This window comes from Pogoniulus pusillus, chromosome 34 (genome assembly GCF_015220805.1).
Source record: "Pogoniulus pusillus isolate bPogPus1 chromosome 34, bPogPus1.pri, whole genome shotgun sequence".
Lineage (NCBI taxonomy): Eukaryota > Metazoa > Chordata > Aves > Piciformes > Lybiidae > Pogoniulus > Pogoniulus pusillus.
In genome coordinates this window covers 12252859-12315774 of record NC_087297.1, presented here as the reverse complement: position 1 = coordinate 12315774, position 62916 = coordinate 12252859, and the positions used below count along the sequence as shown (strand labels likewise).

General features: G+C 47.3%; 1 protein-coding gene across 2 annotated transcripts; it reads left to right on the top strand.

Moving 5' to 3' along the window:
• The first annotated feature begins 3615 nt into the window (after positions 1–3615).
• On the top strand, positions 3616–36299 carry CA8 (carbonic anhydrase 8). 2 transcript variants are annotated; one of them, XM_064170579.1, is made up of 9 exons: positions 3616–3990; positions 4621–4812; positions 9763–9887; positions 21662–21757; positions 24441–24503; positions 25809–25857; positions 29700–29806; positions 31072–31244; positions 35833–36299. In XM_064170579.1, exons 1-8 carry the CDS (start codon positions 3912–3914, stop codon positions 31204–31206), a joined length of 846 nt encoding a protein of 281 aa, XP_064026649.1. In that variant the 5' UTR covers positions 3616–3911; the 3' UTR covers positions 31207–31244; positions 35833–36299. The 2 variants fall into 2 exon arrangements, with proteins under 2 accessions (XP_064026649.1, XP_064026648.1); XM_064170578.1 differs by having other exon boundaries at positions 3645–3990; positions 29700–29812.
• Positions 36300–62916: the final 26617 nt, after the last annotated feature.

Below are 62916 nucleotides of genomic sequence, written 5' to 3'. Positions count from 1 at the left end.
TCTGAGTTCAAAGAGGAATTGTTAAGCCCTGGATCTGTGCCTGTTTTGTTGGTTTTTTTCTCTCCTGCTATTATCAAAGAGTGTGATCATTAATCCCAGTTAAACAAGAACCCAGCATGTTCCACAGAAGCACAGGCTGAATGAGGATTCAGGAGAGAGGTGGCCCTGCTCCTGTTTCTGCTCCTGAGGTGCCATGTCCTAGAACCCTAGAATCATAGAATCAGTCAGGGTGGGAAAGGACCACAAGGAACACCCAGTTCCATCCCCCCTGCCACGGGCAGGGACACCTCACACTAGATTAAGCTGTCCAGAGCCTCACCCAGCCTGGCCTTAAACATCTCCAGGGACAAGGCTTCCACCACCTCCCTGGGCAACCCCTGCCAGGCTCTCACCACCCTCATGGGGAAGGTCACTTCAGAAGGTCAGGTTGGCAGGGCTTTTCCTACTTTTTGCCCATTATTTGACACTATCTTGAGGGCCACAACTCTACCATCCTACAGAGCTTTCATTCTGCTGAACCAATGCAGAAAGCACCATAAAAGATGATTTTTTAACTGGACCAAGAGTGTATTTGTGTGTTTTATAGTTATACATTTGGCTCCACTGGAAGCTTCTCCACAAAGCTGAGTTTTAGATGTCTAGTAATGACACAGATTCTGAGGCTTGCTATAAGGTCAATGTAAGAGAGAGATGGAACACAGACCACTGGCATAAATCACACAATCCCCACACAGTGCACGTTTAATTAAAGAGGAAAGAATGATGAAGGGGAAGCAGATGCCATGGGACAGCTCTGCCAGGTAACACCATGTTAACAGTGAGTGTTTCTTGCTGATTGCACAGTACATCAACACGTGGCAAAGGGCAGTGCAAGGGGCATGGCACAGGAACACAGATGGAGTGGCTGCCCACAGTGCCTTTGAGAGTGCCTGCATCATTAAAGCAGATCAAATACCACTGATCTTGCACAATCCTTTTACTCAATCCTTTTACTCAAATTTACTCAATTTAAGAAATTTAATCGATTTAACAAAGTTTTGAGGTGCTGGAAGGTGTCCAGGGAAGGGCAGCAAGGCTGGGGAGAGGGCTGGAGCAGAGCCCTGTGAGGAGAGGCTGAGGGAGCTGGGGGTGTGCAGCCTGCAGCAGAGGAGGCTCAGGGCAGAGCTCATTGCTGTCTCCAACTACCTGAAGGGAGGCTGTAGCCAGGTGGGGTTGGGCTCTGCTGCCAGGCACCCAGGGACAGAACAAGGGGACACAGCCTGAAGCTGTGTCAGGGCAGGTTCAGGCTGGATGTTCTTTGCAGAGAGAGTGATTGGCATTGGAATGGGCTGCCCAGGTGGAGTCATCATCCCTGAAGGTGTTCAAGAGAAGGTTGGATGAGTAACTTAGTGCCATGAGTTAGTTAATCAGAAGAGTTAGGTGATAGGTTGGACCCAATGATCTTAGAGGCCCTTTCCAACCTGACTGATTCTGTGATTCTGTGGTTCTGTGAAGCTGAGTCCATAAATGAACGAGTTGGTTTGTGCAGACTGCTCAGGTCAGTATCTCTATTAGTGGTTGGAGTTAAGTGTGAGGAGGGCTTTGTCTCATCCTCCATGCCTTTGTGGAGACATACCCTCGGACTCCTTTGTTATTCACACATTCCACCATTAACGCAGCAATAGGAACCTTCAGTGGACTCTAATCTGCTAGTTATCATACCATGCCTGGCATGAAAGAAATGGACTATTTGCACAGACAACAGCTCCTCAGACCTATGGGAATAAAAAATTGCCAACTAATCAACAAGGCTTTACCTGCTCTGCCTAATTTTGCAGAGAGATATGGAAAGGTGAAAAGGGAGGGCAACAAATTTAAGTGGCTTAGTGCTTAAGCTCAATTATGAACGGAAGCCCTGAATACTATGGAAAGCCATTAAAAGTATTTATTGCAAAACAGGAACTTGCAGGACTGATAATCTTGACCCTCATAAGCATGAAATTCTAGAGCAGATGTCCCACAGGGAAGCTTCTTCAGGAAAGGACTTAATAGAGGCCATGAATGAAGCGTGGTGCTTCGAGGGAATGAACCCAGCCTCCTAGGACTGTTTATTTCAAACCGTGATGCTCTGTCTGAAAAGGGAAAGGAATTTCCAGTCAGATGAACCAGTCAGAATCAGTGATGATTTAGGGGAATGCTTGATTTTTCCCTTATGTGATCAAGCAAGGATTGAAAAGGACTGACAGAAACACCTACTGTGTATTTAAGAAGTGAATAGAGGATAAATATTAATAACCACAGAATTAACCAGAATTAACTAGGTTGGAAGAGACCTCTAGGATCATCGAGTCCAACCTGTCACCTAACCTTTCTAATTCACTAACCCATGGCACTAAGTGCCTCATCCAGCCTTCTCTTAAACACCTCCAGGGATGGTGACTCCACCACCTCCCCAGGCAGCCCATTCCAATGGGGGATCACTCTTTCCAACCGACAAAGCCTTCAGCAGGCTGCAAAAGGCTTGTAGTTTGGATAGCATACATGAGATAGTAACTCATCATCCTTAGACCAAAACTTGTGGATCAACAGCACAGGATCAGGATGCTATCCTCAGTGAATACCAGGGTGCAAGGATGTCTGGATACTGTTTTTAGATGTCCAAGAACAATAAGCAAAAGCTATTTCAGGGTTCACACTCCCCTTGCTGTTGGTGATGCAAGGGTTTGGGACACTGCCTAGGGGATGTCTCCATTACAGAGGAAGAAACAGACTAAAAGGAGCCTCTGGAGGTTGTTTGTCTAAAATCCCCTGCTCAAGAGTGGCCACCCCGAGCTAGTTCCCTAGGACCACATTCAAATGAGTATCTTCAGGAATGAAGACTCCACAGCCTCCCTGGGCAACCTGCACCAGGGCTTAGTCACTTTTACAGCAAGAAGTGTTTGCTGATGTTCAGAGGGAACCTCTCATGTTTTAGTTTGTGCCTGTTGTCTCAGGTCCTGCCACTGGGCACCACATTATAGAGCCTGACCTCTTTGCATCTTCCTTTCAGGTATTTGTACACACTGGTGAGATCCTCTGAAGCCTGCTCTTCTCCCAGCTGAACTATCCCAGATCTTTCAACCTTTCCTCATAGGAGAGATGCTTCAGTCCCTTAACTGTCTTCAGGACCTTTCACTAAACTCTCTTCAGTATGTTCGTGTCTCTTGTGCATTGAGGAGCTCAGAATGGCCCAGAACCCTACCACTGGTGAACAGAGGAGCATCATCCCCCCCTCCCTTGACCTGCTGGCATTGCTTTGCCTAATAAGACTTAAGGTATCACTCACTTCCTTGGAGACAGGGCAACACTGCTGGCTCATGTCCAGCCTAGTGCCCACAGAACCTTAGCATGGTGCAGGTTGGTAGGGACCTCTCGAAATTACCTGGTCCAACTCTCGAAGCAGAATCATCCACCGCAGGTTGCAGCCCCACAAGCTGCTTTCCAGCCTGATGGGCCCCAGTGCATACCTTTGCCTTGGCTGTTCGTCTCCAGGAGCAGGGCTTTGAAGTTGCTTACCCTGAGCATCTCCTGTACCCAGCTCCAGGGGCAGAGGGGAGCTGCGGGGACACGCAGCCACTCACTCAGGCGAGAGGAGCAGCCGGAGGAGGCAGGGAGGATCGGGACGCAACGGCCCAACAGGGGAGCACTATCTTGGGCTGCGGCTCCTGCTGCCGCCCGCTCCCCTCTCCCCGCTTCGCCGGCTGCCACCTCACCCCTCGCCCGCCCCTCTGGGACAGCGACCGGCTCCCGGTCCCGCCCGGCGGCCGGCGGGGGCGGAGGGCGGTCCGAGGCGCGGTGCGGAGCGCAGGCTGCCTGCCTGCCTACCTCTCCCCTTCGCACACGCTCTCAGACACGAGCAGCGAGCGGCCGAAGGCAGGTGGGGCTGCTCGCCCATGGCTGACAGGAGCCTGATCGAGGGCGACGAGCCCCTCCAGCACCCCGAGGAGGCTCCGGAGTGGGGCTACGAGGAAGGTGAGGAGCAGGCGGGCGGCTCCGCAGGGGAGAAACTTTGGCTGGGGCTGGGAGAAGGAAGAGATGTAGGAGCGGAGGGAAAATCGCACCCCCGAGTCCCCCCGAGGGGAGCAGGCAGCGAGGAAGCGGCGGCTCGCAGCGGGCGGCAGGTCCCGCACCGCAGGCTAGAGAGCGGAGCGAGGTGGCGGCGGCGGTCGTGGAGCAGCTCGGCAGCGTCTCTGAGCTCGGCGCGGCCGAGGTGTCGAGGAGTAGCGACATGCACCTTCACCCTCTGAGGAGGTACCACAGGATCACAGGATGTTAAGGGTTGGAAGGGACCTCCATAGATCTTTCAGTCCACCCCCCCCCACCACATCAGGACCAGAGAATCTAGTGCAGGTCGCACAGGAACACATCCAGACAGGGCTGGAAAGTCTCCAGAGGAGGAGACTCCACAAGATCTCTGGGCAGCCTGTGGCAGGGCTCTGTCACTCTCTGACATCCCGGTAGCATCGCCGGGAGCCGCGGACCGAGGTGGCACGGAGCCGCCCTCTCCCCAGCAGCCAGGCGGTGGGTGAGGGCACCGGGCGGCCGCCGGGCAGCGCAGGGTGCCGGGTGCCCTCGGTAATGGCTTTCCTTTGTGTCTCTCAGGAGTGGAGTGGGGGCTGATTTTCCCGGATGCTAACGGGGAGTACCAATCGCCTATTAACTTGAACTCGAGGGAAGCTAAGTACGACCCTTCGCTCCTGGAAGTGCGTTTGTCGCCAAACTACGTGGTGTGCCGCGACTGCGAAGTGATCAACGACGGGCATTCGATTCAGATTGCCCTCAAGTCAAAATCAGGTACGCTGAAACACGGGCATTGCCTTCCCTGCTAAAGCTTGTGTTGCCCTGAGACCGGCGTATGGGTTGTGCTCCTTTGGCGTGGACTGTGCACAGCGAGGGCTTTGCTGGTGACTTCAAAAAGGAGCGAGCTGTGCCTCAGGAGCTGCAAGTTTCAAGTGCAAACTGTCAGACAGGTTGCTTGAGTGCATGGCCAGTATTTCCTTTGTCATGGTGCCATCTAATGCACTGGCATTAGCAGCCGCCTGCAGTCAGAGGCGCTCCAGGCTATCGCTAGGACAGGTGGCAAAAACTGTCTTTGATCTGAAGACCACATAAGTTAAAAGAGTTTTCTCCACTGATCTGAGTGGGCTCTGAATGCTAACTGCAGAATTGGGCAGCTTAAGGTAAAGAATCCAGTGAGACCTGCTTACAGTATTGATGAAGAGCAGGCAGCACAGCAGACCTCACTTCTTAAAGGGTTTGATGGTGTCATTCATCACATAAGAATTAGAAGCAAATAATGAACCTTTCCAACTTCAAGTTGGAAATTGCTCTTCTCTCCTTCAGACCTTTCATCTGGATCAACTGTTCTCTATGGAGACAACTGTCAGAAAAGTAGAAGGGAAAAAAAGAAGTCCATGGTGCTCTCCAGCACCGTGGTGGTTCTTAGCATGTGTTTGGAAGAGCATCCAAGTTATTCCAACCTATCTTAGCTACTAACAGCCTTTGGGGGGCATTTAAGCAGCTGAACATTGACAAACCGTGAGGCATTCCAACTTGTGTTTCCTTCTGAGATCCCGGTAGTCCTGGGAATTGCAGCTGTACTGAGAACAAGAGGCAGTAGTTCAGTTTTACACTGAGGTTTTTTTGTTCAAGAGGAAGGGTTTGTTGTTTTAATAATGTTGCTTTCCTTTATGATTTCCTTTCCATGATAAACCCCACGGATTGCTGCAATGCAGAAAGCTTCTTCCTGCAGAGTTCTGCAGCTTTGCAAAAGAACAGAACTTTTGTGCTTCCAGGCAGTTTTACTGCCTTAATCAGAAGCAGAGATCTTTCCCAAGATGTCAGGGTTTTTTTCTCTGTAGGATCGGGAAAGTTCTTGAATTCTCCTGTGGAGGAAGTGAGAGTGACCACAAATGACATCACTGCTCGCATGCTAAGATGCGACTCCTTCAGCCCTGCCTTTCCCGAGAGCAGTCTGTCACTTAGAAGTAATGATTAGTAAGATGGAATCAACTGAAAGTAAGATGGAATCAACACTTCTAAATGCATGTGTGAAACCTCTGGAGGCTTTAGAAGGGAAACAAAAATCCTTTTAAACTTGAATGTGGTTTGATGCTGGACTGATGAGCCTTGAAATATAAACCAAAGTGAAATAGGCTAAGTTTGTGGCTGAGATATGGGATTATGAGCTAGGAATTCTCATTTTAGCTTCAGCCTCTCCTTAGCTTGCATGTTATTTACTTTCTCATTCTCCATTTGTAAACTGGGGATAATCTTCCATTTTTGGGAGGTGGAAGACCACATTTATTATCCCTACCAAGAGGAGAAGGAGTTAATAAGCTGTGTTTGACCTACTTTTCTGGCCAATTTCGGGGGATTGTGGAAACTCCTGCAGCTTCTTTTCCTCACAGGGGATCTCCAATGACAAATCCATTTAGCCAGATTATTTTAATGGGAACTGTTGAGCACTAAATGCTTCTGAAACTCTGTCCCATTAATATAGAAGAGATCCTCATCTCATTGTAACCTTAGCAGTCAAAGAAAAACTTCTTTGTGTGGGTTTGGGGGGAGAGGGAAGGTAAACTGGTTAAGGTACATATGAAAAAGAAATTTGTCATTGCTGGGGATTGATTTTATCCTTTAATTCAGGACACACAATCCATCTGGAATTCCCAAACCCTTCTCATTACTTAATTGCAAACATTTTCATGGGCTGTTTGCAGTTTGATCACTGTACATGTGCTGTGCATTAGGTGGAAGAAGCATGACTAGTTGGGTAATGGAACTGCATGCTGAAAAATGCTTTAGAGAGCATCTGACTTCAACAGCCAGCCTTCTCCTGAGCCAGCAGTGCACTGCACTGGGGGTGATGCTTTCAGAGTAATTTTCTAGCCAGGATTAAAAGTTGCTGAAAGGCAAAGTGAAGTTTTAAGCATGCTTCAAGATATGCTGAAAGGCAAAGGGAAGATAAACAGGTGTCATGCACAGAAGTGTTTCCTCGTGGCATCAGTGTTATGACTTAAGCCTCAGAAATAAACTTTATGAAGCGCATGGAGATCCAGAACTACACCATAAAATCATAGAAACAGTCAGGATTGGAAGGGATGACAAGGATCATCTAGTTCCAACCCCCCTGCCAGGGGCAGGGACACCTCACACTAGATCAGGCTATCCAATCACTCTCTCTGGCAAGAATTTCCTCCTAACATCCAGCCTGAGACTGTGTCCCCTTGTTCTGTTGCTGGGTGCTTGGCAGCAGAGCCCAATCCCACCTGGCTACAGCCTCCCTTCAGGTAGTTGTAGAGAGCAATGAGCTCTGCCCTGAGCCTCCTCTGCTGCAGGCTGCACACCCCCAGCTCCCTCAGCCTCTCCTCACAGGGCTCTGCTCCAGGCCCCTCAGCAGCTTTGTCGCCCTCCTGTGGACACCTTCCAGTACTGCAACATCTCTCTTGAACTGAGGAGCCCAGAACTGGACACAGCACTCAAGGGGTGGCCTAAGCAGTGCTGAGCACAGGGGCACAAGAACCTCCCTTGTCCTGCTGCCCACACTGCTCCTGAGCCAGCCCAGGATGCCATTGGCTCTGCTGCCCACCTGGGCACTGCTGCCTCCTCTTCAGCTCCTCTCTCTCAGCACCCACAGCTCCCTCTCTGCCTGGCTGCTCTCAGCCACTCTGTCCCCAGCCTGTAGTGCTGCTTGGGGTTGTTGTGGCCAAAGTGTAGAACTGTACTTTTGGGTTTTGTGTATATTCAGTTGCAATGTGATTGCTGAATGATGTTTTAGCGTTAGACTGTGTCTTGTGCTCCAAATGAAGGCCATTTAGTTCATGTGTCAAAATAACTTTATCTTTAGGAAGCTTAGTTCCTTAATGCTGTAGGCTGTGCAGTGAGAGAATCATTATCAGCTAGCAGAGACTGTAAAAGATTCATTCAAATTTCTTTAAACATAAACTAGGATTTATTGGGTTCTGGGGAAGTCTGTGAACGCCCTCAAGATTGGATATTAGGAGAACATTTCTTCACAGAAAGTGGTCAGGCATTGGAATCAGCTGCCCAGGGAGATGGCAGTCACCATCCCTGGAGATGTTCAAGAAACCTCTGGACATGGCACTCTGGTACATGGTTGATGGTTGAACTCAATGATCTTAGAGGCCTTTCCAGCTAGAACAATTCTATGATTCTCTAAGTAAAGTCCAGCCCTGCCTAGAAGCCAATAATATTCAGTGATTTCAGTGGGAAGTGACCTACAGCTTGTGGAGCAGCATTTGATCTGAAGCAGACGCAGAAATCCCTTGGGCACAATGTTTCCATTGACCAATTCCAAAGAGGATTTGGCCTCACGAGGTACAACTGTTTGCATTTGCCACTTGGGGTGGAAGTCTCAATGCAGAAGCGTTGAGCTACTCTATCCTCTCTGTGTTGTGTTGCAATTACAGACAGATGCTTTGAGGGAACTCTGGACACTAAAATAACTGAACTAAAACCAAGCCCTGGCTGCCTAAAAGCTGTTCTTAAGTAAATGAGGTATGTTGTTGCTCCTGTATGTAGGTTTGATTATCGTTGGATGTGGAGGCACTCTGCACCTCAGAAGCCTGACAGCTGGTACATGATTGAACTTCTTTACCTGGCAGAATCCTGGCAATCAAAAGTTTTCTGTCGGTTTCTGTGACTCATAGCAAATAGAGGTGATGAAGATTAAGGATTGGGATAAGTTGGAGGTAGTTGCCCATTCAATTATTCCCCCCCCCCCCCCCCCCCCCCCCCCCCCATCTGTTTAGAGCACGCAGCTACTGTCTCAATAAGAGCAATAAACATACTCCCTGTTCTGGCTGATAAAGGTACAATGCTTTTATTTTGTGTTGTGAGCAGCTGTCCTGGCTCATAAAATGAGTGCAGCTTCCCTGCCTGAATTCATGTGCTGTGCCTAGCACTTCAGAAATAGAGCTCTTGAGTCCCTCCACTTCACTCTTCTCAGAACCACAGAATTAATCAGGTTGGAAAAGACCTCTAAGATCATCGAGTCCAACCTATCACCTAATCCTTCTAATTAACCAGACCATGGCACTAAGTTACTCATCCAGCCTTCTCTTGAACACCTTCAGGGATGATAACTCCTCCACCACCTCCCTGGGCAGCCCATTCTAATGCTAATCACTCTCTCTGGGAAGAACTTCTTCCTAAATACATCCTAGTTGCTCTCTCCCATACAGAGCAACCCCACCACTTTGGCTTCTTGTTCTGCCTTTCCTAGAAATAGATATAGCCATCTATGACCACATTCCAGTCATGTGAGCTATCCCACCATGCCTCCAGAACTGCAATCAGCTGCACATAGATCCTCCATTCCTTGTTTATCCTCCATGCACTGCTGCACAGGCATTTCAGAGAGGGACTTGAGCATGCAGTTTTCACCTTAGATAAGTAGGTGGATCCTGATCCTTAATATGGCAGATAGCTGAAGAACTCTTCTTAGAATCACAGAATCAAGCAGGTTGGAAGAGACAGAGATTAGCCAATCAGAATGGCACTTTGCCAGGCTTCACCACATTAGGTGAAGGCAGGGCTCTCGCCCTCCCCTCCCACGGTTGCTTCTCCCAGCACAGGAGGAGCAGGGGAACACGTCTGGGCAAGCCAGGGCATGGATAAGCCCACGTTTGCCCTATCAGGGCTACCACCACAGTGGGCAGTGAATTCAGTAGCTTGGCTGCTTTGAAAGCCAAGTCCCTCACCAGCTGCCTTCTCGCCCAGTGTTAACAGGGGGGCCCTTGCCTCGCGGACACGAGTTTGAGCTCCACGACGTTCGGTTTCACTGGGGGAGAGAGAACCAGCGTGGCTCTGAACACACTGTCAACTTCAAGGCCTTTCCCATGGAGGTAAGAGTGCCACTGCCTTGCATAACACCCACTAAATGCCAAAGATGCCATTTCATAGCCTGAATTCCTGGTGGCTCAAAAGACAGTTTCCTTTTTGCTCAGCGCTTCATTGTTCTATGTTTCAGCTGCTGAGGGGTGCTGTAGTGCAGGTGAATTAGGATGTGCATCTGGAATAGAATGCCTCTAGCACTCCTCACACTGGGTGATTAATCTGCCATAAAGTTAACCTGCAGAATTATTAACTTCTGTCTTAATAATATTAATGTTCTAACAAGATCTACCCTTTCAACACTTCCTCTGTCACCTTGACTAATAGCTCTAGAGGGGGAGAATTAGCCACTGGAAATACTTCCCTGGTGAATAATAACAGCTTAGGTAAATTTGGAGTAAGTGTAGAGCAATTTGTTCATGAACTAGCTTGACACACCTGAAAATTGAAGATGATTTGATGATCTTGGACATGTTCTGTGATATCTGAGTGAACTGCAAGATTTTGAAGCACTCAGCAAAGTGATAATGCAGTCTGAAGGAATTCAGCTCTTTGTCAGGTGTCAGTTTGGACTCCTGAGCAACCCAAACTGCTGGGACTTATTTCTCTTGCCCTCCAGCAGCCATTTGTCACAGTACATTTGTGCAGCTTTCTCCAGAAGTCTTTTCTCACCAAGTTCTTCTCCTGCTTGTACGCAGTGGTACTTTGCCTTTTAGCCAAAGTTACTTTGGCCCCTGCTTGTGCTCAGCACTTGGTAATGGTTTAAACATTGAGAGACTGTATTTTGCCAGCAAATGGAACAAGCTACCAAGGGCTAGATTGTGATTTACAGTACACACATCCACAGAGCAGTAAAATCCACACCTACCTGAGTGACTTACTTGAGCCTGGTTTAGCTGTGAGAAAAAGAGGAAATACTTCACATACTTACTCCTCTCTTTCATGCCAAGAACCTGGAGTGGAGAATGAGGAGGAGCAAATAAAAATCTAATGAAACCCTTGGCACTCTCCTTTACCTTTTTTTCTTTTATGTAGCAGGGAAATGGAGTGGGACAGGAATAGTAAATTGCTGCTCTTTGATTTTGTTGTTAACAAAGTAAAAATAGGAGCAACTAAAATTGGAGTCTCGTTGTACCCAGTCTCTGCATTTAAGACAGAGTGTTGTGGCTTAGCCAACTTACAGCTGAAAAAGACAAGGCAGACAGCAGGAGAAAGTGAACCATGGGATGACATCAGTGCTGCTTTTATGGGAGAAGAATTCAAAACGTTTTCACTGCTTCTGAAGCAAAGGGAAGCAAGGGAAATGATGCCTGAAAGGTGTCTCTTCCTCTCAGTTACTCGAGTGGTGCTGTGACCCAAGGCACCATCTGACCACAATGGAGCAGTTGTTTCCAGGCTGCTGCTCCGAAATACAGCTGGTGTCTGAGAAAATGAAAAAGGTTCCTTTCACCACTTGCACTGTAACCAGGAGGATAATTCCCTGTAATCCATCCTCTTTAAAATGTAGGATTGTAGTAGTTGTGAAACCATGTGAAAGCTCTCAGCAGAAGGGGATTGGCAGAAAATCATTTAAGAAATGTCTCCAAGATGTACAGGGAGATTAAAAACTGTGTTACTGTCAGCCCTACAGTTTTTGAGTAGGGCAGAAGCAAATCCAGGTGCCTGAAGGACCAGGATCAGCTTTGCACAGGAAAAAAGAGAAGCTGTGTACAGAGGAGCAGACTGATTCATTCTGTGGAATCTCTCAGAGTTACTGAAGTAATTAAACACAGTGCACAAACCATATCCTCCCCTTGATCTGACTTAAGCCATTAGGATTCCCTTTGCTCGCGTGAAAGGATGCCTGTCTAAAGAGCTCATCAAGCAGAGGTACAGCTTTAGGGCTTCAGGTTAGGCTGTTAACATTATGCTTCACTACTCAGGTCTTTACAGCCTTTATTAGTGTGGGGATTTCTCCCTGCCCAGCTCTGAAATCAGATACCCGCACACCCTGCATCTCCCTCCTGGCATGTCTCGAGAGGAGGTGTCTTGCCCTCATCTTTCTTGGCTTTTAGTATTCTTTGTTTATGTTATTTAATCTTGCTGTCTCTTTTAGCGTTGCTGTGGTGTGTTTTTCTTTAATTAGCTTGTTAGCAAATGATTTGGTGTGAAAAATGAGAGCAGTAACTGTAAAAAGAAGGCCTGGGAGGCTGTAAGCATGCAGGAGTGTCACAGGGACTTACAGAGCGGAGAGGGACTGGGTGGGTGTGAGTGCCAAGCAGGATTTAACCCCTGGTGACAGCAGTTTTTAATGCATGAACTCAGATGTGTAGGTTTTTTTTTGCCAGTAGCTGTAGTGGGACTACCATCCCAGTCATAAACCCTCACAGAAAAGGTTTGAAACCGAGGAGTAAATTTGTTGCCTCTGCTGATTGCATCGAGGCAACAATCATTCATAGGATGGCTCAAGTTGGAAGGGACCTTAGAGATCATTTACTCCAACCTTCCTGCCATGGTTAGGGACACCTCTCAACTAGACTCAGTTACTCAAGGCTTTATCCCTTGAACCTCAGCAGTGGTTATCAATGTGTGCAGGTGAGTGCCAGGAGGCTGGAGCCAGGCTCTGCTGGGTGATGCCACTGCCAGCACAGGGGGCAATGGTGGAAGCTGAGGCATAGAAAGTTCCATGTGCACATGAGGAGGAATTTTTTTCCCTGTGAGGGTGACGGAGCCCTGGAAGAGGCTGCCCAGGGGGGTTGTGGAATCTCCCTCTCTGGAGTTACTCCAAACCTGCTTGGATGTGTTTTGTGTGATCTGGCATAGGAGGTCTTGCTCTGGTAGGGAGGTTGGGCTGGATGAGCTTTGGAGGTCACTTCCAGCCCCTGGCATTCTGTGATTCCATGATTCTATGAATATCTCCAGGAAGGGGGCATCTACAATTTTCCTAGGCCAACCCATTTCAGAGTCTCACCACTCTTGTACTGAAGAACTTCTTCCTAAGATCCAGTGGAAACTTACTCTCTCTCATTTTAAAACCATTCCCTCTTGTCCTAGACACTCAGATGAGAAGTTCCTCTCCAACTTCTCTGCAGGTTCCCTTCAGGCACTGGCAGGCAGCTCTCTTCACTAGGAGTCTTCTCTTCACCAGGAGTCTTCTCTTCACCAGGCTGAACAACCCCAGCTCCCTCAGCGTGTCCTCTTAGCAGAGCTGCTGATTAGAATCATAGAGTCATAGAATCAGTCAGGGTTGGAAGAGACCACAAGGAGCAGCCAGCTCCAACTCCCCTGCCATGCCCAGGGACACCCTACCCTAGAGCAGGCTGCACACAGCCTCAGCCAGCCTGGCCTCAAACACCTCCAGCCATGGGGCCTCAACCACCTCCCTGGGCAACCCATTCCAGCCTCTCACCACTCTCAATGCTGAACAGCTTCTTCCTCACATCCAGTCTGAATCTCCCCACCTCCAGCTTTGCTCCATTCCCCCCAGTCCTGTCACTCCCTGAGAGCCTCAGAAGTTCCTCCCCAGCTTTTTTGCAGCCCACTTCAGATCCTGAAAGGCCACAAGAAGGTCACCTGGGAGCCTCCTCTGCTCCAGCTCACTTGAGCAGCGCCATTGCTGTGGGCGAGGAGCATCTTGCTTAGGCAGTCACAAATTTAACAGGAGGCCAAAAGAACAGATACCATAAGGCTTTGGCAGCTTTGTGCTGGAACTCTGCTCAGAACTGATCCAAGTTTTCTGATGGAAAATTAACTTGTTACTCAGAGGCCTGGATGACTTCCTATGTTTTTTGGACTCGCTGCAGATGAACATTGTGAGCTGTGATTAAAAGAGGGAGTCTCACAAGAAAACGATGACATCCATGTAACACTTCTATCCTTGGCAGGTTATGAATAACAGATTAATGATGGTTTCAAGTAGATACACCCATTGGAGATTAGCTAATTTCTGAGGACACCATTGTGGAAAAACACTGGAAGAGCAGGCCAAGAGCTAAGCAGATGTTTTCAGTTTTGTTTCCCAAGCCTAATGATTTGCACAGCAACCATTTTTAACACTGCCACTTAGGGACATAACAATAACACTTAGCTTTACACAGCACTCCCTGAGCAAAATGGGTCTCCTAATTGCTGTGACTTCTGTTTGATGTTTTGGTTTGGTTTGGTTTTGTAGTAGCACAAAGCTGGGAGGGTTTCCATCCCCTCCCAGTATACTGGGAAACAGAAAACCAGCAACAAGATAAGCCCCAAATTACCATCGCTGTAAAAGCACCCAAGAGCTGCTTATGGCTCCTGAGATTGCTAGTTGCTAAGTGCTTCCAATAGTACATTTTTACTGTGGCTGAGGGTTGATTTGACCTAAATAAGCACATTTAGTCTCTGCAGTATACTTTGTTTCTAGGCAATTTGTCAACAGGGGCTTGGCTTGGCCCTCGTTTTGCTGGGTCACGTCGAGTTTGAATGTTTCAGGGGCTACACCTATGAGCGTTGTACCTTGGTGCGATGGTTTGGGAGTTACATGCCCCTCTTATGAAATCACCCAGACTAGACTTGGCTGAGCTGGAAGTTAAGGCATGAAGCTTTGTATTTACAGCTTAGTACAACATAGGAGCAGAGATTTACAACATCTCCAGCTATAGACAGAAATAGGCAAGTTAAAGGTAATGCAGAAACACAGCAGCACTGCCAGAAACTGGAGTCCCCAGGAGGGGCTCCCAACCACTTTTCCACCTTATTTCCATCCCTCTACTTTATCCTAGACTTTGCCTTATGTTCAAGGTGAGTTTGGACCATTAGCCAGGGAGGTTAGAAAGCAGAAGGATTAATTACACAGAAGCAGCAGCAGCAGCCCAGGGCACCAACCACAACAGACACACAGACACACTTACTCTCTCTGTCACATCTATGTTTTGTGGTTTTGCTCTTATACATCTCAGCGAGCAGCAGACATCACCATTGTTTCCTTTTCACAGCCTAGCACCTAATTTCTCTCACAAAAATATTCCAGTTTGTCTCAAACTAGCACAGGTGGGTTTGTGAGCAGATTCAGACTGGATGTTAGGAACAGGTTCTTTACTATGAGGGTGGTGGAGCATTGGAACAGGTTGCCCAGGGAGGTGGTTGAAGCCTCATCCCTGGATGTATTCAAGGTGAGGCTGGACAGGGCTCTGGGCAACCTGATTTAGTTGAGGATGTGCCTGCTGACTGCAGGGCGGGGTTGGACTGGATGACCTTTGGAGGTCCCTTCCAGCCCAGAGCATTCTATGATTCTATAAAGCAGATGCAGAAATGGGCTGATGTGCTGGCATAAACATGCTTTTAACTGGGCTAGCACCTCAGAAATGCTCGGTTCAGCTCTGGGGAAGAGCTGTACACATCATCAGAGGGAGAAAAAGTGCTGTCCCTCCTATGCAAAACCTGCCATGTATTTATTGGATTGTGGAAGACATACAAAGTGCCAGACACCAGGTCAAAGAAGAGACACTATAGACTGTGCTAACAGTCTATAGTGAAGCTTCTTCATCCTTTTATCTCTCTTTTAAGAGTGACCAGTGCTTCCAACCTAAACCTTATTTACAGCCAATTCTTCCAACCTAAACCATCATAGAATGGTTTAGGTTGGAAGGGGTAGCAAAGATCATCCAACCCTCTGCCATAGGCAGGGACACCTCCCACTAGAACAGGTCACTCAAGGCCTTATCCAGCCTGGCCTTAAACACCTCTAGGGAGGTTGTGGAGCACAGAATCACCCAATGTGATTTTTGATCACATTCTGTTCTTCTGTTCTCCACAACCTCCCTGGGCAACCTGTGATAGTGTCTCACCACCCTCACTGCAAAGAACTTCTTCCTGACATCCAGTTTAAATCTCCCCTCTGCCAGTTTAAACTCCTCCTCATCCTGTCATTACACAACCTTGTCAATAGTCCCTCCCCAGCCCTCCTCTAGCTCCCTTCAGATACTGGAAGGCCACTCCAAGGTCTCCTCAAAGCCTTCTCTAGGTTGCAGAGTCCCAACTCTCTTAGCCTATCCTCATAGCAGAGCTGCTGTAGCCTCTGAGCATCTGCGTGCATGAGTGCATACACTAGCAAAGAGGCCAAGCCCCCAGTTGTGTGTTATTTGTGCTAATACTGCCTGCCTGACTCTTAAGAAGCAAAGGATGAAAACTGTAGATCATCTAAGAGCTGAAAACCTTTGAAGGCTTCCACAAGTATTTGCTGTCATGCCTGAGTGCTTCACAAGCACAAATGATGTAATCCTTGGAGCAGCAGTTTGAGACAAGTCCCTCCATTGCCAACAAACAACTGTAGAGAACTTAACATCGTTTGGCCATGGTCACACAATGCCATTTGCAGACCTGACAGAAACCTGACTCATGATTCCTAGATGGTAGAGTTCTGGTAAGACATCCAGACACTGTAGGAGTGAAATACCTGTCTCAGGTTGTAAACCCCAGCTCAGCAATTTTAACTATGAGGAGAGAGACTGTTTCCTGGAGAGAGACTGGTTCCAAAGGCCTGTGGTGACAGGATGAGGGGAAATGCTCCAACTAGAGCAGAGCAGAATTAGATTGGATATTGAAAACAAGCTCTGCACCATGAGGATATTTGAATACTGGAAGAGGTTGCCTGGGGAGGCAGTTGTGGGCTCATCCCTGGAGATAGTCAAAGCAAGGCTTGACAGGGCTCTGGGCAACCTGATCTAGTTGAGGATGCTACTGCTGACTGCAGAGGGAGTTGGACTGGATGAGCTTTGGATGTGCCTTCCAACCCAGACCATTCTATGAGTCTATGAGCTGATGGCCTAGGCCACAGACCATGCTGTGAGGTCATTCCATTGGTGATTCCTACCTTCTCTCTGTGCCAGCATTAAGCCATGCAATGAACTGGCCTGAGGGGCAGTTAAAGTTTTACAAAAGGTGGGGGGGGTATGGAACTATGGGAGAGGAGAGATTTGTAACACCATTAAGCAATCTGCAAACTGTCAGCTCAGAAGAAAACTGCTGGAGATGCACAATGCAGTTGATACTTCAGTGGAAGCTGAGCCAAGATTGCAGGCAAAAACTTAGACTGAGTTTGCCTGGGGGGGGAGGGTGGTGTGGAAGAGCAACTGCTCAGTGGAGAACAGTCAGGATCATGGCCGAGGAAGATAAAATGCAGCTGCAGATTCTCATCTCTTTAGGGAGACCTGAGACACAAAGAAGTGTGAGATTCACATCAGTTATTAATGCAAGCTAGTAAATCAGCAGGGAAGGAGTGGTTTTCATTTTGCTTTCATTAGAGAATCTATTGTTGAAAATCAAAGCAGCCATTTAAAGCCTTCTGCATAGGAACAGTCTGGTTCGAAAGCCAAGACAGCAGATTGCAGCCAACACTTTGTGGAGCTGGACATGCTTAGAGTAAATGCTTAGTCACATAAAGAATTAAGTGCTTCAGAATTAAGTGCTCAACCCGTAGCACTTTGTGTTTTCTGTCTTCTTGGTGGCATTGCTTGTCTGTAACATCATCAACTACTCATCAAGGGCCAGTCCTTCTTCCAGGCTTCACTCTTTCTAACTGTGGAGCTATCCAAGCAGATGCAGATGTGCATGTTCACCCACTCATGCTGGCAAGAGTCCAGAGCAAAAGCAGGCTGGGGTCTCCTGCACTAAAATCCTCTTCTTTTTTCTCTATCCTGGTCTTTGTAGTTGAAGGGAAGGAAAAGGAAAGCTGGAATATGTATTTGTTCCTGTTAGCACAGGTAAGGGCAGACTCAGGGCACCTTAGCCTGCATGTTTGCTGGGGCTGGACATGGTATCAGGGAACAATAACCTGCTCTGTGGTGCTCCTTGCTTCACACACTGAGCAGAGACTTGGCACAGCAAGGAACCTGGCCTAGGAATCTGACAGTAGTAACTGCACAGCTATTCATTTTCTTACTGATTTAGGTTCATACCAAAAGTCAGTCAGCACTGAAGGCATTTTGCCTCTCTCACTCCTCTTCTTAGCCTGTATTAAAGTGGGAAAAACATCAGTTTTGGAGTAATTCCTGGTTTCTTTCCATTTCCTTTGCATGCCAGTAGAAATAAGCAGTGCTTGTGCTTTCAAAGGGGAAGAAGAACTAAATCAACACAAATTGCACACTACAACATCCTCAGCTTGCCCTGTGCCCTCCCGTGTTCTGCCAACAGTTCTCCTAAGAAACAGACAAGCTAGTGTTACATGGCAGCAGCTTCTGTGGGCAAGCAAGGAGATGCTTGGAACTTCTGTTCAGGGCCTGTACAAAAGGGTCTAGGTGCAAAGCTTTCTGCAGATTAATGAACAGAAACTTGTTGCTTGGCTGGCTTTTTGGAAAGAGAGCAGGCTTGGAAAGGGGTCTTTGCAACCCTTACTTTTATGGTGCAACTAAAATTATGTCATTTACAGCCACGTTACAGCTCCACCCTCTTACAAAGATGTTCATGGAGGGGAAAGCATCAGACAGCAAAGGTCATGGGCTACACTGATGTCCTGGTCTGCATGTTTTTGCTGTGCAGTTAGCTTTGGACCAGAGACCTACAGTGTCCCAAAGTGTGAGTGCCAAGTTGGTTAAACAGTGTCTCCAGGATACCTTGTACTCTGCTCCAACTTAATTTGTTTGCACTGAATTTCTCTGATTTTAGATTACAGACTTCTTTGTTCAGGGAATGTCATCTTGTCCCATGCTCAGAGCCTGGGCAGTTCACCCACAGACTGAACCTCCTCTGCCTTTAACACTTTCAGTAGCTTGCAGCAAGCAGAAGCTGTGCTCTCCCTTCTCCCACATGATATTAATCAGGAGGGTTTTAGTGCTAGCAGTGTTGTCATCTGTGTTTCTTGGCACTGCTTTCAGCTTGTCTCTCTCAGCGCTGAAATTAGCCTTGCTTGCAAAGATAGTTCCTTTGATGTCAGTTTTAATGGCAGTGATCTTGGAGAGGGAATTCTGAAGAAGGTTGAATTCCTGCTGAAATTCACTGGCAGGTTGGCACCTATCCACAACAGAAGCATTGAAAAATTCAAGTCTACCAGCAGCAACTGAGTACTCTGATTAAGAACATAACTCCTTTGGCACCTTCCCAACCCTTTCTTCTTGGTTTTGTCCAGAGTGCATGACTTAGTAACTTGCTTTTATTTACATTTTTAAAGAGAGGATATTCACCTCGACTGAGCTGCAGTGTTTAACCATGCAGGCTTTGCTACTTCGTGAGTTTTAGCCTCTTTGTTTTGTGGCATGAGGCATACACACCTCCTCCTGCTTCTCCTGAGACCTTCCCAAACAGCCTCTCCATCAGTTCCATTAACTTTAATTTCCTACACCTCTCCTTCAGGCTGTTAATCACTAACTTTCTCTTAAATCACTTTTCTTGCAGCTCTGTGTGCCCATGCCATATCCTTGGTTAGGTCTCCTTGGGAGGATTTGGGACTTAATTACTCTATGTTATGGTCAGCGCCAGCAGCTTAGTCAATTGCTTCCTGAAACAATTCAGTGCCAAGTCAAGTGTCAGCTCATACATTCTTGTGCACACATACCATAGCAAACCACAGTTTGTCCACGTTTTGTCCTCCTGTGGTGGTGAGGACACAATTTTTGTGTTGAGATTGCACATCATTTGTTTTTGTACAAGTAGATTGTGTTGCCTTCCATTCTTGCCAGCTGAAATCCTCAGCTTCGTTTCAGCCCACTCAAACCAGTAAAAAAGACTCTCTGGTGGCTTCCCATTTGTACTTTTCCCTTCTCAGCTTTTATGGCATGTTGTGAATGAAACTGCAATACACTGATCTCTACCAAACTTGGGTGAGTCCAGGGGTGCACCTCTTAGCTTCACAATCTTCAGCAGAGCAGCTCTAAGCTGTTTTAATTCGCCTTAGTGCCATGGCTTCATCCCTGTGATGGCATTTAGGGTGAAACCAAAGCAGAGTTTCAGCCCCAGTCTTGCTGTCAGCAGTGATAAGAAGACAAAAAGAAATACGTTCAGAACTTCCCAGACTGACACACGGTTTAGATGCAGCTGGTCGAGATGTGGTGCTGCAGAATCAGCCTGTTGGTCTCTCGAGGTACAGCCTATAGGAAGCCATTGGAATGGGCTGCCCAGGGAGGTGGTGCAGTCGCTGTCCCTGGAGGTGTTGAAGCCAAGCCTGGATGAGGCACTTAGTGCCATGGACTGGTTGACTGGCCAGGGCTGGGCGCTAGGTTGGACTGGATGAACTTGGAGGTCTCTTCCAACTTGCTTGATTCTGTGACTCTAAGTAAAATGAGAGCTGGGAGGAGATCAATAACCTACCTCTCATCCAGAGATGGCTTCCTGTCCTGTGGTATCACTCGACTTGAGCAGACTTCACAGGAGCTTGTACTTGCTGATTGCACAGCTAACAAGACAGCCTAGTTCTGACTAAGGAACAAAGCTTTCCAGAAGATTAATTTACACACGATGCAGCAGGCACTGAAGAAAGAAGCTTTTGTAATCATTAGCTCCTTAGTGAAGAGCGTGGAGAGTGGGAACAGTACACTGGGCAGTTGCAACAGCAGCACAGAATCAAGCAACCTGGCGAGGACAGGGTCACAATCTGGTGTTCTAATAGCTTAATGTGCAGATCTGAGGAGGAATTCTCTATAAATGACACTCTCCTACTCTGTGTGGAGTATGAGACAGAGGTTTTAGTGCTGTTTTTCTAGCTGCTACATAGATTCACGGTGGGAAAGTCTCTGCCCTGCTGAGTCTGCTGCCTAAGACAGGACAGCAGTCTGTGTCTGGATAAACTGGGGTCGCTGCAGGTATGGTCAGAAGCATTTGCTCGTTTTCCTAGCCAGGACTCAGCACTGCCCTTTGAACCCTTCAGAAAGGCCCCCGCAGACACATGCCTGCTTAGCTCTCCCCTCCCGACGAGCGCAGCTCGCCGACTGCCGCCGCAGCTTTGGCCCGGAGCCGCCTGTTGACACAGTCAAAGTCCTGCTCCATCAGGTGATCGCCCTCAGCACCATTGTCCCAGGCAGCAGAGGACAAGCTCTCTTTGGCGCTCGTAGCCAGGCGGGTGGCGGTGCCACGCACCAAGGGCATCGCCACCCCTGTCGCAGCCGCCTCGGCTCCTGCTGTTTGCTGGCTGCCGAGCGGCAGGACGCGGCTCGGGCTCCAGGGCTTCCCCCAGCGCCCTCTTGTGGACAGCTGATGCAAGCGCCAGGCTCGCCCGTGGGCGCAGGAGATGTTCTCTCTCTACACCTTTTTATGGGCAACGTTAGCTCTGTGGCTGCTAACGCGGGCGCTGGCAACTGAAATCTCAGGCTTGAATCCTGTGCTTTTCTTCCTTTAAAAGCCAGAGGCAAATCGAATGCATAAGAGAGCTTTTTATAGCTGGTAAAACATAAGCACCAAGTAAATCCACGGGCAACAGGTAGCTCAGCTGTAACAGGGAGCATTTGTATGCCTAGAAGTTCTGTAGCCATGGGCAAATATTGGTGTTCTCTCGATCTGCTTGATTGGCCAGGGCTGGGTGCTAGGTTGGACTGCATGAGTTTGGAGGTCTCTTCCAACCTGCTTGATTCTATGATTGTGTGATCAGCATTGTGATTCCCACCCTAGCTGTAGAATTTGGTCTCTGGCTGTACATCACTTACCCTGCAGCTTACTTTTTTCTTGGGATTCCTGATGTTTGTAGCAGGACTCTGCCTGCAGGTAACATGCACAGCCACAGGCATGCACGTGTGCATAGCCACCCATGCAGACAGAGACATGCTGAGGCTTTAATTGACTTGAACGGCTGTTTATTTTGTTACAAGACTTATTTCTCTACTGGTCTGTTTGCACTGCTTTGTTTTAGCTTCACCTAATGCACTGGAACTCCACACTGTACAGCAGCATTGATGAGGCAGTGGGGAAGAAGCATGGCATAGCTATTATTGCTTTGTTTGTGCAGGTAAGTTTCCTGTGCTGCATTTGTCACTATGCACTGCCATTTGTCTGAGGAAAAGGAACTCCTTTCTGTTTTCTCTCATTTCTAATGATTTCATAAAGGAGGACAACGTATGACTGCAGGTGTTCTGTTCAAAAGGTGCTTCTGGTACTTTTACCACAAACTAGGTGTTGGAAGGGACCTCTGGAGATCATTGAGTCCAACCAGAGCACCCACAGCAGCTTGCCCAGGTCTGAAATGTCCAGATGGCTTTGGAATCTCTCCAGGGGAGACTCCACAACCTCTCTGGGCAGCCTGCATCAGTGCTCTGACAACCTCACAGCAAACATTTTTATCTTGTTGTTCAGATGGAACTTTCTGTGTTCCAGTTTGTGCCCATTGCTCCTTGTCCTGTCACTGGGTACCACTGAGAAGCATCTGTCCCTATCCTCTCGCACCCCACCCTTTCACTTTTGCTGAGCATTGGGAAGATCCCCCTGGGTGTGCTCTTGTCTGGGCTAAACAGCCCCAGGTCTCAGCCATTCCTTCTCACAGAGATGCTCCAGGCCCCTTAGCATCTTTGTAGCCCCCATTGGACTCTCTGCAGTGGTTCCCTGTCTCTCTGAGAGGATGTAATGCAAGCTGGAAGTTCACCTCATAGTCTAATTGCTGTTGAGGGCTGCACCCTATATAGAAGATTCTCAGTTTTAGTCCTCAAAGACTCACCCTCCTCATGAGAAATGACAAACTGTTTCATTTAAATGGGTTTGTAAGAAGAGGCTTAGAGTTCATGCTGAGATCAAATGGATTTCCTTTCACAGCAATATCATTAATTTGTCGTATTTCATAACGAGTTTCTGAGTGCCTTTGAGCTTTACCTCTGTTTGAATTTAAAGGTACATTGGTAACAGCTCCAGCACTCAGATAGAACTGCTAAAAATGGAAGTTTGGAGGTCCTCAGCTTTGTATCCTAGAGGGCTGTGTGATAATTGCTTATGTAAGTTCTAATTCCAGCAGAGGTAACCTTCAGGTTAGTTAGAAAGTTACATATAATAAGTTCTTAAATCAATCTGAAACTTCAATGATGCATTTTCCATTTCTGGTTTCTCACCCTCATCAAGAATTCTGTAGCATCCCAGTGTGTTTTTTTCATTAGCCAAGAGAAGCAAACCATAATTACAGCTGACTGAGGGAAAACAGTATTTATGCTGTTTGTTAAAGGAGCAGGGAGAGCTAATTCCCAGGGTTTTTTTCCTGTTAAAGGCATGGAAATAGAATAGTTTCCCATCAAAGGTTTAAAAAATGGCATTTGAAGGTCAGAGAAAATATTTTTGCAGATTTAAGTGACAGCCTTTGTTGATTATTAATTTAGACACAACGTCTTTGCAGGCATTTCTGCAGCTTTTATGCACTCCAAAGATTTTAAGTTGGGACAAAAGAAAATCCTCTCCAATTCCTAGAAATAGCAAAGTACCTTTTGTTGACCCTTGGTTGTTTTCCCAGTGACTGCTGTGCCATTCTGTTCCAAGAGCAACAAAAAGCAGGCAGACTTCTCAGGGTCTAGCTCTTGTTCTCACTTACGCCCTCTTCATTGCTCACCTCCTCTGTGTACATGTTGGCACAGAAATCAGCTGCAAGGGAGTTCTGAGCCTTCCTATTCTGACAACAGAACCACAGAAACATCCAAGTTGGAAAAGCCCCTCAGGATCACCAAGTCCAACCTAGAACCCCTCCTAGAACCCTACAAGATTCACCTTAAGCCATATCCCTAAGCACTACATCCAAATGACCCTTAAATGCATCCAGGATTGGACAAGTTTGTTCTGAAGGTAAAAGCTAAGGTCCTAGGTTGAGTGATCTGGATCAGAAGCAGCTGAAGTCAGTGTGCAGAGTGAGCAATGTCTGTGGAAAGCAAGAATCTCTTGTTTCAACTTTGGGTTTCTTTGCAAAGCTACATCTTCAGTGCCTTAAAGGTGTTTGGAGCCAGCAGCTTCCCAGAGATGTCATGAGGGTGAGGATCTGCAGGCAGGAGAAAAACTCCTGTGGGCTTCAGAGATTCCTTGGGCCAGATTTGTAACACTATGGGAATAAATCACAAGATGCCTGTCATGGCTTGTTCCCTCTGTTCCTTTCTGTGCCTTTTTCTGACAGAAACAGTGAGGACAAATGGTATCCTTGGCATTTAGATGCCATCATTCTGCATGATTTTGACTCCACATGCAGTGAACAGTGAAAAATTTGGGTTAGTCAAAACTTGCCAGACTTAACTGTGACTCATTCTCTTGTTCTGTGAGTTTCTGTCTCTTTTTCCAGTGACAGAACACTGGAACAGGCTGCCCAAGGGAGTTGTGGAGGCTCCCTCTCTAGCGGTAGTCAAAGCCTGCCTGGATGTGTTCCTGTGTGATCTGGTATAGAAGATCCTGCTCTGGCAGGGGGTTGGACTGGCGAAGCTCTGGAGGTCCCTTCCAGCCCCTGACATTCTGTGATCCTTTAAAGTTGTTAGCACCCTGTTTACTTTTGACTGGTTGTTTTGTAGTGATTTCACTGTTTGGAGCTGCCATGGTTTGGTGTATTTGGTTAGCCCAAAGGCTGTGTCGTGTAACTAAAACCAGCTATAGAACTTAATGGCTCTGGCTGATCTCTGTCTTGCTTCACTGTTCCTGAGCTAGCAGAATGCTGAAACTCATCTTCTCTTGCTGTATTTCAGATAGGAAAAGAGCATGTAGGCCTAAAGGCTGTGACTGAAATTCTCCAGGACATCCAGTACAAGGTAAGGCAATGTCTGAAGAAAAGTTGCCTTCACTTGACCGGGCAGTTAAGTGAACACAGGGTCTGTGTGATCCAAAGGAAAGGTTTCAGATGTGTCTGTCCTAAAATTCCACTTGGGGGCCTGCATCAGAATCTCTGCATTTTACAGTATTCAGGTAATGTGCAGTCTTTGTAGTGACTTCGTTTTCTTCTGACCAGAAAGGTTGATCTGTACCAGTAGCAGAGCAGCTTAACTTGGCAGTGATGCTCTTGGAGCCAGAGCGAATGCAAGCACTGCAGTGTGCTCAGTGAACACCAGCAGCAGTATCTCCAAGCTTATCTGGTTTTGATTTGTAGAGGCAAAGAATAGATGAACTTGAGCAGCCAAACTGCCTTCCAGTGGGAAATCAGCAAAACACCTCACAATGCCTCTTGTCAGGTGGATTATGTGTGGGGATCCTAAAGGACAGATAAAAAAGCCTAGCAAGACTGAGGAGCAAAGAGGCTCTCCAGAATGTTGATGTTATCTTAAATGACCTCAGGCAAGTTATTTCCATCTCTCTGCTTCATAATCCCTGTCTGTAACAGAGGAATAATTGTACTTCCCTTGGATTGCCAAGGATTTTGATCTGTGTTGCTGAGATGTTCTGTGGTGGTCTGAGGAGCTGAACTGCTGAAGCATGGAGAAATTAGAAGCTGTTATTAGAAGAGAATTGAAAGTATTTTAGTCAGATAATATCTGGTAAACTTCGGCCATGCTGTTCAATATTGCAAACTCACTGTTTATGAAGGTGTCAGAGAGAGGAGCAGTGTAGAAAACCCTCTGGATTCATTGCTGAAAGGACATCAAAGCAGAGGAACCTCATGAAAGGGCTTTGTCGTTGTGAGCATGCTGTGCTAACAGCTTTCAGGCAACAGCAAACATCCTTTTGGCATATAGAGAGTTGTTTGCATGGAAATATGTGGAACCAGCTTTATATTATGAATTCTTATTCTGTTGGTCAAGGAAAAGCTCCCTTTGACCTTTGTTTTTTAAACTAATTCTGTATGGAACCTCTGAGTTTCGTGTGGAAAGTGTCAAGGCTGGGACCTGGAAGGAGCCAAGGCAAAAATTTGCTGAGCTAACCTTAGAAGTAATATAGAAAATAGAATAAGCCCCCATGATTGTGCAGCTGCAAGGGCAAATGCAGTGCTGATTAAATGGGAGCTACTGATGAGGTTGCTTTGCACAGGAGTTCAAGGCTTCAGGTTATAAGAACACCTCTCCATTCATCATCCCTTTTAATGAGAAACTAGAGATAAGATTGATTTGTATTCATTTTTTCAGGGAAAGTCCAAAACAATCCCCTGTTTTAATCCCAACTCTTTATTGCCAGGTAGGTGCTTTTGCTTACTTCTGGTGTGTGTGGATTATGATCTGGGTGCAGAGGTTGAGACAGTCTTGATGTAAAGCAACACTCAAGTGCACGTCTGAGAGTGTGCCCCAGGAGGTGGTACCTAGTGGTGCTAACAGGGATAGAGATGAGGTCCAGCTGGAACTTAGGCTAAATCCACACCTTTGTTGTGTGAGGGGATTGTCAGCCTCTAGTCCAAGCATTGCTGGCATCACTGTAGTTAGTTTTTGTGATGATTTATTGTCCCACCTAGATGGGGAGCAGTGTGTACTCCATTCCGTGCTGTGGCAGAAAATAGGCAGCGTAAGGTTACACACTCACACAGAATCCCAGCATGGTGAGGGTTGGAAGGGACCTCTGGAGATCATCCAGTCCAGCCCTCCTGCTAAAACAGGGCACCCACAGCAGCTTGCCCAGGATCACAATGGCCAGGGGGGGTTGGAATCTCTGCAAAGGAGACTCCATCACCTCTCTGCTCCAGGGCTCCAGCACCCTCACTCCAAAGAAGTTTCTCCTCCTATTCAGATAGAATCTCCTGGGTCCCAGTTTGTGCCATTGCCCCTTGGCCTGTTGTTGGGCACCACTGCAAAGAGTCCAGCCCTGTCCTCTTGACACCCCATGTTTAACTATTGGTCAGCACTGAGAAGGTCCTCTGGCACTGCTCTTCTCCAGGCTCAGCAGCCTCAGAGCTCTCAGCCTTTCCTCCTCACAGAGATGCTCCAGGCCTCTCAGCATCTTTGTTTCTTCTGCTGGACTGTCTCCAGCAGCTCCAGGTCTCTCTTAAACTGGGGAGCCCAGAACTGGACAGAGTACTCCAGATGTGGTCTCAATGGTCAGAGTAGAGGAGGAGGAGAACCTTCCTCAGCCTGCTGGTCACACTGTTCTTAATGCACCCCCAGTATTCCATTGGCCACCTTGGCTACAAGAGCTCATTGCTGGCTTGTGGTGAACTTTTCCACCAGGTCTTTCTCTACAGAGTTTCCTTACTAAGGAAGGTTTTTGGCAGCATCTCAAAAGACAAAGCCATAATGCAATGATAGTTGTGTAGCATACAAGGAGCAGTGGCAATGGGAGGCAAATTCAGCTTCATCTAGCTACAAGTGAAAGGGCAGCAATAAGCAGCAACCACTTCCTCCACCACACCTTGAGACAAAAAGTGACTTAAAAAAAGCAATACTGCAAGATGAATGTTTCTGTAAGGAGTCCTGAGCTGCATTCTGTGTCACAGTGGCAATAGCTTTTCATTTTACAAAGCAATCCAGGTCTACATTAAATGACAAGTACATCAAAAGACTATTATTCAGGTTGCAAAGTCAAATGCTCAGCAATTAGGAATTGCAAGGAATTAAAGCTGCCTGTGTCTCTTCGTGCAGATGTATCAGAAACCCACTTCTACTTTTCCAGGCCCCCTACATCACAGTTCCTGTGTGATGCTGATCAAGTCATAACCCACAGTTCTCATAAGTCATCTCTAACTGTGTCTTCCTCATTTTCTAGGTGCCCGACTTGAGATCATGGGGTCTGATTTGCAGAAGTGCTGAGTGCTTTCACCTCCAGCTGAAGTCAATGGGAGCAGTGCTCTGACTGCATTAAGTGCTATAGAAAGTTAACTACTCTTGAGAAATCAGGTTCTAAGCATCTCACATTGAACACCTCAGAATGAACAGATGCATTTGGCTTTAACTTCTGGGTGCCTCAGTTCCCCAGATTTAAAGTGTGTGTGTGTGGGTCATCTGTCCTTCCTCACCACACTGGGGGTGTTGGAAGGATGAATTGATCCACGTTTGTGAAGCACTCAGACACAGAAGAAATGAGTGCATTAGAAATAGGGAATTGGGAAAATGGGACCCTTCTCACAAGCAGGGTTTGAATAGCATGGGGTGAAGGAGACCAAGGACCACATAGTGTGCTGAGAGACCCAAATCTTATTAGATGCCTTTTAAAAGAAATTCATCTATCTTGGCAAGTAAACCATGAAAGGGGAAAGGAAGAGGACATAAGAATATGGTGTCACAGTGCCTGCACAGGATAGGCTGAATTAATTCTTGCAGTTCTTGACTTCTGAGTGTTTGATAATGCAGCTTGCTTCCAAGGGCTTTGAAGTTCCCTAAGGGAGAAAGAAAGTTATACCAACCACCCCAAATCTGTTCATGGACACTCGCAGGCTTTGTTAGCAAGGTTTAGTTCTGCTGGTACACCTCTGAGCAAGCAGTGAGGTGGCAGTAGCAGGTTAGGTCAGCCAAGCCAGTTTATTAATTCCCAGTCTCCCATTGTGTCCTTGTCATGCTAGTGACAACCTTCCCTCTAGCTCTTCATGCCATGATTAACTGCCCTTTGTCTTTCTTCCTCTTTAGGTTTGCTTCTTGTCCTCTTTTACAGCCAGGCAGCTTCCTCTCCATACTTCTTAAGGGGTGTAAGGGAGTCATTTGTGAGTGTGACTCACAGCAGCCCAGAGTAGTCTCACTTAGGCAGTGTGGTGTGACCAGAATCCTTGATGAGTTAACTAAAAGATGTTGGGTGTAGAGTTGAAACTGCTTGCACTATGAGGAGAGGCTGAGGGAGCTTGGGGTGTGCAGCCTGGAGAAGAGGAGGCTCAGGGCAGACCTCATTGCTGTCGACAACTACCTTCTCCAGGATGAAATAATCCTGCAAGAGAATAGTGGACAGTGCCTGGCAGGTTGTATTCTCACCTTAGCCTCCTGCACACTGATTTCATCACATGAGCAGTGGCAGGTTGTGTTCTCACCTTAGCTTCCTGCACACTGATTTCATTGCATGAGCAGTGGTAGGTTGTATTCTCACCTTAGCCTCCTGCACACTGATTTCATCACATGAGCAGTGGCAGGTTGTGTTCTCACCTTAGCTTCCTGCACACTGATTTCATCACATGAGCAGTGGCAGGTTGTATTCTCACCTTAGCCTCCTGCACACTGATTTCATCACATGAGCAGTGGCAGGTTGTGTTCTCACCTTAGCTTCCTGCACACTGATTTCATTGCATGAGCAGTGGTAGGTTGTATTCTCACCTTAGCCTCCTGCACACTGATTTCATCACATGAGCAGTGGCAGGTTGTGTTCTCACCTTAGCTTCCTGCACACTGATTTCATTGCATGAGCAGTGGTAGGTTGTATTCTCACCTTAGCCTCCTGCACACTGATTTCATCACATGAGCAGTGGCAGGTTGTGTTCTCACCTTAGCTTCCTGCACACTGATTTCATTGCATGAGCAGTGGTAGGTTGTATTCTCACCTTAGCCTCCTGCACACTGATTTCATCACATGAGCAGTGGCAGGTTGTGTTCTCACCTTAGCTTCCTGCACACTGATTTCATTGCATGAGCAGTGGTAGGTTGTATTCTCACCTTAGCCTCCTGCACACTGATTTCATCACATGAGCAGTGGCAGGTTGTGTTCTCACCTTAGCCTCCTGCACACTGATTTCATCACATGAGCAGTGGCAGGTTGTATTCCCACCTTAGCTTCCTGCACACTAACCTCATCATATGAGCAAGCCCATAGATTCCTGTGCACTAGTTTCATCAGGTTGTAAATTCTCACCTCAGCTTCCTGCACACTGATTTCATCACATGAGCAGTGGCAGGTTGTATTCCCACCTTATCCTTCTGCACACTGATTTCATCACACGAGCAAGCCCATAGCTTCCTGCACACTAATTTCATCAGGTTGTAAATTCTCACCTTAGCTTCCTGCACACTAACCTCATCACAGGAGCCAGCCCATGGCTATTGCTAGCTGCCCTGACTGCAAGACACCATCACCTTCCTTCAGGGCACTAACCCCCACCCCATTTCTGTTCATTTCAGATCCCCTGCTGCGTGACTACTGGGTGTATGAGGGCTCCCTCACCATCCCCCCCTGCAGCGAAGGTGTCACCTGGATATTGTTCCGCTATCCTCTGACCGTATCCCAGGTGCAGGTAACAGCTGTGCCTCCAGTGACCTTGGGCTATGGTTATGAGCTAAAGGTTATAGCGTGCAAATAGATATATCAGGACATTATCTCTCTTCCCCTTGAAGATCCCATTAGATCAGTACATGGCTTTTCAAGTAAAGGTTAAACCTTTTGAGTCACTGAAAGCAATGCAAAGGTCAGAGATGAAAAAAAAAACCCCACAACTTTATTGTTCATGATCTGCATTTGAAATAATTCTTTATGGAAGAGAAAGAGAAAGGAAGGAGTCGATGGGTAGGAGAAATTTGATCCTTTATAATTGTGAGCTTTCAAATATTGCAGCTTTTTGATGGTAGGGGAATAGCAAAGCACAGGGAGACACTGGAGAGTGAAAAATGTTAACACAGGGCAGTGAGCTATGTGGCCTTGAACTGTATTTAACTTCTCTTGCTCTTTTTGGCTTCTGTTTAATAGGTGTCAGATGGAAACCTACCTGTTTAAACTCGATTTTGCACTTAAGGTGTTTTAAAGTGGCTCCTTTTTTTCTTCCCCATGTGAGCCTTTCTATAGAGAACATTTCAAACCTGTCCACAAATAATCCCTGTACAAACAATAAAAGCTCCTGGTGAATATTCTCCCACAATCTGTGAATCCCAGCTGGAGGAATCTGGGTTTGATTTAAGTGAAACTGCCTTGAATCCTTGGAGCTGAACACATTGGGTTTCGTTACCTGCTCTGTGCAGATGTGCCATGGTCTAGTTGACTGAATAGCATAGATTGCACTGCAAATGGCTTGCTAATGGATCTAAACACGTTGGTTTTCCACGTGTCATTAGCTTGTGGAACTTTCTGCTGTGGGATTCTAATGAACACATCTTAGGAAACTTGAAGAGATGTGTCTGAGTGCTGGGAGGCTCTGTGGTTACAGCTGGTGAGAGATAAAATTCAAGGCTTCCTGGTTTCTGTCCATGTCTACATGGTTTTGAAAGACTTGCTTAGATAACAATTCCACCACTGGCCTGGGCAGCTTGTTCCTGGGTTTAGCCACTCCTTCAGTGAAGGAATCTGTACTAATGTCCAACCTAAAGCTCCTATGGCACAACTTGAGGTTCTTTCCTCTCATCCTGTCACTTGTTACCTGGAAGAAGAGACTGACCCCTACCCCTACCTGGGCACTCCAGCTTTCAAAGCTGCAGAAGTGGTTGGCCAGGGCTGATTTTAACCATTAGTCCCCTGATGAGAAGTGTAACTAAGCTTCCTCATGCCTGTTTTGCTTCCTTTCAGATAGAGGAATTTCGTCGGCTGAGGACACATGTTAAAGGTGCTGAACTTGTAGAGGGCTGTGATGGAATCCTAGGAGATAACTTCAGACCAACTCAGCCACTTAGCGACAGAATCATCAGGGCTGCATTTCAGTAGCAGGAGGGGAAAGACAGCAAAGCCAAATCGTTATTCAGGTAAGCCTGAAATAGTTCATACAGTCATGAAATGGCTTAGATTGGAAGGGACCTTAGAGATCATCTACTCCAACCTCCTCTCCATGGACAGGGATGCCTCTCACCCAGACTCAGCTGCTAGTTGGGTTCTTTAGTGGCTGGAATCTAGTGAATGATTTAGTGAATGGAAATGTTTGTGTTGATTTCAGTACAGAGTGAATCCCTCATGGTTAGATCACACTTGTAGCTTTCAGTGTCTGCTGCTGGAGTGAGCAACAGCTCTGTGTGCCACTGGTATGTGACAGAGCTCTAACTCAGATTCACTGCTTGAATTCTTACCATGTTTTCAGAACAGGAGAAGGCTCCAAGGTGAATTTATTGTGGCTTTTCAGTATCTTAAAGGGGCTACAAGAAAGCTGGGTAGGGACTTTTTGGGCTGTCAGGTGGGGATAGGAGTGGGGGGAGTGCAACAAACCTAGAAATGGGGAGATTCAGACTGGATGTTGTCTGGTGCTATCTGTTAAAACTCAGGGGAGTAGTTCTGGAATGAAGCTCTTTGTTCTCAGAGGAGACCTTTTTCAGCTTCTTTTCTACCCTTTCTCCCTGCTTTACATGTCACTTGGTCCCATGGTCTAGCCTTGAGTTCTGTGGTAAAGGAATGGACTTGATGATCTGTGAGGTCTCTTCCAACCCTGACGATACTGTGATACTGTGATACAAGGCTGTTCTTCCTCAGCCAGCCTGAGTCTTGGGCAAAATGAGTGCAGGTACAAAAAGAAACGAACTAACTTCTGTCATGGCTAATTTTTCATATTTCATTGATCAGGTTAGTTGCTGCTCCTTGTCCTCACTGAGGTTTTCATCTTTCATGGGCTCACAGAGCAAGAATTTAAGGCTGGCATTGGATTCAGTGCACGAGAGCTAATGGAGATGTAAATCTGTCCTATTCCTATTTAATATCTACATCCCAGAAGCTAAGCCAAGAAAGCAAAACATTGGTCCTTGAATAGTATTTTCTCACCCCCCCTATTTAATCATGGGCACATCCCTAAGCCCAGCTCTCAATTCCATGGCTCTCTGCAGTCACCAGCTGCCATCGCTTTCATCCTGAAATGGATGTTGCAAATTCATCCTGGCTTCTGCATCAACATTACTTGGGGGAAGAAAAAAAAAAATCATAGCAATATTAAAGTACATTTTTTTTCTGGGAGAGTGAATAATGCCCTCAGGCCAGTGCAGGTAATTCAAGTCTGTAAGAGTGAAATTACTTGACACGCCGAGTTTGGCTTTTAAGCATGGAAGAGTTTCCTTTACAATGCTGGAATTGAAAGGGAAAAATTCCCTTTCCCCTCTCCTTTTATTTTTTTCCCTTCCCCTTTCACATCTGAAATTTTATTACATCTGTCAATACTTAGATTTGGTTTAAATAATAAGATTTGCCTTGGCCATGCTGCAAAAAATAATCTGCCCTTCTAATTCCCAAATTATGGAAGGTGTATCAAGAGGAGTGTGGCCAAGCAGGTCAAAAGAGAGGATTCTTCCCTTTTACTCTGCTCTTGTGAGTCATAGAATGAATCATAGAATGGCTTAGGTTGGAGAGGACCTCAAAGGTCATCCTGTTCCAACCCCCTGCCATAGGCAGGGACACCTCCCTCTAGAACAGGTTGCTCAAGACCTCATCCAACCTGGCCTTGAACATCTCCAGGGAGGTTGTGAAGCACAGAAACACCAAATATGATCTTAAAGGGGCTACAAGAAAGCTTGGGAGGAACTTTTGAGACTATCAGGTAGGGATACGAGTGGGAGGAGTGGAACAAACCTGGAAATGGGTAGATTCAGCTTGGATGTTAGGAAGAAGCTGTTTAGCATGAGGGTGGTGAGAGCCTGGAATGGGTTGCCCAGGGAGGTGGTGGAAGCCTCATCCCTGGAGGTGTTTAAGGCCAGGCTGGATGAGGCTGTGGGCAGCCTGCTCTAATGTGAGGTGTCCCTGGTGATGGCAGGGGAGTTGGAGCTGGTTGAGCCTTGTGGTCCCTTCCAACCCTGACTGATTCTACAGGATCATGCAGAGTGTTCTAGCAGAGCATCATTACTCCACTGACACTGAAGATCCAGGCAGTTGCAAGTCCTTGCTCTTCCTGCAGTTTGTAATTCTGCTCCTTTCATGTGGATGGAAGCAATGCAACACCTGTGTGCAAACAAGCTTGCAATGAGCAGACAGCAGTGGTTTGAAGATAAAGAACAAACAACCCAAGTTAGTTTGGGCTACTGGAAATGTTTTCTGCAACTGGTGATGGTCACTGGGGGAAGAGCAGGGCGGCAGTGACTGCTGCTAGCAGCAGTGCTATGACTAACACCACAGGTTATGGCAGAGCAGTGCTAAAAAGCAAAATGCAACTGTAATTTAGAAGAGATTTTTTTATGCCTCCCCAGAGCTGGAGAGAAGCAAAGGTACACTTTAGTTAGCAAGACACTGCTAAATGCCCTCAGAGCTAGATGGAGACTCAATAAATTGTGACCTTTTCATGCTTTCAGGAAAGATGAGGATTCATAAGGCAGGCAGACCTCTTTTCTGAGGCTCTCTGAAGCCATAACTTTGGGTGGTCAAGGCCAGGTTGAATGAGACCTCGAGCAGCCAAGTCTAATTGAGAGGTGTCCCAGCCTGTGGCAGGGAGGTTGGAGTGGATGATCTCTGAGGCACCTAAGCCACTCTGTGAGTCTATGTAGAGAAATGCCTCTGAAAGAGGAGTAAAGCCTTAGCCACTCTGACCACCAGCAGTAGCATAGCCCCATCAGTCTTTTGTCAGACAACACCTTCAGTGTTTCTGTAGCAAACACAGCTGAAATCTTCAGCTTGCTTGGCAATTAGGCCCCTGTCCAAAAGTAATCCATTCCCACAATAGCTGCCCAAATCCCAGTTCAACTTAATTTCACCGACTTTGATTTTTGGACTAAAAGCATTAAGCTTGAACTAGTGAAAAATGTACAAAATGTGCATTCAATTAAGGAGTAATTAGATCCTCAATCACCCTTACATCACACTAGGGATTAGCCAAGAAAGGAGAGAGATACTCCTCACTGCAGTACATAAAACACTTTTCATAATTAGTTTAGCACTAATTGAGACTGAGGGAGTGTCTCTGTGTCACAATGTCTACATGGAACCTTAAGGACACAACGATTTTGGCTTCATTTGAGCTTCCTTGCTTGAATTTTTCAGTCCAGTTTACATATCCAGTGTCTTCTGTCCAGGCAAGAGGAACTTTGCTTGTTCTGTGCAGGTTGATCCTTGCACCCTCATAGCAGGAGCCCACTGAAGAATGTACCAAGTGATGCTGCCCAGAGGGATTGTGGAGCCTCCTTCACTGAAGCCATTCAAAACCTGCCTGGATGCCTTCCTGTGTGACCTGTGTTCAGTGGTCCTGCTCTGGCAGGGGGGGTGGACTGGATGATTTTTTGAGGTCCTTCCCAACCCCTGACATTCTGTGGTCTTCCTGAGCTGGAGAATGACTTGCTACTCCATGGTTTTGGATGTTTACACCATTGTATCAAACCCCAGGAGGAAAGGGGAATCCTCTGAGCTATACACAGAGTGCCAGTGGCTAAAACCAGTTGCTCCATGAAGGGCTTGAAGCCTCACTCGGGAGGCAGCTGGTCGAAAGGTCTTCAAGTTGCCCATCAGATGGTTTTGCTGCCAGACACCATAACCCTTGGGGATATGGAATTCGTGGCACAGATTGTCTTATGAGTGGCCACTGACTTCTTAACAGCACTTCTGGTGACTGGCAGCCTCTATCAGAACAAAAGGAGAAACTCTCTAGAGCTGTGTTGACTCTCTCTGAAAGCCTTTGTAGCCCCAGGTGCCCATTGGCACCCAAGCACTTACTGGTTTTGGGTGTGTGTCCACACCAAGCTATAGTTAACCCTAAAATAACCTCAGGACAAAAAGGAGGTGATGAGCACAGCAGAAAGAAATGGTTTGGTACTCTCAGACCTGCTGCTTCTGAGCTGAGAGCACTGAGGCAACCTGAGCAGCTGCTTTCCTAAGGTTCTGCTGAGGCATGTGAGGATGCTTGCATGAAACCAGATGTTGGTTTACCCCTGTTGCTAATGACTAAGAATATTAGTCCTCCTAAAAGGGACCAATTGGGTGGTTGCTATCTATCTCCTAAGCCCACCTGACTCTCTTGAAGGCAACGTACTCAGCACTTCACTTGGTAGGCTCCCTAAAATAGCAGAGAGGAAAAGAAGTCCCTGTGACTACTCTTGTTTGCCTTTCTACTTTGCAGCCACACTCCCCTCATTAGAATCAGTTATCTGTTTGATTCAGAAAGCTGATTGTGAAGCTTTGTTCAGATTTTTAACTCTGCATTTAACTTTGCCTTTTTATTGCCATTTCCTCCTTTGCTGCTAAATCCTCCAGCACTGGCTTTGCCCTCAAAGAGAAGAATCAGGACCATTATGTCACTGAAGTATAGCCTGGAACTGCCCCCACCTGCTGTCATGAAATCCTGGCTTTTAGTTTTCCCTGTCTCCCTGGATGGACATAAACAGTCTTTCAGACCCACTGCAGAGGAATTCCAGTAACATAATTGTTCCATTCTCTTTTCAGAGAGGGGGAAGACAATGCTCCCACAGTGCCCTCAGATGAGAAATGGAAACTTTGGAGGCTGCTGCTTCAGTTGAACCACAAAGCCTGTATTGTTTGTCTCCATCTAATTCAGCCTTGATAGACAGCTGTGACAGTTGGTCTGTCCGCACGGTCCAGTGACGTTCTGGGAATGGGGCTGTAGGTTAGGGGAGGAGAGCATTCAGTCTTCCAGTTCACACTGGTAACTATTTTTAAATGGTAATTATGATTGCTGATAGAGTTTCTTTGCCATAGCACTCAGTAGTCACCCATGATCCAAATTCTACTGATTTTGACCTGGGCTTGAATGTTCCTATGTAGAAATCCTCATTACTGTTTCGACTGTTAGCTTGGATGTAATTCTGTACCATCTCCTGTGCTGTCAGTAACCATCTTCTGTAGAGGGGAGGTTCCTCCTGTAAAGCTAATAAAAACATTGTTCACAGAGAGTATTGTCCAGACTCAGAACTAATTTTGGGGTGGGGCTGAGTGCCACCCTGCCAAAGCCATGCACGTAACATGGTTTGGCTGAATGAAGCTGAACGACATCTGCATTACAGGAGCCTTGCTGAAATCCAGGACAATCAACAGAGCCACCCGGATTATTTTCTACTTGGTGAGCCGTGGAACTTTGCAAAGAGATGTTAATTCAGGCAGAAAATGATCAGCCTTTGTTCTCCTCTGAGTTATGACAGTTCTGTTTGTCCTGTACATTGCTGAGGGTGGTGGTCTGGGGACTTGCTCTGCGTGTCCTGAGCTCCCTGCACGGCATGGAGGCTGCCAGGCTGGGCCACACATGGCACATCTGACAGAACAGCTACAGAAACGGCAGTCTAAGCCAGCTAAGTCAAGCACAGAGCTCCTGCTGCCTCCAAAACACCGAGATTAGCATGAGAGGAGATGGCCTCCAGTTGCACCAGGGCCTATTTAGGTTGGGTGTTAGAAGAAACTTCTTCACTGAAAGGGTTCTTAAACACTGGAACAGGCTCCCCAGGTAGTTGAATCCTCATCCTTTAAAAGATGCAGAGATGTGATGCTGAGGGACGTTGTTTAGTACCAGATTTGGTTGAGTTGGGTAATGGTTGGATCCAGAGATCTTAAACATCTTTTCCAACTGAAGCAATTCTGTGATTCTCAGATCCAGAGGACAGAGTCCCTGTTGTGGTGTGGGCAGCAGCTTTGATCACATTGGCTGTCAGTGAGATCCACTGCAGCAGCATGAGGAGGGCAGGTTTGTGCAGCTCGTGTGAGTGGAAGAATGTTGGAGGCACAGATGGCAAGCTCCAGGCCAGGGCACAATGGAGATGCAAACCAAGAGTTCACAAAGGGGAGGGTGCTCCTTTGGAGCAGGTCTGGGAGTCATCAATCACCAAGTCATCGCCAGTACATGCAGTGTCAGAAGCTTCATCCACCTCCTCAGGGGCCATGGGGAAAGCTGCTGCTGAACAATGAGTTACAAATTCTCCAGGTCATTTGTGTGTGTGAGGGACAGCAGAAACAGCAGCACAGACCCACGCACCACACACGAGCTGGGGCAGGGGGAGAAGGTCCTGCTGACTGCTCTGTGTGCTCACAGCTGGGTGTGCTGGGGGAACCCTTGCTTGCTTTGGAGACACACTGCAGCCCTCAGCAGCCTGCGTTGCAATCAAGGTGTAGAGAGCACACAGCAAGCAGCTCAACCTGAAACTTTGGGCTTCACAGAGCAGCAACTGGCAAACTGCTCTTCAGGCCTTTAGAAACTTGTGTTTCTTAGGGATGTGTTCATGGAAAGTCTCTCTCCACCTTCTATCCAGATGTGAGGAAGTATAACTCCATCTTAGAGAGAGCACATGAAGTCTTCTCTGGAGGGATTCCAGACCCACCTGGTCACTGTGCTCCTGGGCAACCTGCTGTGGGTGACCCTGCTTTAGCAGAGGGGTTGGACTGGATGATCTCCAGAGGTCTCTTCCAAGCCCCACTATGTTGAGATTCTGTGATTGTCTATCTAGTCAAGGGGTTCAGGATTTCAGTGTTGACCAAACCCCACTTTCCATCTGCAATATCCCTGGCACTCACATCATGTGCTTGTAGCAGCTTCATCGCCTGCAGCCCATTTTCCTTCAGCAGTAACCCTGCAAGCAGCTGCACTCAGAGCCTAGTCCCAGCCTGCTGGCCACTGCCTGCAGCCCCTTTTCCTTCAGCAGTAACCCTGCAAGCAGCTGCACTCAGAGCCTAGTCCCAGCCTGCTGGCCACTGCCTGCAGCCCCTTTTCCTTCAGCAGTAACCCTGCAAGCAGCTGCACTCAGAGCCTAGTCCCAGCCTGCTGGCCACTGCCTGCAGCCCCTTTTCCTTCAGCAGTAACCCTGCAAGCAGCTACACTCAGAGCCCAGTCCCAACCTGCTGGCCACTGCCTGGAGCCTCCTGCCAGTCCACATTTTGCCATAGGGCAGGGAGCAGTCTCTGTGTAAAGTCTCCTGCAGTGCCAGGGCTGGACTGTCCACAGCTGTTGACAGGAGCCTGATTTTTGCCCTTCTTGTTAGATTGGATTATAAAATCCTGAACAAAACCTACCCCAGACAAAGCTGTGTGAGGTGGAAGTGAAGGGGTTTCTGCTAGCTGAAAGCCTACTTCTATCTCCTTGAACCCTGCAGGAGTGGAGCTCACCACGTTCTGACCCTGGCAATTCCCAGGCTGTAAGCACAGAAGACTATTCAGCAGATCGTTTCCCTTGGCACTGAAGGTATTAGCAACTGCTGAGTACTATCTGAGAGGAACTGTAATATTAATACTGTAAATATTGACATTCTGATGAAATCTGAACTAGATCCATTCTCTAAATAAACAAGCTCCTTATCTTGGAGCTGGCTGATGCTATCCTGCCTGTGAAATGCAGATACCTTGCGAGGCAGATGATGTCATGTCTCCACCAAAAGCTCCATTATTTCCCTTTCCTGTGCTCCCTTCCTGTGTTTGCTGTTCTTTCCCCTGTTGCCTTGTGCAGTGAACTTCTGCTTGTACAAATACTGCTTCTGAGGAGCTGGAGAGGTTGGTACATTTGTCCCAGCATTTGTTAGACTTCTTCTTTTGGCTTTGAAAGAGGGAAAGAAAAGCCCTTCACTGGTAAAAGTACTTAGAGCTATATTTTTGTCTTATTATAACAAGAAGTCCATTCACAAAACTCTGAATCTGTTATCAAGAGGACCCAAGCTGCCTGGGCCTTCAGACGACGTGAGGAGTGCTGTGAAGATGTTTAATTGCACTGTAGGCTCCAACCACTAGATGTCTGCATACCATAGAGCTTCAGCCAGGCTCTGCTCCCCAGCATCAAAGGCAAGCAAGGCTAAAGTCCCACCTGCAGATGTCTCTCTCTGGATCATACTTGCCTCTCTTTTTCTGACCTATGAGCCTTGTTCAAAGAGGGGGGGTGGGGGGTGGGGGGGCTGTGGGCATGGAGATATTCTGCAAGAAAAACTAGGCTGGTCCCCTCGTTTTTCTTCTGCCTGTCTCTTTCCCTCACTGCCAAAAGAAGAGATAAAAAACCCAGAGCATGATGTCCTTCCCAGCCACAAGTTAGCACTGGTGGTTTAGGTGTGATGGATGTCTAGAGCTGTTGCCACCCAAACCAAGGCAGCTGCACCTGTAAGAGAAGGACATTTGGCTAGGGGAAAGAGAGGACTTAGAGATTTGTCAAGTCTGAATCTACTCTCAAGAGTTCCTCAATTACTAACTTAATGAGATCATGTGGTATTTTTTATCTCCTTAGTCTCTTAAATTGCCTTTCATTAGATTTTAATGAGATTTTCTTCATCTCCTCCAGATAAAGTCCTCCTCTTTTATTGGTGCCTTCTTTCTGGTTGTCTCCAGCTGTGCAGCCTGGCATTCAGAGCTGCAGGAACAATACATCCAAGCCCCTGTGTGCAGCCCAGGCTGCTTCACCAGGCTGCCTGGCAATTCATTACTGCCCACTAACATTCAAACAGAAAGGTCCACTCTGACCTGATCTTCATAGCACAGACCACAACTTTTCACTCAGCAATTCCTCTACCCAGTCAAGAAGCTTGCCTCAGCCTTCTGCCTCAAGCTGCATTTCCTTTAGTCTGCATTGTCAATGTTTTACAACTGATAAGATGGAGAAGAGCAGCCTGAAGAACAGAAGGCTCTGGGGGGACCTGGTTGTGGTCTTTCAGTATTTAAGGGGCTGATCAGTGCCTGTTGGCACAGGGCAAGGGGTGATGGCTTGAATGTGAAAGAGGGAGATTTGGACTGGAGAGAAGGACTAAACATTTCACACTGAGGGTGGTGAGATCCTGTCCCAGGTTGCCCAGAGAGGTGGTAGATCCCCCTCTTTAGAACCATTCCAGGACAGGTTGGTTGGCCAAAAAGATGCTCAGAGGCTGCAGCAGCTCTGCTGTGAGCACAGACTGAAAGAGTTGGGGCTGTGCAGGCTGCAGCAGAGGAGGCTCCAAGGTGACCTTCTTGTGGCCTTCCAGGATTTGAAGCGGGCTACAAAAAAGCTGAGGAGGGACTTTTGAGGCTGTCAGGGGGGGGACAGGACTGGGGAGAATGGAGCAGAGCTGGAGGTGGGGAGAGTCAGGCTGGAGGTGAGAAAGAAGTTGTTGAGCATGAGAGTGGTGAGAGGATGGAATGGGTTGCCCAGGGAGGTGGTTGAGGCTCCATGGCTGGAGGTGTTTGAGGCCAGGCTGGCTGAGGCTGTGTGCAGCCTGCTCTAGGGTAGGGTGTCCCTGGGCATGGCAGGGGAGTTGGAACTGGCTGCTCCTTGTGCTCCCTTCCAACCCTGACTGATTCTGTGATTCTACAGTTGGGCCTCTGAGCAACCTGCTCTAGTTGCAGATGTCCCTGCTGCTGATGGATGACCTTTAAAGATCCCTTCCAAGCCAAACCATTCTGTGAGTCTATGGTTTCTGTGCTATTTGCATTGCATGCAGTTTTGTATGGTTCTCATAGCTTCAGTTGTTTGGGGTGGGGTTTTTTCCCTTCTTTTTTTTGAAGTCAAATCTCCTCCTCCTTCTCTTCTTCATCTTCCTTTTCTTCCTCCTCCTCTTCTTCTTCTTCTTCTTCTTCTTCTTCTTCTTCTTCTTCTTCTTCTTCTTCTTCTTCTTCTTCTTCTTCTTCTTCTTCTTCTTCTTCTTCTTCTTCTTCTTCTTCTTCTTCTTCTTCTTCTTCTTCTTCTTCTTCTTCTTCTTCTTCTTCTTCTTCTTCTTCTTCTTCTTCTTCTTCTTCTTCTCCTTCTTCTTCTCCTTCTTCTTCTTCTCCTTCTTCTTCTTCTTCCTCCTCCTCTTCCTCTTCATCTTCCTCTTTTTCTTCTTCTTTTTCTTCTTAGTTTTTATTTTGCTTTCCATCAACTTTTACACCTTTAACTCCTTTCTGTCACAATCCATTTCTGTCACCAGGGGCTCATGTGTGCTGTGCTTCTGCAGCGTAATATCTGTGTGCTCCTGGATCATCCCCTGGTACAAATCTGATCTGAACGAGGCAGGGGCACATTTCTGATGAATTAGGCAGAGTGGAGGCTATGGATTTATAGCAGGCTTTATCCCAACTGTGGGTAAACAGATGATGTGTGCTCGGCATCAAATTAGAGTGGGCAGGATGAGCTAAAAACTGATCTGTCAAGACAGATTGAAGTTGTACTAAGGATTCAAAATATTTGGAGCAAATTTGAACTGACAGACTGAAGTTGTTTGAGTGTTTTGTGTCATATGGCCACGGGGTTTTTGGTCTTGTAATAAGCATCTTAAAGCAGGTTTATCATAGAAACATAGAGTCGAAGAATCACAGAATCAGTCAGGGCTGGAAGGGACCACAAGGAGCAGACAGTTCCAACCCCCTGCTATGCCCAAGGACACCCTACCCTAGAGCAGGCTGCACACAGCCTCAGCCAGCCTGGCCTCAAACATCTCCAGCCATAGGGCCTCAGCCATCTCCCTGGGCAACCCATTCCAGCCTCTCACCACTCTCATGCTCAACAACTTCCTCCTCATGGCCAGCCTGACTTTCCCCACCTCCAGCTCTGCTTCATTCCCCCCAGTCCTGTCACTCCCTGACAGCCTCAAAAGTCCCTCCCCAGCTTTTTTGTAGCCCCCTTCAAATCCTGGGAGGCCACAAGAAGGTCACCTTGGAGCCTCCTCTTCTCCAGCCTGCACAGATTTGGACCTTGAGTCACTCACTTTGAACCTCGGCAAACCTCTTAGCTTAGAAAAAGCCACCCTCAACCTGAGTCTTGGCACTTGCTGAACTCCCTGCTTTCAAAGGATGCTTAGCCCAGCATATTCATCCATACTGTGCAGCAGGAGAGGCTGGTGAGACACACTTGCCCTGGGACATTGCTTCTGCTTCTTGCAACTCATCCCTGGAGCATGGATTGAGAGGGCTCTCCACCTTCTGGAAAAGTACTTTCTAGAAGTCACTCATGAGGACATCACCAGGAGACAAGTACCTCCCATTCCCTTCTGCCCGCAGAGATGGGGGCCAAGAGTGTGTGTGCTGCTTGGCTCAGCTCAGCAGCCCTCTGCTCCCTGATGCTGGCAGCCAACTAGCCACCAGCAGGACAGAAAGAGGAGCTTAGGCAAGTGCTGCTCTTATCAGGGAGAGGCAGGCATCAGCAGCTGCCTGGGCTCAACCTGTCTGAGAGAGCCCTCCCCTGTAATTGCCATGTTATAGGAGAAGTGGTGAAGCAGCCACTATCAGCATGACTGTGAGCTGGGGCTGCCAGTGCTGACTGCCACATCTGGCCAGTCTCCGTGGTAAGGCTCCAGCTGTGGATAAGAGAGCTGTGGCTGATGACTTTTACACCCAACCTGGAATGGATGTGGTCTTCTGATGCCCAATGGCTCCTTCCAGATGCTCTTGGCTACTAAGTCTCCTCTGCCCAAGTGGGAAAGAGGTGAGTCTAGTACTGGTGGACACAAAGTGGAGAGTCTGTTCTTTGCACACCAGGCTGGTATTTCCAAGAGCTGCCAGCAGAGGATGTACCAAGCACATCTTTTGCTGGATTAACGCACAAGCAGATTAACATAGTGGATTTGCCAGCAGAGGTAGCCTAACTTCTGTGCAGACATGGGAAATGTCAGTGTAAACAACAGGTCATGAACAAGAGAATGCAGGGAGAGAAGAAAGTTACACATTGTGTTTTCAGATGCATTTATCCTACCAGCTCCTGAATCAGGAACACATTCAATGGTAAATGCATTTCTGATTTCATTAGTGCACTGCTGTTACTGGGAAGATCCAGGCTAGGCCACTTCCAGTCTTTAATGCAGCTTCTTGCACTGGCAGCAGCCATTTTGGTGGTTGAATGTTTGTCATTGCAGTAATTTATCTAGATCTGGGCTAGGCAGCAATCAGGGCAGAAGGGAGTGTTCAGAGAGACAGTGGCTTCCAGGCTGAGACCTGATGGCTCAAGAGCCATTTAAATAATGATTGCAAAAAAAAAAGCAGTGGTAACAGCATCAACTGTAGATAACAAGACAACATTTAACAGGGGTGGTTTAGAGAAAGGTCTGTAACCCTCCCAAGGAGGAATGTTAAAGTTTATGGAGTAGTTGCAGCCTGCAGCAACAGGGCTACACTTGTCAGTGGGGAAAAAACCCAAGCCCTGATCAATGTCCTCCCAGCAGGTTTCCCCCCCCCCCCCCCCTTATTACAGACACTGGGAAGCCATCATTGTACTTCAAAAATGTGCATTCTGAAGCAGTCAGGAATTCACATCAATCTTTTCCAGGCTGCAGTGGTGCCCTGGCTCCAGCCATTCAGCAGCTGGGTCAGTGGCAAACCATCTCGCTCAGCGCAACAGGCATTAACCTGTGCACAGATGGAGATGGGAGACCTCAGGAGGCTCAACAAGACCAAGGACAAGGTCCTGCAGCTGGGGCAAGGCAATGCCAAGCACAACTCCAGGTTGGGCAGGGAGTGGCTGGAGAGCAGCCCTGAGGAGAGGGACTTGGGGGTGCTGGTGGAGGAGAAGCTCAGCAGGAGCCAGCAGTGTGCACTTGCAGCCCAGAGAGCCAAGCAGAGCCTGGGCTGCAGCAGCAGAAGTGTGGCCAGCAGGGCCAGGGAGGGGATTCTGCCCCTCTGCTCTGCTCTGCTGAGACCCCACCTGGAGTGCTGCATCCAGTGCTGGAGTCTCTCTTACAAGAGGGCTGTGGAGATGCTGGAGAGTGTCCAGAGCAGGGCCAGGAGGATGCTCAGAGGCTGCAGCAGCTCTGCTGTGAGCACAGCCTGAAAGAGTTGGGGCTGTGCAGGCTGCAGCAGAGGAGGCTCCCAGGAGGCCCTCTTGGGGCCTGCTGGCATTCGGGATCGGACGAGGCCTACAAACAGCTGGGGAAGGCCTTTTGAGGCTGTCGGAGTGACAGGGCTGGGGGGAATGGAGCAGAGCTGGAGGTGAGGAGAGTGAGCCTGGAGGTGAGGAGGAAGTTGTTGAGCAGGAGAGTGGTGAGAGGCTGGAATGGGTTGCCCAGGGAGGTGGTTGAGGCCCCATGGCTGGAGGTGTTTAAGGTCAGGCTGGCTGAGGCTGTGTGCAGCCTGCTCTAGGGTAGGGTGTCCCTGGGCATGGCAGGGGGTTGGAACTGGCTGATCCCTGTGGTCCCTTCCAACCCTGCCTGATTCTATGATTCTATTTTATATATATATATATATATGTAAATTATTTTCCCTCACACCCTGAAACGAAACTGACTCTTTGCAGTTTTCTCTCCCATGGAGGAGCTGAGTTATGTGGTTGTGAGCCCTTTTTAGAGCTGCCTATGAGCAGTTAACTACTTTACATCTCCGTGTTTGTTTAGGCACAAAGTCTCAGCTAATAACTCAGCAGTTATTAACTTCCTAGCCCAACCTGTTTACTCACTCCATGTTCTCTCTGTACCATAAACAAACATGAAATCAGGTAGGTTAAGAGCAGCCTGAGTGTGCTGGGTGGATGCTGCAGGGAAGAGTCGTTCTGGATGCCTGGTGAATTGCAGTTCTCCTTTACTGGAAGGGGCTTGTCACTACAGAAATTAGCAGGATCCTTCTCCCTCGGTTAGGTTGCTCACAACAACTGCAGCTGCTGTAGCAGAAAGCAGGGGATGAAGAGATTCATCTTCCTTATTGCAAACACAATCAAGTTCTTTCTGCTGGCAGCACACTGGGGTCCACTTTTTAAGCAATCACACATTTCTCAGTTGTTGGTGCTATCACTGGCCACTTAATCCTCTCGGTCTGAACTCAGTGTGAGAGTGCTGGGGAGCTTCAGTGTCGCTGTGAGTTTGTTTATTGAGCAGCCAGTTATAAAATGAGTGCTTTTGTTGCTTCCTAATGGCAAAGGAGCAAACCCCAAGGACCTTCTCTTGTCTTCTCATGGTTGGTCTTCAGTGGCTGTCCATGACTGCTGAAGTGATGCATCAGGTGCCTTGATCCCACTTGAAATTAGGATGCCATTCATCACCCCCTGTCTCTGTAAGAGCTGACAGAAGGAATTTGGAGCTCTTGATGCTGTAAATCCCTCCTCACACTTTGGCCCACCCAGTTCACAGGCCAGCATCAGAAGTTTCTTATGGTACCCCCTTGGAAATCCCTTAGCTCTAAGAGGTTAGGATGTAGCAGCCCTACTCTTGACTGCCTTTGAATCCCATCTCCTTATTTGAATAACACAAAAGGAAACCAAATCCTTCAGAGAAGCTTTACACATCTATATAGACATCTGAGGTGCAGAAGAAGAGCACGTTTCAGATGTCAGTATGCTTCTGTTGTCATGGCCTGACACATCTGTCCACTCAGAAGACCACTCACACATAGATCCCAGCACACTGGGTCAGTGGGGAAGGTAACTTCTGGCTAAAGGACTCTTTGTGTCCAGTTGTGCTCCTGGCAAGTCTATTACAGGCAGGAATCCTGGGTCAGCAGACACCACAGGGTGGCTGAATGAAGAGATTGCTTCTGAGGTCTCTGCTTATGATGAGACTGGAGAGCCAGGCACTGCAGGTCTGCTCCAGCCATTCCTTGTGGTGAAGATGCTGCTGTTTGCTGCCACCAGGGACCCAGCCATGCAGCCCCACACCTCTAGAGTGTGCTCCACCTGATCCTCAGAGCAGCACAACCTCCAGAGGAGCCTTCATGCAGGGCTTGGGAAGCCTGCAGCTCCTTCTGCTGTCCTGCTGAACTCTGCCTAACCAGGGTCTAACTTACAGGAGCAGCAGAGAGACTTTTGCTCTGCCATTATGAGCACTGTATCCATGACAAGATGTTGCCATTTGTGCAACCAAAGACTGAGTAACTCTTCACAGGACACAACAGGTAGGACAACGCCTTTGAAGCTCCATCCCTCAGATATATGATGCCAGACAGACATGGTTAGAGCAGCCTTTCATCCTGGCAGCACTTTTAGCTCTGAGGTTTGCACACATGCCCCTAAACCAGAATTTCTTTCACAACTGCAATGTCAGCCCTTTTGGAAATCAGCTTTTTGTGGGAGACTTTGGTCTTGTCCTCTGTAGTGGACATATCTGGAGTAATTTTTTTGGTGCACAGTTTCATCCCAAAGCTCACTAGCTCTTCTCAGGCATCTCAGATGGGTGGCTGACATGAAGCTGCCTGATTGTATGAGCTCTAACACATCTTCCAGCTCACCTCAAGACCCAGAATCTACTAGAACATGCAAGGGCATCACGTGGAGTTGGGTGTTTGCTGGAGGACTGTGGAGCCACAGACCAGCGACTGGGTTACAACGAGATAAATACAAAGCTTCTCTCCTGCCAAATGCAATTCTGTCCTGGTACTTTGCTTTGCATCATTTAATTGAAAGCAGCTCCCATTCTGCTCAGCCTAGCAATTGGGAAGTTTGAAAGATCAGGCACATTTCTTTGTTTAAATATGCTGTCAAATGCATTGGAAACTGAAATGCTCAATCATGATAATCTTAAGCCTGCTCCTTATGTTAGTGGGTTTAAAATGTTAAACCTAATAATACTCCCTTTTTGAAGCAAGGCCAATCCTGCTTCACTAGAAGCCAATGGGAATTTTGCCAGTGACTTAAATGAAAGCAAGGTTGGGGCCTATATATTAACTTCAAGCTTCAGGTCTCCACAGGAGCCCAGAACTCTTCCACTTTCTGGAAATTAAATATTTCCAACTGCACCAAGCTGTCTGATTGCAAATTGCTGCCACAGCTCCAAAAAAGCATTAAAAGGACCACTGGCAAAGAGTGAAATATGGGGTTTCATATTGCTGCCAGATTCTGAAGCTTTCAACAGTGACAAACTGGAAATACATAGATTTTTGCTCTGTCTCCTTCTTTTTCTTTTCTTTTCTTTTCTTTTCTTTTCTTTTCTTTTCTTTTCTTTTCTTTTCTTTTCTTTTCTTTTCTTTTCTTTTCTTTTCTTTTCTTTTCTTTTCTTTTCTTTTCTTTTCTTTTCTTTTCTTTTCTTTTCTTTTCTTTTCTTTTCTCCTCTTTCTTTCTTTCTTTCTTTCTTTCTTTCTTTCTTTCTTTCTTTCTTTCTTTCTTTCTTTCTTTCTTTCTTTCTCTTTATTTCTTTGTCTCTCTCTTTCTCTCTCTTTCTTTTGCTCCCTCCCTCCCTCTTTCCTTCCTTCCTTCCTTCCTTCCTTCCTTCCTTCCTTCCTTCCTTCCTTCCTTCCTTCCTTCCTTCCTTCCTTCCTTCCTTCCTTCCTTCCTTCCTTCCTTCCTTCCTTCCTTCCTTCCTTCCTTCCTCTCTCCCTCCCTCCCTTTCTTTCTACCTCTCTTTCCAGAAGCAGTTGCATTTCTCAAAGCCAGGGACATGGTGCCAATCCTGCAGGCAGATAAATTCAGGGAGAATTGCAAAGCTCAGCTCCTGCCTGCTTGTCTCCACCAAGCCTGGGAGCTCACCTACATGAAGTCACTGAGTCACAGGAGCTGCTGGTTTTGGAGGGGCTTCCTCCCTCTCCTCATTTAGTAAGCAGAGAGCTCAGAAACAAGCACTGCAGCTCAGGTGGCTTGGTGACACAGTGTCACCAGCTCTGCTTCCTGGAACCCAGACACCTACAAGGCTCAAGCTGAAGGTTTCTCTGCAAAGGACTTCTGAAAGCTTGTGAAGGTGCTTCAGAAACCATAGAAGCAGGGAATGGTTTGGGTTGGAAGGGACCTGTAAAGGTTCTGCAGTCTGGTGTGGATTGGTACCTGTCAGAAAAACATCATTTCAGTTTGTTTTCTTTTGCTGGGGGTGTACATTGTTACACAGGATCACAGAGTGTCAGGGGCTGGAAGGGCTGAAAGCTCAGCCAGTCCTACCCCCCTGCCAGAGCAGGATCACCTATGCCAGATCACACAGGAACACAAACAGGCAGGTTTTGAGTATCTCCAGAAAGGGAGACTCCACAACTCCCCTGGGCAGCCTGTGCCAGTTGTTCTGTCATCCTCAGAGGGGGAAAAAATGTCTCGTGTTTAAATGAAACTTCCTATTTCAGCACAGAGGAACACAAAAGCCATGTTCTGTTTGCTGTGACACACCACAAGCAGCAGCCTATCTTCCTCCACCCCATAATCTGGAGGAACTGCTCTGTGCATCACTTGAAAACACCTCAGCATTTAACAAACACCTGTCTAGCTCTGCAGGAAACATCCAAAATCCATCTCCTCCTTCCCTTTGCTCATACCACAGTAGAGCTTGGCCTGATATAGAAGGCCAGAATATAGAATCATAGAACGTTGTGGGTTGGAAGAACATTTAAAGGTCATCTAGTCCAACCCCCAAGCTACAACTGGAAGCTACACTCTGATCTCCAGACTTTGAGCACCAGTGAGCAGCAATACCTCCTGAAAGCCAACAGCAAATGCCTGTGTGGAGATCTTCCCACAGCAGGCTGTGCATTTGCAAGCTGAACTTGAAGCGCATTAGAAGTGGTTATTATACCCTTCTAGGAATGCTATGTGTGTGAGCACAATCCCCTCTCCCTTTGGATGGGTAATGATGGGTTTGGTTTATTTATCTGGGCAAGATGGAGTTTGGGGGTCCAATGTGGTGCTTAAATAATTGCCAAGTCACCATGAAGACATTACCTAATGTGCACAATCAGACATGCAGCCAAATGACGATGCAAGCCGAGCAGAACTAATCAGAACACTGAAGGTGGGTGCCTGCTGCCAGCATCTTCCTGCACTTACCAGACAAGCTATTTATGAGCCCAGAATTGTGAGCTTCTTAACTATCAGGGAATTGAGGTTTCAAATTAAAATGCAGCTCAAATGAAATACAAAATGTTTGGGAAGAAGAGCTGGGGAGTTACAGGCGAGCTGCGGATTGGATTCTCAGTAGCCCTATCCCAGAATCCCAGCGCTGCTGGGGTTGAAAGGGACCCTTGAAGGTCATCCCCTGCTAAAACAAGGTCACCCAGAGCAGCTTGCCCAGGATCATAATGGCCATCTCTGTTTGGAATCACTCCAGAGAAGGAGACTCCACAACCTCTCTGGGGAACCTGCTCCAGGGCTCCAGCACTCCCACACCAAAGCTTTTCCTCACCTGCAGATCACTCACCACTGGTAACAGCTTCAACAGCTTCTGGCCACCCTGATCTAGGGTAGGGTGTCCCTGCCCATGGCAGGGGGGTTGGAACTGGATGATCCTTGTGGTCCCTCCCAACTCTGACTGATTCTATGATTCTATGAATTTCAGGCTCCTCACTGCCTTCCCAAGCCCATGCATCCATTGTTCCAGAGAGATGGATGCTTTCAATAGATCTCCCAGAATTCTAGAGAGCGTGGCAGAAAAGAAACACTGGAGATTGTCTTCTGTCTTCTCAGCAGTGCCTTCAGCATCTCACAGGCTGCAGAGGTATGTACAGGCCAAACTCATGACATTCAACAAGGCCAAGTGTAAGGTACTGCACCTGGGTGGGTGCAATCCCAAGCACAGCTCCAGGCTGGGTTGGGAATGGCTGAGAGCAGCCCTGAGGAACAGGACCTGGGGGTCTGGGGTGAGGAAAAGCTCCACAGGAGCCTGCAGTGTGAGTGCAGCCCAGACACAACCCTGTGCTGGGCTGCAGCAAGAGCAGTGTGGGCAGCAGGGCAAGGGAGGGGATTCTGCCCCTTGGCTCTGCTCTCCTCACACCCCACCTGCATTCCTGGGTGCACTTCTGCAGCCCCCAGCACAAGCAGGACACGGAAGTATTGGAGCCAGTGCAGAGGAGGTCACCAAGATGCTGAGAGGGCTGCAGCAGCTCTGCTGTGAGCACAGGCTGAGAGAGTTGGGGCTGTGCAGGCTGGAGAAGAGAAGACTGAGGAGACCTTGGAGTGGCCTTGCAGGATCTGAAGGGGGCTGCAGGAAGGCTGGGGAGGGACTATTGAGAAGGTCTGAGAATGACAGGAGGAGGAGGAATGGATTTGAACTGACAGAGAGGAGATTCAAACTAGATGTTAGGAAAGGGTTCTTTGCAGTGAGGGTGGTGAGAGACTGGCACAGGTTGAGATTGATGAGACACTGGCACAGATTGAGGTTGATGAGACACTGGCACAGGTTGAGGGTGGTGAGACACTGGCACAGGTTCCCCAGGGAGGTTGTGGAGCACAGAAGCACCCAATGTGATCTTTGATCACATTGGGTGCTTCTGTGCTCCACAACCTCCCTGGAGATGTTCAAGGCCAGGTTGGATGAGGCCCTGAGCAACCTGTTCTAGTGGGATGTGTCCCTGCCTGTGGCAGGGGGTTGGAAGTGGCTGAGCTTTTAGAGTCGTTCTATGGTTCAATGACTCTATGCAGCAATGAGAGCCACTGTCTGTGGAGCTCGGGTGCCAGGAGAGCAGATGAGCACTGTGAGACCAGGGATTATCAAGCTTTCCACGACTGTTGGTGTCTGAAACATGTGGATGTCTGCTTGTCCACACGTGTGAGAGAAGAGTTCTGCTTCTTCATTAGAGGAAGCAGCTTCCCTTGGGCTCTGAAAGGAGTGGATGTTTATTGACCTCCCCAAAGGAAGAATAGATCCAAGCTGAATGTAGGAGGTAGGTTGTTGGGTTTGTTTTTGTGTTTTTTAGCTTACTGAAGCTTATTTGTGTCATTTGCAGAAGATTTACAGAAAACTTCAGATTTGTTGCTTCCACCAAGATCATTTCTAGGCAATGTGACATTCTCTCAGAGCTATTTGTGCTCGGGGTATAACCTGACCACTTCTTTACCTATTTGTTATCTTCTTACATATGTGACAGCTGGTAAGAAAAAAACTAGGAAATAAAGAGAGTCTTGTGGGTTTTCCTGAGGTTTGGTTTTGTTCATCCTTGTTAGAAAAGTCTTTTGCAAAAAAAAAAAAAAAAAAAAGTAGACAGAAATGTTTGATTGAAATTTCTTCCCACTAAATCTTTGTGGGTGCCATGGAGAGTGGCACTGAGTGCAGCCTCAGCAAGTTTGCAGCCCACACCAAGCTGTGTGGTGCAGCGGGCAGGCTGCAGGGCAGGGATCCATCCAGAGGGACCTGGGCAGGCTGCAGAGGTGGGCACAAGTCAACATCATGAGGTTCAACAAAACCAAGTGCAAGGTCCTGCAGCTGGGTTGAGGCAATGCCAAGTGCAAATCCAGGCTGGGCAGTGAGTGTCTGGAGAGCAGCCCTGAGGAGAGTGACTTAGAGGTGCTGGTGGAGGAGAAGCTCAACAGGAGCCAGCAGTGTGCACTTGCAGCCCAGAAAGCCAAGCAGAGCCTGGGTTGCAGCAGGAGCAGTGTGGCTGTCAGGTGGAGGGAGGTGATTCTCCCCCTCTACTCTGCCCTGCTGAGACCCCAGCTGGAGCTATACACACATGGTGGTTTTCTTGTGATGGATCTTGGTCTCTGTAGCTTTCTCAGGGAAGCTGGAATAACCTGGAACCCCTCAAAGCACAACACCAACCCATTTGGCACTTTACTGTGTGGTTGGGTAGCAGAACAGGTATGTGTACATCATCCACACTATAAATAATGCTTTCCTAATGGGATAGTGGGAGCTGTCCCTGCCTATGGCAGGGGTGTTGGGACGAGATAATCTTTGAGTTCCCTGCCAACCCAATCCATTCTATGACTCTATGATTTTGTACTGAAATGGTTCATTGTAATGAATGAATTTAGGATCACTACCTAAATTCTGCTCTCCATTCCCAAACCCTCTGATTTCTGAGTGCTTTCAGATGGAATTTCCCATCCTGCTGTCTAATTTTGACCCAGATATATCTGTCTCTAGTAACAGGCAATATTTCAGCATGCCTTTGGTGCTGGGAGTTGGAAAAAAAAGGGGTTTATCTATCTGGGGGGGGGAAAAGTCAAGGAAATAGATGGTGGGATGGAAATGCAGCAATATTCCAACATCACCACATATGTGGGCTGCAGAGAGCTGCCAACAATTTGTGTATAAATCCTGACATTTGGTTTCATTATTTGTTTGTTGTTTTTTTATGTCCCTCAGAAGGCTCATGGATGTTCTCTAGTGTATATTTTTATCAGCTATCTTTCTTCTTAACCAGTTAAAGCTCATTTTGATTCTCCTAGACAAAGCATCTTTACCTGATAGCAGCCTTCTCATATCAGTAATTCTATTTCCTTCTGTGAAACCTCTGATGATCTGACTGCCTGGTAGTTCCCACAGTTCCTTCTAGCTCTGCTACTTCTTCATTGCTCTGCACCATTGAAGCAGGGAAAAGAAGTGAGGTCAGGAGACAAGAGGATAAGAGAATTATTTTGCCTTAATAAAGCCTACAGTCGTGACTGACTGATTAGGAGCTAAGTGGTGACTGTAAAAACAGAGGATGGATGGATGGATGGATAGATGGATGGGTGGATGAGTGGATGGGTGGATGGGTGGGTGGATGAATGGTTAGGTGGATGAATGGGTGGATGGATGGATGGATGGATGGATGGATGGGTGGATGGATGGATGGATGGATGGATGGATGGATAGGTGGATGGGTGGGTGGATGAAAGGATGGATGAATGGATGGATGGCTGGGCAGATGGACAGGTGGATGGATGGATGGATAGATGTGTGGGTGGGTGGGTGGGTGGATGGGTGGATGGATAAGTGGATGGACAGGTGGATGGACAGATGGATGGATAGGTGCACTGAATCCTCTGTCCATCTCACTTATAGGGTAGTATATAGTGTGATGAAGATTTGGGCAGTGTCTGCTGTGAGTTTTGGTGAAAGCAGATGAATTTTCACCAGGAAAAGATAAAGAATCAAGAATAAGTGTTTACTTAAGAATAATACAGAATCATTCAGGTTGGCAAAGAGATCTCAGATCAAGTCCAAGCATCAGTCCACTCACACCACGACCCCTAGTGTATATCTAATATGTAGAAGTTTACAGGTGATAAAAGCAAAGAAGGAATCCAAAATATGTTGTCACAATAAATCTATTCTTCTCATCTGCTCCTGGTTTAGCATTTTCACTTGACAGATTAACAGAGATGTGTAGCATATGGATTGCTCTGAGTTGAGTTATTGCATCTGGTATTCAGGTTTAAAGTGCATAACTCCTTAAAAATGATCTGCATTGGAAAATTGTTAATACATTTTCCTGCTGAGATCAATGCTAGGATTAGTGACAGGAAAATCAATTAAGATGCAGCTAACCCCAAAGTTGCCTGAGTTTCATACGAGTGTGGCTAATTTTAGTCATTTGGTTCTTCTGCTTTCTTCTTTCTTGCTTACAGCTCACACCAAAGCCCCTCAGAAAAGCAGCAAAAGCTGCAGGACCCATCCCCACTCCTCCAGGAAAAGCTTTGCACATGCTGGTTGTGGCTAAACCTGCAACAAAAGGTGTTTGCAACTGCACACAGATGCTTGCTGACAGCACCATGATGACAGTTCAATTGCCACAACACATCCAACATAGAGTGCTCCTCTCAATTTGTCACAGGTTGGGGTTTCTTTAAGTGACCCTACTGAGAGGATCCATAATTTTAAGCAATGTTTACCCAAGGTCCTCAATAGCTTTTCCTAGTGGTTGTAGACACGAGGAGTGGAATCCAGGCTTTGGGAAGTAAATGCAGCGGTGACTCTATAGGTAGTGGATTGACATCTGCACATTCAGCTTACCAGGTGTCTGCTGGAAATACAATAGAGTGGAGAGGAGGATCCAGGAGGTTCCAGGAGTGTGTGGAATAGACTTTTCTGGCAGTAGGGAAAGTGCTTTGCTGGACCTGCTTTATGTGAACAGAGAACTCTCCTGGAGTAGTGCCCCCAGCAAACTGCTGGAGTGCGTCCAGAGGAGGCCATGAAGAGGGCTGGAGAACCTCCCCTATGGAGATGGAAGATCTTCCAGAGGGACCTGGGCAGGCTGGAGAGGTGGGCCCAGGCGAACCTCATGAGGTTCAACAAGAGCAAGTGCAGGTCCTGCAGCTGGGAAGGAACAATCCTCACTATCAGCACAGGCCATGGTTCCACAATTCCATGATTCTGTGATTCTATGACAGACTGAGAGAGTTGAGGCTGCTCAGCCTGAAGAAGGCTCCAGGGAGGTCTTGAGGCAGCCTTCCAGTACCTGAAGGAGGCTACAGGAGAGCTGGGAAGAGACTTTTTACAAGGGCTTATAGTGATAGCATGAGAGGGAAAGGATTGAAGCTTGAGGAGGGCAGATTTAGTTGGATTTGATGACCTTAAAGGTCTCTTGCAAACAAAACAATTTTATGATTCTCTATTCTGATTCTTTCTCCCCCCACCCCCAACATAAAGAAATGCTAAGTCTCAAGTTGTGACAGGGCAGGTCTAGGCTGGATGTTAGGAGGAAGTTGTTGTCAGAGAGAGTGATTGGCATTGGAATGGGCTGCCCAGGGAGGTGGTGGAGTGGCTGTGCCTGGAGGTGTTGAAGCAGAGCCTGGATGAGGCACTTAGTGCCATGGTCTAGATGACTGGACAGGGCTGGGTGTTAGGTTGGACTGGATGATCTTGGAGGTCTCTTCCAATCTGGTTGGTTGATCATATTCTATGATTCTAAGAGCTGATGGAACAATCAAGGAATGTTCCTGGCACAATCCATTGCTGTTGATAATGATGTATCAGATCTTCAGGCCAAGAATCTGATTTGCAGGGCTGTGGCCTTTAATGACTGGTAGCAAAAAACCTCTTATCTGAACTCTTAGGGGTGTGCTGTCTTTTGGCACCACCCTTTCATTGTACTCATTTCTCAATTTCACTTCACTATGTTTGTTTTATTTAACCTTAACTCTAATAGAAGCTGTCGAGTGGGTGGTTGGAGCTGCATTAGGAGGTTTTTCCAAGCAAAGCCTACATTTAAAATGAAGTATCCAGAATTCAGGTGAAGAGAATGAACTTCACAGCTTAAAACCCCCCCAAAAAAACCCAACCCCCTCTCCTTTTTTGATATGACTCATGGCTGCAGCAGCAATTACAGTCACCAGATGTACTTGCATCAGCCATTGCTATGTACCTAAGAATTGCTGTCAGTTTAGCTTGCTGAATGAAAGGCATTTATCATAAGAATTAACAGCTGTGAAAAACACCCAAGCACATCTGTGGAGTTTTAACCAAGTACATCAAAATGTTGTTATCATAGAACCATAGCATCATAGAATCACATCAGGCAGAGCAGACCTTTAAGACTGAGCCCAACCAGTCTCTAATTCTACCAAGTTTGATACTGCATCACCTCCCTTGGCACATCTCTGCATCTTTTAAACACTTCCAGTGGTGGAGATTCAGCTGCCTCCCTGGGGAGAGGTTCCAGTGATTGAATCATAGAATCATTGAATCAACCAGGTTGGAAGAGACCTCCAAGATGATCCAGTCCAACCTAGCACCCAGACCTATCCAGTCAACTAGACCATGGCACTAAGTGCCTCATTCGGTCTTTTGTTGAACAACTCCAGGGACAGTGGCTGCACCTCCTCCCTGGGCAGCCCATTCCAAAGCCAATCACTCTCTCTGTGAAGAACTTCCTCCTAACATCCAGCCCATGCTTCCCCCAGCACAACTTGAGACTGTGTCTCCTTGTTCTGTTGCTCGTTGCCTGGGAGAAGAGAACCCTCTCACTGAAGAAGTTTCTCCTTATGTCTAATCTAAAGTTCCCCTGATGCAACATGAGGTCATTTTCTCTTGTCCTATCATTGTTACGAGGAAGAAGAGACCAATCTCCACCTTACCCCAACCCCCTTCCAGACATCTGTGTTACACTGAAACAGACTTCTTTTAAATAGCAGGGCAGATCTGAGGAACTCTGTTGCTGGACCACATCATCTATTTTGCCTGATGAGTGCACACAGCCCTAGTTCCAGACTCAGAATCCCTAAAAACTCTTTCATTTGAAGTACCTGACCACTGGTCTCAGTGAAAACATGAGGGGCATAATGACTGCTCCTGAGTGTCCAGGCCAGATGGAAGAGAATGCAAGGCCTGGAGCACAGCCCTGTGAGGAGAGGCTGAGGGAGCTGAGGGTGTGCAGCCTGCAGCAGAGGAGGCTCAGGGCAGAGCTCATTGCTGTCTGCAGCTCCCTGAAGGGAGGCTGTAGCCAGGTGAAGTTGGGCTCTGCTGCCAGGCAACCAGCAACAGAACAAGGGGACAGAGTCTCAAGCTGTGCCAGGGCAGGTCTAGGCTGGATGTTGTTAGGAAGTTGTTGTCAGAGAGAGTGATTGGCACTGGAATGGGCTGCCCAGGGAGGTGGTGGAGTGGCTGTGCCCGGAGGTGTTGCAGCCAAGCCTGGCTGGGGCACTTAGTGCCATGGTCTGGTTGGTTGGGCAGGGCTGGGAGCTAGGTTGGGCTGGCTGAGCTTGGAGCTCTCTGCCAACCTGGTTGATTCTGTGATTCTATGACAAATTCTTTTAGGCATCAAATGTAAATACTGGTATCTGTTCAGTGTGAATGGATATCTAACAGTAAAGAAAGGAAGCTCTGGATAGAAGGTGGAGGAGTTTATTTTCTCAGAGCTCCACATAACTTTGCAGTGAGAAGCATTTTGGGTTTTTTAATGTTTTTTCCTTTATTTTCTGGGATTAAGAAGGAATCTGTTCCCTTTACTACAGAGCCATTTACATTCTGGCTTTGGATTTTCCAAGAGGATGTGAAGTCTGTTTCCATTAGCACTAAACCCAAAGAGAGGCTCTCACCCCAGAAATGTCAGGCCCCATTACCCTCCATGCAGTTTGAAAGCCCTGCATCTGTTGATGTCAGAAATGGGCAATATGTCTAATCCAGAGAGGAGCAATGAGGCCTGGGAAAAGAATTTGCACAAAGCCAGGCACAATGGTTTGCAGAGATGGCAACTATCAGCCCTGGTAAGAAAAGCACCAAGTTTCCCTTCCTTTCCCTGCAGAAATACCTGAGCAGAAGCAGCCACTCCAGCTGAGCTCTTTACTTTAGAGGAAGGAAAAGGAAATGCTTTGTATGGATGAGGCAATGTGATTTCCAAAGTTTGCCACACACTCCAGATGCAGGAGATGGGCAGAGTATTGGATGTGATATTCCACTTCAAGCAGCACTTCAAATAAATGGTGTTGGCTTGAGATAATTTTTGTTGTTGTTGCTGCTGTTGTAGATACTTTCTTACAGCAAGGTATGATGCTTAGGAAACAGATATAAAATGCTTGTGAGAATGTGCCAAGTGAATAAAATGCCAGGGCTGTTAGCACTTGAAATTAACCACAGACTTTGCCTACTAATTAAATCATTCTCAGACTCACCTTGGCTTAGATCGAGGTATTCGTGTATCAATGTTGTGTTCTCAGCCTGTAACCTGTGTGTGCATCATAGGATCATAGAATCAACCATGTTGGAAGAGACCTCCAAGATCACCCAGTCCAACCTAGCACCCAGCCCTAGCCAACCAACCAGACTATGGCACTAAGTGCCCCAGCCAGGCTTTGCTCCCTGGGCTGCCCATTCCAATGCCAATCACTCTCTCTGCCAATAACTTCCTCCTAACATCCAGCCTAGACCTGCCCTGGCACAACTTGAGATTGAGTCCCCTTGTTCTGTTGCTGGTTGCCTGGGAGAACAGTCCAACCCCACCTGGCTACAGCCTCCCTTCAGGTAGTTGTAGACAGCAATGAGCTCTGTCCTGAGCCTCCTCTGCTGCAGGCTGCACCCCCCCAGCTCCCTCAGCCTCTCCTCACAGGGCTGTGCTCCAGGCCCCTCCCCAGCCTTGCTGCCCTTCTCTCAACACCTTGCAGCACCTCAACACCTCTCTTGAATTCAGGAGCACAGAACTGGACACAGAAATCAAGAACCTCCCTTGTCCTACTGGCCTCACAATTCAGGTTGGCTGTGGTGATTCCCAGACCATTTCGTGCCGGGAGGTGTGTTCAGATGGCTTGCACTAAACGAAATTCTCAGTCACTTTGAATTAGTCCTGTAGCAGTTCTGAGGACTTAGATCCTCTACTTGGTGAAAGAAACCTGATAAATAACATTTCATTTCTGTTCATAAGAGCTAAAGGAGCTGGTGCAAAGAATTCTCTGTGGTCCAAAACAGGGAAGGAAAATAGGAGGCATTATTATAGAGGATAGTTTGAAGGGCAGCAGGGTCTCATAATGGGAGGTTTCCTAACAATGGTAAATGCCAGGGCAGGCTTAGCATCTGGAAAGTGATATGTCCTAGAAAATAAGTATTGAACAATGAGCCTTAGATATCATCTAATTCCTATAATAACATATTTGCAGGGTACAGGATGGCTTCTTCTGAATTCTTGCTTCAGGCTTGAAAATCTGTGATATTCTCACTGCTTGATTGTCATCATACTGGTGTTAGCTGGAGAGAGGTTGCTAAAAGAGTGCTATTACTCAAGGCATTGAAGCTTCTGTGTCCCTGATACATACCCAGCCTGCTGCACCTGTGGAACAGATGCAGCTCAATACAATGGGATGCATCCACACCTAAATATGGACCCCTCCAAAGTCAGTAACAATCATTTGGGCATAAGTGGCTTCAGAGCTCACCAGGAGGTGACTCTTGCTTGGGTCTGAGCCCTTGTGCAATCTGAACCTGATCTGTTACTCTTCCCAGGTTCACTCAGACTGCTTTCAGGAGAAAATGAAAAGCAGATTGCCAATTCCTTTCCCTGTTCTGTAATATCAAACTGGCAAATCCATGGAGAGAAGGCAGGCATCTTCTCTTGGAAACCTGCAACAACCACAGGAGTCTGCTTGCTTTCTCTGCAACATTTTTAATGGGTTTCTTCAGCACTGCCTCATAACCAAGGCAGGTTCATGTCAACAGCAAGCAATGACTCCGTGCTCTGTGCACCTCATGCTTTCATACATTGGGGATGGGCATGCAAGTGAAACTGTGAGTCTTCTCTCAGTTTTGTCTTCCAGGCCAGATGCAATATTCCCTAACTAACCTAACCCTGTGAGGAGAGGCTGAGGGAGCTGGAGGTGTGCAGCCTGCAGAAGGGGAGGCTCAGGGCAGAGCTCATTGCTGGCTACAACTAGCTGAGGAGAGGCTGTAGCCAGGTGGAGTTGGGTTCTGCTGCCAGGCAACCAGGGAGAGAACAAGGGGACACAGTCTCAAGTTGTACCAGGGCAGGTCTAGGCTTGCTGTTAGGAGGTGTTCAAGAAAAGACTGGCTGAGGTACTTAGTGCCTGGATAGGGCTGGGGGATAGGTTGGACTGGATGATCTTGAAGGTCTCTTCCAACGTGGTTGATTCTATGATTCTATGAAGTTGTTGTCAGAGAGAGTGATTGGCATTGCAATGGGCTGCCCAGGGAGGTGCTGGAGTCACTGTCCCTGACGGTGTTCTAGAACAGACTGGCTGAGGCACTTAGTGCCATGGTCTGGTTGATTGGCCAGGGCTGGGAGCTAGGTTGGACTGGATGAGCTTGGAGCTCTCTTCCAACCTGTTTGATTCTATGATCCTATGATTCAATGAAATAACTGAGCAAAAATCAAACAGTGGATACATTCTTCCTTTCCTTTTCCAATTTTTGATTCATCTGGAGTTTTAATTCATTTCTGAGCAATACTGATTATCCTCCATGAAAATGTAACTGTAAGTGCTGCTCACTGTGAGCCAGAAGCAGTGGGATGCAGGCTTTTTGGCTCCAGTGTGCTGCTTTCTAGATTTCTTGGTGTCTTAATGAAAAGCAAACATATCATTAGGAAAGAGCTCCATAAAACCTGCCTGTCATATCACTGGAGCTTCATTAATTTATATTAATGACTTACTTGCTATACATGACAATAGGTGGAGCAAATCATTGTCTGTTTATTGACAATTGCATGTAAGCATGGCATGGATAAATAGGCTTCCTCCTGATTAGTTCCATCTTCTAAAGTAACTTTCTGTTCTAAAATCTTGTTAACCACAGCATCGTTTTATTGAGCTCTGCTCTGGGAATGATGTGATCTGCATTGAAAGGCGTCAATATTGCAGCCATTCCTGGCAGGCACTGGAGCATTATGTACACAGATTGGGGTAGATATCTCATTGTACAAATCCACAGACCCAGAAAATGTCCAGTTATTGAGACTGCACAGAGAGGACAATGTTCTATTCATAGGATCTGCAGCACAAGGTCACAGAATGAAACCTGAACTAAGTGTAAGGTGCAGATTAGTTTCACGGTTTTGCTGAGGACCTCCCTGCAAGTCAGGGCTCTGAAAGCACCAAACCTTTCCCAGACATCCCTGGCAAGGGTTGGCAGCATGCAGCATGCATATGAATAAATAGTTGAGGAGTTATTTCCAGTGTAAAGCTCCTGTGAAGCTCAGTGAGAGGGAGAAAAAGGGTGGTAGGAATCATAGAATCGTAGAATGGTCTGGGTTGAAAGGACCTCTGAAGGTCACCCAGTCCAACCCCCCCCTGCAGGCAGCAGGGACATCCTCAACTAGATCAGGCTGCCCTGTTGAGCCTCACTTTGAATATCTCCAGGGATGGGGGCACATCCACCTCCCTGGGCAACCTGTTCTAGTGCTCCACCAGTCTGTTCCTAAGATCCAGGCCAAATCTGCTCTTCTCTAGTTTGAAGCCATTGCCGTTCAACCTAGCACTACAGGAAGGCAATTAACAGATCCTTTTGTAACAGAGCCACTTTTCCAGACCATGCTGGTGGAGTGGTGGTACAAGATGCTGAATTCCATCCATCTCTGCAAGGACTTAGTTTCTTCCTACTCTATTCTCATGAGCCCCCCACCTAGAGTACTGCAGTCAGTTCTGGTGCCCCCCTTCATCAGACATAACAGCAGTTCCAGAGGAGGCCACAAAATGATCACAGTGCTGCAGAACCTCCCCGGTGAGGACAGGCTGAGAGAATTGAGGCTCTTCAGCCTGGAGAAAAAGAAGGCTCCAGGGAGACTTTATAGCAGCCTTCCAGTCCCTGAAGAGGGCTACATGAAAGCTGGAGAGGGACATTTTGTAAGGGCTTGCAGTGATGGGAGGAGAGCAAACAGCTTTAAGCTTGAGAAGGGAAGACTTAGATTAGATATTAGGAAGAAGTTCTTCAGAGTGAGGGTGGTGAGACTCTGGCACAGGTTGCCCAGGGAGTTTGTGAATGCTCCCTCCATGGAGGTGTTGAATGCCAGGTTGGATGAGGCCTTGGGCAAGCTGGGCTAGGGGATGGTGTCCATGCCCATGGCAGGGAGTTGGAACTGGATGATCTTTAAGGTCCTTTCCAACCTAAACCTAAATGAATCTATGAAAGAATAAGACTCTGATCTAAAGTTTCAAGATTGAGAGAGAATGATTAAAAGTAACTGTTCAGCTGCAAGATGCCAGAGGAGTGATGCCTTTGTTGCTTCCATCTCATCCTGATCTGAAGGGCCCTGAGTTCTGAAGTTTCTCAGGCAGCATAGAAAAAACCCCAAGTCCATATTCTTCTGTCCTTCAGGTGACAGTGCTGGAGGAAATTGCTTTATCCCTGCAGAAGACTGCTAATGAATTTGATGGAGGGGCAGTGAAGATGAATTTTTATGTATTGTTCTTAAATGAATAACTGCAATTTATCCTCTCCTTCTCTAGCCACCTCTTATGTGCTTGCTAGCTATTTTGGATCACAAGCCTCTGGAAGACAAATGTTCAGAGCATGAAATATTACCATCCTCTTCTACCCATGCTGCAGATCATACATCCAGGTTAATGCTAACAAAATAATCTGTGGCCAGACAGAGGGAAGCAGTCAGCAGGAATAACTTTCAGGTCAGGAACTGGTAGGTGCCATTTCCCTTGAAATCGCTGTGTGGTGAAGAGCTTCAGCTGTGCAGGATGGACACAGAGCTTTGGTCCCAGGGTTCTTGGCTCTTCTGTGTCACACTGACAGCTCCCCAGAGCTGATGTGTTGTGCTCCTTGATATACCTGTCCTCTCCTGAGGCAAAACACGAACCAAGTCCCTTCACTAACTGGCTGCTTTTGTCTTCAGCAGATATCATAGAATCATAGAATCAACCAGATGGGAAGAGAGCTCCAAGCTCATCCAGCCCAACCTAGCACCCAGCCCTAGACAATCAACCAGACCATGGCACTAAGTGCCCCAGCCAGGCTTGGCTTCAACACCTCCATTTACATTTACATTTCAATATCCAATGATACATTAAAGTGGAGTTTTTTTCACCCCCTGGCACTCAGGTGCCTAAATCAGCTGCCACATTGGTAAAAAGCAAAGTCTTCCTCTTAAAGCTGAGCCAGACCTTGCAGTGCCAAACTGCTGCCCAAAGGAGCTTGTTCCCATCCCTTAGTCAGAGCTCAGGGAACCTGCTCAGTGCATGGGATGCAGCAAGTACCTAGGGCCGAGGACTTGGATTTATTCCATAGGAAAGATTTAAAACTGGAAATTATGTCAGAGCATCTCCTTGGTCAAAGAGGATAAAAATTTACATCAGGCAAAGAGAAGCAATCTGAAAGCCTCTAATCACATGAATAATCATGCTGAAACCTACAGCACCTTGCAGAATGGCCTGCTGGATAGATGCCAGCATGATTAATAAATTTTATATATATATATATGTTGTTTTTTTCCCCCTATTGAGAATGAACAATAGAACACATCTAATTCATTTCAGTTTCAAAATGAAAGAGTGACTCAGAAGCCACAGACTGATTAGCAGGCAGGAAATGGAGAAAGACCTCTGAGTTGTAATATTGAGATGATATTCTGCAGTTAATCTCTTTGAAAAAGAATGCAAGCAGTATTTAATATGAACCTGTCATTGCCCTGCCA

Excerpts from the sequence above, each read along its gene's own strand:
- CA8 (XM_064170578.1), top strand. The coding sequence starts at position 3,912 with ATGGCTGACAGGAGCCTGATCGAGGGCGACGAGCCCCTCCAGCACCCC. Across the intron at positions 24,504-25,808 it reads TCCAGGACATCCAGTACAAG|GGAAAGTCCAAAACAATCCC; the intron begins GTAAGGCAATGT and ends TCATTTTTTCAG. Across the intron at positions 25,858-29,699 it reads TCCCAACTCTTTATTGCCAG|ATCCCCTGCTGCGTGACTAC; the intron begins GTAGGTGCTTTT and ends TGTTCATTTCAG.